This window comes from Microcaecilia unicolor, unplaced genomic scaffold (genome assembly GCF_901765095.1).
Source record: "Microcaecilia unicolor unplaced genomic scaffold, aMicUni1.1, whole genome shotgun sequence".
Taxonomy (NCBI): domain Eukaryota; kingdom Metazoa; phylum Chordata; class Amphibia; order Gymnophiona; family Siphonopidae; genus Microcaecilia; species Microcaecilia unicolor.
The window spans coordinates 1-67,667 of NW_021963642.1; the positions used below are offsets into that span (position 1 = coordinate 1).

The 67,667-nt window shown below is 48.6% G+C and overlaps 1 protein-coding gene across 3 annotated transcripts; it reads left to right on the top strand.

Annotated features, from left to right (window-relative positions):
• Nucleotides 1–41,671: 41,671 nt before the first annotated feature.
• LOC115459534 (bcl-2-like protein 1) lies at nt 41,672–45,920 on the top strand. 3 transcript variants are annotated; one of them, XM_030189346.1, is made up of 3 exons: nt 41,672–41,722; nt 42,296–42,893; nt 45,320–45,920. In XM_030189346.1, exons 1-3 carry the CDS (start codon nt 41,706–41,708, stop codon nt 45,455–45,457), a joined length of 753 nt encoding a protein of 250 aa, XP_030045206.1. In that variant the 5' UTR covers nt 41,672–41,705; the 3' UTR covers nt 45,458–45,920. The 3 variants fall into 3 exon arrangements, with proteins under 3 accessions (XP_030045206.1, XP_030045208.1, XP_030045207.1); XM_030189348.1 differs by lacking the exon at nt 41,672–41,722 and adding an exon at nt 41,734–41,952; XM_030189347.1 differs by lacking the exon at nt 41,672–41,722 and adding an exon at nt 41,734–41,886.
• The last annotated feature ends 21,747 nt before the right edge of the window (nt 45,921–67,667 follow it).

The window sequence follows — 67,667 nt, forward strand, 5'->3', positions numbered from 1 at the left end:
CGGCGGAGGAATGCCGCTGGCACTCTCCGATTGGTGTCTAGTAGTGACAGATGCCAGCCTGAAGGGCTGGGGCGCACATTGCAAGGGGAAGCATGCCCAGGGTCTATGGACACCCGAGGAGTCGGAGTGGTCCGTCAACCGTCTGGAGTTGAAAGCGGTGTTTCAGGCGCTTCTGACCTTTCAAGTGACCCTGGAAGGATTGGCTGTCAGAGTGATGTCGGACAACACGACAGCAGTGGCCTACATAAATCGACAAGGCGGCACTCAGTGCAGAGCACTGGCCGCGCAGGCCGAACCAGATTTGCCACTGGGCCGAGCTGCATCTTCAGTTTCTGTCGGCAGCTCACATTGCAGGTCAGAGCAACGTGCAAGCTGATTATCTAAGCAGGCATCAGATCGATCCAGCAGAATGGGAACTAGCAGATGAAGTATTCCTGCAGATATGTGCCAAATGGGGCAAGCCAGTGATGGATCTTATGGCGACAAGTTCCAAATGCCAAGTCCCGTGCTTCTTCAGCAGACGGAGAGATCCTTGCTCGGCAGGGTTGGATGCCTTGACTCAGCCCTGGCCTCCGGGCCTAGTATATGTGTTCCCTCCGTGGCCCTTGATAGGGCGCGTGCTCCTGCGGATTCAGCTGCACCCAGGAGAAGTGGTCCTCATCGCCCCGGATTGGCCCAGGAGGCCTTGGAATGCGGACCTCCGACAGATGCTAGTGGAGGCTCCCCTTCCTTTACCTCTGGTACCGAACCTGTTGTCACAGGGCCCGATAGCCATGGAGGACGCCTGCCGCTTTGGTCTTATGGCATGGCGATTGAGAAGGCGCAATTGAGGGACAAAGGCTATTCAAACACAGTCATTTCCACTCTCCTGCAGGCCCGCAAGCGTTCCACTTCCGTGGCTTATGCCAGGATTTGGCGCCAGTTTGAGTCTTGGTGTGCTTCAAAAGCGATCACACCCATGCGGGCTCCTGTCGCGCCGATTCTGGACTTTTTGCAGGATGGTGTACAAATAGGCTTGGCCTATAATTCCCTGTGGGTGCAAGTGGCAGCGTTGGCCTCTCTTCGTGGTAAGGTTGAAGGCATGTCTTTAGCTGCTCATCCAGATGTGGCACGGTTTCTTAGTGGGGTGCTTCGGCTCCGGCCTTCCGTGCGAGCACCCTGTCCAGCTTGGAACCTGGGGCTAGTTTTGAAGGCCCTGCAGGCTTCTCCTTTTGAGCCTCTTCGGCGAGCATTGGAGAAAGATTTGACACTAAAGGCCGTTTTTCTTGTGGCCATTACTTCAGCAAGACGGATGTCAGAGCTCCAGGCGCTGTCCTGTAGAGACCCATTTCTGCAATTCTCAGAGTCCGGGGTCAGGGTTCGGACCGTGCCTTCCTTCATGCCTAAGGTGGTTTCCAGCATTTCACCTAACCAGCCTATTTTCTTGCCCTCCTTTGATAAGGAGGAGTTTCCAGAATCTTTTGGGTAGTTGCACCTGTTGGATGTGCGCAGGACTCTGCTGCAGTATCTGCGAGTTACTATCTCTTTCAGGATCTATGATCATCTGTTTGTTTTGCTGTCAGGTCCTCGCAGAGGGTCTCCAGCGTCTAAAGCCACTATTGCCCGCTGGCTCAAAGAAACTATCTTTTCAGCTTATCTGCTTGCCGGCCTGTCTCCGCCTGTAGACTTTAAGGCGCATTCTACCAGAGCGATTTCTTCCTCTTGGGCTGAAACTGGAGCACTCTCTTGTCAAGACATATGCAGTGCAGCAACATGGGCTTCTAAGCTCTCTTTTGCCCGACATTACAGGCTGGATGTGGCTGCTAGGAGGGATGCGCGTTTTGGAGCACAAGTGCTAGCGCGTGGTGTGACCAGTTCTCACCCTATATAGGGATTGCTTTGTTAGCATCCCATACATAATGGCTTCATCTGCTTGATGACAAGGAAGGGAAAATTAGGTTCTTACCTTGGTAATTTTCTTTCCTTTAGTCATAGCAGATGAAGCCATGAGCCCTCCCTGTATGATTGTCTGTATGCTGTGAATCTGTTTCAGGTTCTGTTCTTGTTTCCTGAAGTTCCTTCCTTGGGAGAAAGTTGGAAATCAGTCTTCAGGATTCATGTTCACTTATAGGAGGATGAGTCCATTCCCTCCAGTTTATGTTTTGGAGGATGAGTTTATTCCCTCCAGGAGGTTGCATGTATCCCCTCCAGTTATACAATAAGGAGGACGAGTTTATTCCCTCCAGGAGGATGTGTTCATTCCCTCCTTTTGAGTTCATGCCCTTGTTAAGGGGCCATCGTTCGCTGTGAGGAAAGTTCATGTTATTCCCATTGCGGTTTGCCATACTGCTTTGGAAGCTTCAAATACTGAAGAGGCAGTGGAGCTGGCTGGCCATGAGGCACTGTGAAAAGTTGAGTGCTCTCTATCTCCCCTTGCTGGTTGATGGACACAACCCATACGTAATGGCTTCATCTGCTATGACTAAAGGAAAGAAAATTACCAAGGTAAAAACCTAATTTTCCCACATATGGGTGACGGCAGATTTTCCCAGAGGCCATAAGAATCTGTACATTCTGGGCATGTGTGACGTGAGTGACATGTGCCAGCATGTGCAGTGGGAGCAGTCATTTTGCAAATACATGCTGCATATATGAACAGCACAGATCCTGTTACCTACACTGACTACGTAGTCTGTTACCGTTAGATTGTAAGCTCTCTTGAGCAGGGACTGTCCCTCCCCGTGTTTAAACTTGTACAGCGGTGCGTAACCCTGGCAGCGCTATAGAAATGCTAAGTAGTAGTAGTAGTAATCCAGCAGCTTCCCTTGGCGATGTTGGTACTTACATAAGGAAATTGCGTTTTTGCAACTTCTTGTGTAGCTGTCCCATTGTATTCAAAAGCTACATGTGTAAGGAGGATAATTACTAACATGTTACTCTTAACATGTGTTATTTTACCACATGTCACAATCTCAGTGAAGGTGAGCCCTTGGGCCACCACCGGATACCGGCAAGCAGCAGGCAAACCACAAGGGCAGGATAGAGCACTAAGGCAGAAACCAGGTGAAACAGGGCTGGAGTAGGAGACAGACAGGCAAAGCTGGAGCTAGAGGCAGGCAGGGCTGTAACTAGAGCTGAGGACAAGCAGGGCTGGAAATGAAACTGAAGACAAGCAGGGCTAGAACTGGAGCTGAAGACAAGCAGGGCTGGAAATGGAGCTGAAGACAAGCAGATCAAATCCAAATAGGAGAAACATAAGACCAGGCATGCACAACTAGGCAGTAAACCTTGTTGCAAAGGCAATACGTGAGAGTCCCATGGTTCCTTATAAAGATCCTCACTAGTGATGTCACAACCTCTGGTGCCCTGGAATGAGGCTTGGAACACACCGAAGAGCACAGCAAGGGCACCAGAGAGAAGCTAGAATACTGGCACATCAGACTGAGGCTTGGAAAACAGGGAAACAGGCAGCAGAGGCATCAGTGCAGGAGGAACGCAGTGCCAAGGAGGCAGTCTGAAGAAGTCGCGGACCCCAACCACAGAAAGAAAAGGTAAGTCGGGACGTGGGGGCACAGCCACGGCCATGACAGTACCTCCTCTCTAAAGCCCTTCCTCCCTTCAATCTAACCTTGAGTCTATGAGAAATTATTCAATGGAACCTGCTGATGAGCTTTGGAGCATGAACGTGGACCGCAGGAGTTGAGTTTGAAGGCAAGGCTGGAGCTTGTAGACAGAGCTGGTGCTTGAGAACAGGGCTGGAGTCAAACAACAGCCAGCGGACTTCCACGGGCTGTCCTCAAGACCATAGGCCCCCTTAGAATCAGGGACGTTTTGGACCTTATAACTAGGGTCCAGTTCTTCAGGCATGGTACATAACATCGGAGCCAGAGGTTTCTTAGGACAACCCCTAGCCATGGCCTGAATCTTAGATGCAGAAAGTGAAGAGGTCTTACTCTGAACGAGCTTCCCTCCCAGGAGGAGATCTGCAGCATCCTTGCTCTCTAGACATGGGGAACTTGTCACCACTTGCTGCTCAGGACAGGTCTCGGCCTGAAATCCACTGGTCCGGGGCGGAACATCAGGAACACTAGTGGTGGCTAAGGTAACTGCAGACAACTCAGAATCCAGGCAATGTTATTCACAGGCATCACTCCAAGCCACAATCTCACCCTTCTCCCAGTCTAAAGTCGTGTTGTGTTTCTGAAGCCTAGGCAGACCCTGGGCTTCACGGATGTTTGGAGGACATATCGAGTGATGTCCTCCTTGTGGTCACTGATACACAGGCACACTGGAACAGTCCAGATTTTCAGGTGTCCTTGAACATTACCATAGACTGAAGAGACCAGAATGGTCTTGGACAAATCTTGGGTAGGGATCTTGAAATGCCAGACCAGCACCTCGTCTATGAAGATTCCGCCAGCCCCAGAATCCAGGAAAATCTCTGTACACTTCTCGCCTTGATTTAGATCAAGCACTGCTAGAACTAGGAATTGGGTGCAAAGAGTCCCCAGTGGTGGGCCCAGCGCTGCGCCCACAGCCAGAGCTAGGTTCAAGGGTCCAAACTTATTTGGGCACTTAAATGCATAGTGTCCACTCTTGCCACAATACAGAAATAGATTTAGTGCGATCTTTATTGCACCCGTCCGCACTAAATATCCTTATGTATGTGTGTGGCATAAGGATTAAGGCTGTGGGCTCTCAATTCAGGGGTTTGGGGGGATTTATTCCAACTGTGAGTCTTTATGGTTATATTTTTTTATCTGCCTACATTTGTATATGTTTCTATACAGTATCTGAATTCAAGAGAGCTTGGAACAAGTATATAGGATCTCTAAGGGAATAATAGGGAGAATGGATGGGCATACTGGATAGGCCTTTATCTGCCTACGTTCTTCTATGTTTCACTCACTAGTTATCAGCCAACTCGACTATTGTAAAGCACGATATCAAGGAATTAAGGCTAAAGACCTCAAATGTTTCCAACTGATACAAACCCCTGCTATCAAACTAATTACAGGCCATAAAAAATATGATCACGTAACTCCACTTCTAAAAGCAGCCTACTGGCTGCCAGTTTCACATCACATCACATCCTATCCTATATAATAAAACGCACCTCCAACGTTCTGAAGCTGAGAAAGTGAAGCCTTCAAGCCTTGAAGCATTCTTGCAACATTCCAGAACTACGTGTCGTCAATTGAGGAGATGGAGCCTTACAGAGCGCACAAATGCTTCAAGGCTTGAAGGCTTCACTTTCTCGGCTTCAGAACATTGGAGGTGCATTTTATTATATATAGCATGTGCTCGGTGCTTTTCTGTAGCACGTGGGGGGAATTTAATATATGCTGATTAAAGTGGAGGAATAGCTGGAGGGGGGGCAGGGGAGATAGGACAATCGCTGGGTGGCTGGAGGGGGGGCAGGGAAGAGAGGAGAATCGCTGGGTAGCTGGAGGGGGGCAGGGGACACAGGAGAATCGCGGGGTGGCTGGAGGGGGCAGGGGAGATAGAATTGCTGGGTGGCTGGAGTGGGGGCAGGGGAGAGAGGAGATTCGCTTGGTGGTTGGAGGTGGAGCAAGGGAAAAAGGAGAATCGCTGGGGGCTGGAGGGGGGGCAGGGGACACAGGAGAATCGCTGGTGGCTGGAGGGGGAGCAGGGGACACTCGCTGGGTGACTGGAGGGGGGCAGGGGTCAGAGAAGACTCAGTGGGTGGCTGGAGGGGGGGCAGGGGAGAGAAGAGCATCGGTGGGTGGCTGGAGGGGGGCAAGGGAAAAAGTAGAATCGCTGGGTGGCTGGAGGGGGAGCAGGGGAGAGAGGAGAATCGCTGGGTAGCTGGAGGGGGGACAGAGGAGACACACTCGCACCCAGCAGTCTCACTCTCTCTCTGTCACACACACTCGCACATTCATTCTCTCTCTCTCTCTCTCTCACACACATACAGTCAATCTCACACATACTCTCTCAAACATACACACTCCGAGGAAAACCTTGCTAGCGCCCGTTTCATTTGTGTCAGAAACGAGCCTGTTTTACTAGTAACCTATAAGATCCTACTTTTTGTCTACATGATCTGCAGCTCTAGCAAACCTTTATTTCTATCGTGACTTCTGACCCCCTATTGTCCAACCAGATTACTTTGTTCTTCCAAACAAAATCGTTTAAATGATCCCATCAGACTTTTTTTTTGTTCAGGGTCCCATATTATTGAATGCGCTACTTCAACATCTCATATCAACTTCAACCCTGCTTCAGTTCAAGAAGGATTTTAAAACTTTCCTTTATACTGACATTTACAATTGAGTTGTTACTGCATTACATTACATTGACATTTGTACCCCACACATACCTCAAGAGTTCAGTGTGGCTGACAAGAAAAATAACTGCAGTACTTGCCGGATAGCTGACACACACAACCTATCCTTTGTGTTCCCCCTCCCCCCCCACACCACATACACACTTTCCTGTCAGAGCTGTAGTTCTACCCTCCTTTCCTCTGTTTATTCTCCTGTCTCTCGCTCCCTCTTCTTTCCTTCTCTCTCTATATTAGATTGTATGCTGCTCAGACAATACCCTTTGATGGGCAGGATTTAAATAAATGTGAAAACTGCCCATATAACACCATCCTCCATTTGCCAGGCTTCTGACGGGGTACATTTCAGTGATAAGTAGCTGCTATGATTGTGACCATAGAGACCCAGTTGGACAAATTGTATCCCCTCTGCCCCCCCCCCCCCCCCCAATCATCTGCAGTCTCCTTTCCCCATGCATGTGCTATTACTGTGTTCATCACAGCTGTTGTCAGATCGAATGCCATTGCATAACCACATATTTCAGAATAATGGAGCTGCAGAGCTTTGTATGTTATATAACTCTATTAAAAAAAAATTGCACTATGGTTTTCGTCCTTCAGTCCTGTAGCCCCTACTGCTGATGTTGCTGTTGCCACAGTCTCATGATTTCCTCTATGAGGATGTTCAGAGTGGCCTGGAGTGTGCCTAATGCTTTTCTGTATGTCATATGTAGGTCATGACACTGTCCAGTGACCTGCAGCAGGATCTGGGCTAGCATTACTGCTGGTGGGGGGGGGGGGCTTGCCCGCAGGTGTGGCTGCAGTGTCAGCAGGGGAGGGAGTTGCTAAGGGCAGCAGGGGTACTGCCTGGGGTGCTGCTTCCTCAGCCCTTCCAGCAGAGCAGGTCAGCATATATGCCCTGGTCCTCCTCCTCCACTTCCACCTCCTGAGGCCTAAACCCATGGGTGAGGTATGGGGAACCTCCCACAGGCCAGGGTCCTCCAACACCAGCTCTTGCTGCATGTCCTCCTGGCTGGCTGGACGGTGGCTGGCTAGTCAGCTGCAGGCTGGGTGGTGGCTGGCTGGTGTGGGGGTGTCTGGGAAGCCGGGAGCTGGACATCCTCCTCCTCCTCCTCCTCCTCCCTCTCTTTCTCCTCCTCCTCCTCCTGCTGCTGCTGGTGGGATGCTGCTAAAGGGTGACCTGTGTGTGAACAAAGTGCACATATGAGTTAGACACATCCTCCTACATGGCTTGCATAGTACAATACAATACAATACAATTTATATTCCACTATCTACCTACAAAGGATCAATGCGGATTACATTGTAAGTAAAAACTAGGCCATCACTAGGAAAAGTACAACGATCACACAAATATATTATTAACCCAAACTATACCATATCAGAAATTGACTAAAAAGACTAGATTAGATGAGCTGTCAACAATTTACAAAATCTAGAATAAGAGGACATCACTCTTAACTCCAAAGGAAGAGAATTCCAGCATTGTACTGTACAAAACTGGAGCTATAATAAGATTTATATCTCATGTTTTTTACAGATGGAAATTGCAATAAAAAATTATCTTTTGATCTAAGTGAACGAACTGATGTTTCAAGAAAAGCTACGAGGATGGTATGGGATTTGCGTTCCAAAACGTATGAAGAGAGACTTGCTGACCTGAACATGTATACCCTGGAGGAAAGGAGGAACAGGGGTGATATGATACAGACGTTCAAGGTATTAATCCGCAAACAAATCTTTTCCGGAGATGGGAAGGCGGTAGAATGAGAGGACATGAAATGAGATTGAAGGGGGGCAGACTCAGAAAAGATGTCGGGAAGTATTTTTTCACGGAGAGGGTGGTGGATGCTTGGAATGCCCTCCCGCGGGAGGTGGTGGCGATGAAAACGGTAACGGAATTCAAACATGCGTGGGATGTGCATAAAGGAATCCTGTGCAGAAGAAATGGATCCTCAGAAGCTTAGCTACAATTGGGTGGCAGAGCAGGTGGGGGGAAGAGGGGTTGGTGGTTGGGAGGCGAGGATAGGGGAGGGCAGACTTTTATACGGTCTGTGCCAGAGCCGGTGATGGAAGGCGGGACAGGTGGTTGGGAGGCAGGAAAAACTGCTGGGCAGACTTATACGGTCTGTGCCCTGAGAAAGACAGGTACAAATCAAGGTAAGGTATACACATGAGTTTATCTTGGGCAGATTGGATGGACCGTGCAGGTCTTTTTCTGCCGTCATCTACTATGTTACTATGTATGTTACCGTAAATAGTTCAATTAAATAATCTGGAATAAAGCCATAAAACAGTTTATGAATTAAGTCACATGATATTCAGACTGTGGGAGATAGCCGGGCTGTCTTCCGCGGTTGGCGCTAAACCTGGATATTCCAATCCTGGTCCGTTTAACTTTGGCTGGTCCGATTTTAACCGGGCAAGCTGATATTCAGTGCTGGCCGCTTAAAGTGAGACCAGACAAAGTTATTCTAGCTATTGTGGTGGCCAAATATAGCTGCCAAACTTGGCCGGTCAGGTTTTGAAAATCAGGGGATAGTCGATTATATTGCACAATATAACTGGCTATCTTTAAGCCGCTATACAGAGATATTCAGCGTCGGATAGCCAGCTATCTGGCACTGACTAACGCCGGATAGCTGCTTAAGTACCATTTTAGTGGCCTTTTTATTTTAAATATAGGGCGGATAGAGCTTAAATTTGCATCATGCTTCAATAGGAAGCCAATGCAAAGATCGCAACAGAGGAGTAACATGATCAAACTTATGTCTTCCACATATCAGTTTCGCAGCCATATTCTGCAAAATCTGTAAACATCTCAAAGATAGATGAGAGCACCCGGTGTAAAGTAGTTCAGCTGGACAGCGCTATGCAGATACAAGAGAAGTTGGAGGGTTGTGTGTAGCTGGAGGACATCACTGGTTTGTATGGCCTATGAAATGACACGGGAAGGAGGTCTCTCATGTTTGTTTCATAACAGATTGGCATCCATACAGGCATGGAGGATGAGGCTCGGGCCTGCTGGGAGCCCTGGGGTGACCAGTCACTGGCTGTGATGTTGGATATCAATGTGTATTTCCAGGGATGGTAATACGGTTTCAGGTCACAAGTGCTGCCAGGGATCTGTGTGTGGTTGGTTCCCTATGGCTATGAGGTCTACAGCTGACTGGGAGGTGAAAAGAGATCCAGTTTTTCCTTCCCTGTCTTGGGTTGCAACTTGTACTGTAAGTGTTTTATGTGGCCAATGTGCTGTCCTCCTTGGATATTCCCTTGTCAGGTGTAGTGTAGTGGTTAAGGCTGTGGGCTCTACATACAGAGAATGAGGGGGTTTGAGTCCACTACATCTCCTTATGATTGCTGTTTCTTTTCGCTATCATAGCAGCTGCAATGTGCTAGGTCGCTATATGTGACATGCTGGGCACTTTGTGTTTGCTCACAGAAGTGTGCTGTGCCACAACCTTCTCCCCCTCCCCCTTCCTTGCCATATCATCTCATTTTGGAGTTGCCTGCAACAATTTGTTGTGCATATGGGGGATCTGGACACATTGTACTGAGGGTTACTGCATACTCAGGCATTGCTACAGGAGATAGCTCTTATGGGGGTGCTACGTTGTTGGTACTCTTGTCGGGCTCTGATATGCTCCTTCATGCACCAGATCAGTGCTGGGTCCTCTCTCCTGATATGCCAGTACCAGCGCTGGAGCACCTCCAGGTCCCAGTGGATGCCAAAGCGCCTGCAAAACAAGTTGGTTGAGACAATGTTTAGGTGGTGGCCCTGTGTAGCTTGACATGTTTTGCTCTGTTTCTTAGACAGCCTGTGACAGTTGAGAGCAGCCAGATTAGGGGCTTGGTACGGGGTGTGCCAGAGGTGCTGCCTAGCGTTAGGTAGCCAGGGGGATAGTGGATGGTTTGGGGGCACTTTTTTGGTGACATCTGCACTTGAACAGGGAAGTCTGATGGGCAGTCAGACTTCCCTGTGGCAGGTGGGACTTAAGATTTCAGGGTCTACATTAGTGAGCTGCTGGCATCGTTCATATATGTATGTAGGTATGGAGCAGCAGCCCTGAGTGTAGGTGGGGGAGTGTCAGAGATGTGCAACCCCTTGTTTCAACCTTGCATGCTTGAAGGGGGGGGATATGGGCATGAAGAACATGTTCTTGCCTTTCAGCATTTATGGCCTGTGGGCACAGGGGAGGGGGCCTGATGGCTTTCCCACCAACTCACTGCATGAGATCCTAGCAAGGCAGGGTGCTTGCACATGGCTGATACAGGGTTCCTAGCAGCATGTCTGAACACTCACCATGCCAGGTCCTCTTGATGAAGCATCATGCCCTCATGGACGCATTGTGGCGTGGCAGGTCTCTTCAGGAGGACAAGGAGCTGAGACTCCTCAGAGGAGAAATTTGGCTCTCTCCTAAGAGACATTTTGACCCAAGAGGAAACATACTTCCACATGCAGCACTATGGTGCATGTGTTGCACATGGAAGGAACATCCTGACATCAGCAGACAATGTTTTTTCACCACAGGACCCCTTCCGCATATAGATGTTTTCCAAGGGTTAGTTTCCATAGGCAGGCATGACTATCTAATGACGTCTCTGTCATTCTGTGGTGTGTCTTAACTGTGGATGTTTTTAGCGTGTATTTTCAAACATTGCAAGACATCTTTCTTGAAGATCCATTATGGCTGTGTTTTTCTGGTTGTTTTGAGAGAGGTGTTTTTTGTTTGCTTTTTTTGTACTCGAACGTCATATCAAAAATGCCCCTCCAGGTCTTAATGCATAAAATAGGACCCATACTAAAATAGAACAAGTTAGTGGTGTCATGGCCGTGTCCGTGCCTCCGTGTCCCGACTCACCTTTTCATCCGGCGGTTGGGCTCTGCTGCTTCTCCAGACTGCTCTCCTGGCACTAAGTTCCTCTTGCACTAATGCAACTCCTACCTGTTTCCAGAGATTATCCAAGCCTCAGTCTGATGTCCCAGTATTCTAGCCTCTCTCTGGTGCCCTTGCTGTGTTCTTCAGTGCATTCCAAGCCTCATTCCAAGCACCAGAGGTTGTGACATCATTAGTGAGGGCCTTTATAAGGAACCATGGGACTCATGCATTGCCTTTGCAACAAGGTTTCCTGCCTAGTTGTTTCTCCTTTTTGGATTTGACTGGCTTGTCTTCAGCTTCAGTTCCAACCCTGGTTGTCTTCTGCTTCAGTTCCAGACCAGCTTGTCTTCTGCTTCAGTTCCAGACAGCTTGTCTTCAGCTCCAATCCCAGCCATGTTTGCTCCAGCCCTGCTCGTCCTCAGTTCTAGTTTCAGCTCTGCCTGCCATCAGCTCCAGCCCCTGTCTTACCTGGTTTCTGCCTTAGTGCTCAGTCTTGCCTAGATGGTTCGCCTGCCACTAGCCAGTATCTGGCGGTGGCCCAAGGGCTCACCTTCCCTGAGATCATGACAGTTTGCATAAGCCATGAGCTCAGCTGAATCACCCGTCCTGCAGCTGCTTCAGTAACTGGCTCTCCAGCTTCAACACCTAGCTGGTGCCATCCAAAACTCGAGTTCATGCATGAACTAGTTCCAGTAACTTATGAGAGTTATTCAGGCTCTGGCTGACCACCTGGACCACCACCTGATATCAGCAGCATCCCAAGTTCCAGTTCCTTCAAGTTCGGACCCAGTACCAATGATAGTTACCATAACTCCAAGCATTCGACTCGTGGCACCACTGAGGTATGACGAAAATCTCAAAGACTGTAGAGGATTCCTCAACCATAGCCAGATAATTTTTGAACTGCAAGTCGGAGACTTTTCTTCCGACAGGACCAGGGTGGCCTATATCATCTCTTTCTGTCTGGTCAAGCCTTAGCATGGGCGTCTCCTCTTTGGGAACTGTATGACTCAGTGCTCGATAACCTCCACAGTTTCTTGGGACAATTCAAGAGGGTCTTTGAAGAGCCTGGGGAAATCACATCAGCCACTTCCAAGCTCCTTAAATTAAAGCAGGGGACATGAACCCTGGTCGATTATGCTATTCAGTTCTGCACCTTGGCTTCTGAATTGACTTGGAATAGTGAGAGCCTTGTCACGGCCTTCTGACAGGAGTTGGCATCGTAAATCAAGGATGAGCTGGTCGGGCGAGACCTCCCAATCAGATTAGATTACCTTATTGGTCGCTGCAATATGATAGATATTTGATTCCAGAAGTAAGCACAGGAACGGCGCTCCTTGGAGAAATTGGCTTTAAAGGCACCTAGCTATCAGTACCCTCAACGTGCTCCCAGTCAGAGGGAGGGCCCCCACCCTCAATCATGTAGAACCCATGCAGGTGGATCGCTCTCCCCTCTCTGTACAAGAGAAACAGAGGCGTCGGACCCTTAATCTGTTTCTCCAAAGTGAGGCAGAGGCAGGGCCGGTTTTAGGCAGACTGGGGCCCAGGGCAGAAATTAAGGAGGAGGCCTCCTCCCCCAGTCTCCCCACCCACCACTGCTGCCACATATGAAACAACTTTAAATGACTCCTTCACATACAAAACACAGGCCTTCACCAAATACAGAACAAGGGATCAGAAATTAGAAAAATGGAAATATGAACACCAAAATTGAAAAATGGCAAGTACTGCAACCCTGAAGAAATAAAAACAGTAATGCACTTCCTTTTTATATTGAACACAATTGGTAGCATCACTACGGGGGGGGGGGGGGGGGGGGGGGGGGGCTCAGACCCACCAAAATTAGCCATCACCCTTGCTGTGGCTGGCAGGGATCCCCAAGCTGTGCCAGCTGAAGACCACCTCTTCTGGTCCGGCAGCCAGAGTTCTCCAAGCTCTGCAGCTGATGGCTGTGTCCTCAAGCTGCTGCCACTGCCATTGCTGCCTCCCCCATGCATGCTCAGTTTTCATGTATGCAGAAAAAACAATCATTCATGGGCGTTGGTCAGCAGTGGCGGCAACAGCTCGGGGACACTGCCACTGGCTGCAGAACTTGGAAGAGTTCTGACTGTTGAAGCAGCAAAGGAAGAAGTTGTCTTCACCTGGAGAGACCTGGAGATCCCTGTCAGCTCAGGTATTTATATTTTGTATTCAGGTGAGGGGAGGAGGCAGGTGGCAGGAAGAGAATTTGGTGCCCACCCACTTAAGTTCAGCCCTGCCCCCCCCCCCCCCCAATCAACCATCTGGCTATGCCAATAAACACAATACAAAGTAATTTGTGATACACAAATCCCAAAGTTAAATTCCAGTTAATACATTGAAAATAAAACACTTTTTGCTACCGTTGTTGTCATGTTGGTCCTAGTTTCTCCGTCTTCTGCTAATTCTCTTTCCAGCGACTTGTCCATTTTTTGTCTTTTCTTCTCTCTCCTGTCTTGTTCTATTCCTTCACTACACCTATCTCTGATATATTGATCCTTCCCTTATCTGTCTTATCTCTTTTTTTCATCTTCTTTCTCACCCTTCTTCTTTTAACCTTTCAGCTACCTATTAACTTTCCATATTCTTCTCTCATTCCTTAGCTGTCCCATTTCCCATCACTCATTCCCCAGCCTGCTATTCCCTTCCAGGGGCGTATCTGAGGTTCGGCGGTAGGGGGGGCAGGGGCTAGAGTGAGGGGGCACATTATAGCCCCCCCCTGTCGCCGCCCCCCCTACTGCCATCAACCCTCCCCTACCGCCGTCAACCCTCCCCTGCCTACCGCCGTCACCTACCCCCGCCGAGGTCCGCTTCCTCCGGTCCGGTGCCTTTAAAAATGTTACTTCAGCTGGCGGGGGACCCCCAACCCCCGCCAGCCCAGCCGAGGTCTTGTTTTAAGTTCTTATTCCATCCTCGTGCTATTGAAAACTGCCTGCCTGCATCCCTTCCAGTTTCGGACTGAGTCTGACGTCGCAGCACGTTGCCCTATCCCTGCCTTTCCCACACTCTTCTATGTGGATGCAGGCACATTGGTTCGTCCTTTCCCTGCCTTTCCCACTCTCCTGAACCTCCGGAGTGCCTCTGTAGCTGTTGCCTCTAACTTTCCTCACAGCGTAAAAAAAAAATGTGACGCGCTTTTTAGCGCTGCGATTCTGAGGCTTCCTTCTGTCTGTGCAGCGTGACCAGAGCTCTGGGACTCGGTCTGATGAGGTAAGAGAGTCTTGTAGCTCCTCCAGGGAGGGCCCGCGATCGGGACGTTTTTGGCGCGAATCCACCATTTTGAATTTTCCGCCGTTTTCGGCGATGGCTGCGGAGGTTGTTAAGCGCTGTTCACATTGTGGCAAGCGCAGATCCGCAGCGGGGCTCTGTAAATCGTGCTTTTCAGACGTCAGGGCCGGCCCGATCATGGCGAGTGATGTTTCTTCCCGCTCGGTGGAGCTGGCAGCAGGCGCCATCTTGGATGCGCCGCATGGCTCGACCCCCCACAGGTGCGGAGGGGTCTGAGGCCAGAGGGGAGCCTCGGATGGAGGCTACCAGAGGAGCTACTTACCCTGGATTGGAACCGGGAGGCCAGGGTGAGCCTTTCTCCCCTGAGTTTGTGTTGCTTTTATATAAAGCATTCATGTTAAAAAGAGCTCTGCCGCAGATGTCTGACTCTGCGTTGCCACCTGGTTCCCCTCCGGTGGAGACCGGCCCAGGATTGACATCAGGCGTTTTTTCCCCAGACAGCTGGCCGCAAGACAAGCGCAGAAGGGTAAATTCCCCTTCAGAAAGTGGCGCACCCCCTCACCCTTCCCCCCCCCCCCCCCCCCCCCGGTGGGGCTGTGGGGATTCTGAGGGGTCTGGCAGGCCTTCGTGGTCAGAAGAGCCAGAGGAAGGTGTAGGATTGCCACTGGATCCAGATGATCCCACTGTGGTTAGGATTTTCCACCGCATGGAGCTGCCAGCGCTTATTTCTGATGCCTTGCAGGCCCTCTCTATTGAAGATCCTGTGATGGGCGAAGCCTCCTCTGGTAATCCGAGGATGGCAAGTACTAAGAAGCCTGCTCGAGCCTTTCCTTTGCATGACTCCATCCAAGAGCTTATTTCGGCTCAATGGGCTGAACCTGAGGGGCCTTTGAAAGTTGCCAGGGCACTGGGGCACTTATACCCTCTCAGTGAGGAGCACTTTGCACACTTGGCCGTGCGTAAAGTGGATGCCCTAGTCACGGCTGTGACGAAGAAGACTACCCTCCCAGTAGAGGGAGGGGTCGCCCTGAAGGACATGCAGGACCGTCGTCTGGAATCAGCAATCAAACGGTCCTTTGAGATTTCAGGCCTAGCCTTACGGGCATCTGTGTGCAGTTGTTATGGTGCTCGAGCCTGCCTCGCTTGGTTGCAACAGGCAGTGGAACAGCCCGGGGATAGAGCGGAGCCCCTTGCGGAGGTGGCACCGCGGATGGAGTCGGCCTTGTCATTTTTGTCTGATGCCCTCTATGAATCTGGTCAGAGCTTTGGCTAAACAGATGGCTGTGGTGGTGGTCGCTCGCTGCCTTCTATGGCATTGGGCGGCTGACATGGCCTCTAAGCAAAGGTTGGTGAAGTTGCCCTTTCAAGGCCTTCTCCTATTTGGTGAGGAGTTGGAGAAAATTGCCAAGGGCCTGAGAGGATGCTAAACCCCAGCGCTTACCCGAGGATAGGCCGCGGCCTTCTTCCAAGGGTCAGGTGGTTCCCTCCTCTTCCAGACCTTGCTTCCGTGAAGCTAGAAGGTACCGCCCGGGGCGTTCTGCTGGGTTTACTTCACGTGCCCGCTTTAAACAGAGGAACTCCTTTCACTCGGACAAACGTTCCGCAGCGGCCGGCTCAAGGCCTGGAGTTCATGGGTGACCCTCTCAATGATGGTGCGCCGGCCTACTCCTCGATTCCTGCAGTTGAAGGACGTCTTTCCCTCTTTCTCGAGGAATGGGTCAAGATTACCTCAAATCAGTGGGTTTTGAACCTGATCAGAGATGGCTACAGATTAGAATTCAATGCCCCGGTGAGAGACGTGTTTGTGGAGTCCCGATGCGGCTCTGCCGTCAAACGGGCGGCGGTAGAGGAGACCTTGCAAGGTTTGTTGCACCTCGGGGCGGTGGTCCCTGTGCCTCCCGCCGAGATCGGCTATGGTCGTTACTCCATTTATTTTGTGGTGCCGCGAAAAGGAGGGTCTTTTCGGCCCATCCTTGACTTAAAGGAAGTCAACAAGTCACTAAGAGTGCGGCATTTTCGCATGGAAACCCTGCGCTCCGTCATTGCGGCGGTACAGCCAGGAGAGTTTCTCACGTCTCTGGACCTGAAAGAAGCTTACTTGCACATTCCTATTTGGCCCCCGCACCACCGGTTTCTCCGGTTTGCGGTGTTGGGAAAACATTTCCAGTTTCGGGCCTTGCCTTTTGGCCTTGCCACAGCTCCCCGAACCTTTTCCAAGGTAATGGTGGTAGTAGCTGCCTTTCTCAGGCGAGAGGGTATGCAGGTTCACCCGTACCTCGATGACTGGCTCATCAGAGCGGACTCTGCAGAAGAGAGTCATCATGTAACAGCCAGAGTGGTCTCAGTACTTCAATCTCTGGGCTGGGTCGTCAATATAACCAAAAGTCACCTGACCCCTTCTCAATCTCTAGAATATTTGGGGGTCCGGTTCGACACAGCCTCGGGGTTTGTCTTTCTACCCGAGCAAAGGCGGTGCAAGCTTCAGAATCAGGCCCGTCTGCTCCTGAGGATGCCTCGCCCGTGAGCTTGGGACATAGTCCAGCTGTTGGGGTTGATGACGGCCACCTTGGAAGTGGTGCCATGGGCGAGAGCACACCTGAGACCTCTGCAGTGTTCCCTGCTTCAATGATGGTCTCCAATATCTCAGGATTACCAGCACAGACTCACATGGCTCCCTTCGGCCCGGCTCAGTATGGAGTGATGGCTCTCAGACAGCATGCTGAGGCGAGGAATGCCGCTAGCGCTGGCCTGGTAGTAACAGATGCCAGCCTGCAGGGCTGGGGAGCACATTGCCAGGGAAGGCATGCCCAGGGTCTCTGGATACCCGAGGAGTCGGAGTGGTCCATCAATCGCTTGGAGTTGAAAGCGATATTCCAGGCGCTTCTGGCCTTTCACTTGACCCTGGAAGGACTGACTGTCAGAGTTCTTTCGGCCAATACGACAGCAGTGGCCTACATAAATCGACAAGGTGGCACTCACTGCAGAGCACTGGCCGCGCAGGTCATGCAGATTTGCCACTGGGCCGAGCTACATCTGCAGTTTCTATCAGCAGCTCACATTGCAGGTCAGAGCAACATGCAAGCCGATTATCTGAGCACGCATCAAATCGACCCAGCAGAGTGGGAACTGGCAGACAGTGTTCCTTCAGATCTGTGCCAAATGGGGGACGCCCGTAGCGGATCTTATGGCGTCAAGTGCAAATGCCAAAGTCCCGTGCTTTTACAGCAGACGGAGAGATCCTCGCTTGGCGGGGTTGGATGCCTTGACTCAACCCTGGCCTCAGGGCCTCCTGTATGTGTTCCCTCCGTGGCCCTTGATAGGGCGAGTACTCCTGCGGATTCGGCTACATCAAGGAGAGGTGGGTCTCATTGCCCCGGATTGGCCCAGGCGGCCGTGGTATGTGGACCTCCGACGGATGCTGGTGGAGGCTCCCCTTCCTTTGCCTCTGGTACCGAACCTGTTGTCACAGGGGCCGGTAACCATGGAGGACGCATGCTGCTTTGGTCTTACGGCATGGCTATTGAGAGGGCGCAATTGAGATACAAGGGCTATTCCAACAAGGTCATCTCCACTCTCCTTCAGGCCCGCAAGCGTTCCACTTCCGTTGCCTATGCTCGGATTTGGCGCCAGTTTGAGGCTTGGTGTGCTGCTAAAGCGATTACACCCATGCAGGCTTCTGTCTCACCGATACTTGACTTTTTGCAGGATGGTTTACAAAAAGGCTTGGCCTATAATTCCCTGCGTGTTCAAGTGGCAGCCTTAGCATGTTTTCAGGGGAAGGTGGCTGGCCTCTCCCTGGCTGCTTATCCGGATGTGGCACGGTTTCTTAGAGGGGTACTTCGGCTCCGTCCTCCCATGCGGGGTCCGTGTCCGGCCTGGAACCTGGGGTTAGTTTTAAAGCCCCTTCAGTGTTTGCCCTTCGAGCTGCTTAGGCGAGCTTCAGAGAAGGATGTGACCCTAAAGACGGTCTTTTTGGTGGCCATTACATCGGCGAGACGGGTGTCTGAGCTCCAGGCGCTGTCCTGTCGAGACCCATTTCTGCAATTCTCAGACTTCGGAGTTATGGTACGTACTGTGCACTGTGCCTTCCCGCCTAAGGTGGTTTCAGCGTTTCACCTAAACCAGCCTATTTTCCTGCCCTCCTTTTCTAGAGAGGAGTTTCTGGAATCTTTTGGGCAATTGCACCTTCTAGATGTGCAAAGGGCTCTGTTGCAATATCTGCGCATGTCAAATGCTTTCAGGACCTCTGACCACCTTTTTGTTTTGTTGTCAGGTCCTTGCAGAGGGTCTCCAGCGTCTAAAGCTACTGTGGCTCGTTGGCTCAAAGAAGCTATTTTTTTCAGCATATCTGCTGTCTGGCCGGCCTCCGCCTGAAGCCTTTAAGGCAGATTCCACAAGAAAGATTTCCTCTTCTTGGGCTGAAACTAGAGCACTCTCTCTTCAAGAGATATGCAGTGTAGCGACATGGGCGTCTAAGCTCTCATTTGCCCGACATTACAGGCTGGATGTGGCTGCCAGGAGGGATGCGCATTTTGGAGCACAAGTGCTGGCGCGTGGTGTGGCCTGTTCCCACCCTATCTAGGGATTGCTTTGATACATCCCATTCGTAATGGATTCATCTGCTTGATGACAAGGAAGGGAAAATTAGGTTCTTACCTTGACAATTTTCTTTCCTTTAGTCATAGCAGATGAATCCATGAGCCCGCCCTGATGGATTGATTGATTGATGCTGTTTTGGGTTCAGTTTTTCCTGTAGATATGTTCCCTCATTGGGAGAAGTTGGAAAACAGTCTTCAGGATTTCTGTTCTGTTACAGGAGGTTGAGTTCGTCCCTCCTTTGAATTACTGCTCCTGTTCTGGGGCGTTCGTTCGCTGTGAGGAAAGTTCATGTTATTCTACTTTGCGGTGTAACACTGCTTTGGAAGCTTCAAATACTGAGAGGCAGATGGAGCTAGCAGGCCAAGAGGCACTATGGTTTTCAGTGCTCTCTATCTCCCCCTGCTGGTAGGTGGACACAACCTATTCGTAATGGATTCATCTGCTATGACTAAAGGAAAGAAAATTACCACGGTAAGAACCTAATTTTCCCATCCCCTCCCATCCATGTCCAGCGATTCTCCTCTGCCCTCCTCTCCCATCCCATCCATGTCCAGCAATTTCTCCTCTCTCCCCTGCCCTCCCCTCTCATCCATGTCCAGCGATTCTCCTTTGCCCCCTATCCTCCCTTTCCATCCATGTCCAGTGACTCGCCCCAGCCCCCACCTGCCCCCCTTTTCAGCCCCCGAGTTCTGGTTCCAACCCCAGGCTTACCTGCCCACTCTCTTCTCCTGCTCTTCTCCTTTTCGTTCCTGCTGCCCTACGGAGTTTAAATCTTTTATTTTACCTCAAGTTGCAGCGGCGGCGGAAGCACTGAAAGCAGCAGGCTTATCTCCAGCCTTCCCTTCCCTCTCAGTGTCCTGCCCTTGCGGAAACAGGAAATTACATCAGAGGAAGGCGGAACACTGAGAGGGATGGGAAGGCTAGAGGTGAGCCTGCTGGTTTTACTGCTGCTGCTGTGACTTGAGGTAAAATAAAAGATTTAACCCCCCCCCAGGGCGGCAGGAACGAAGGGAGAGCTGTCGGGGAGCTGAGGACAGGCAGGTGGGATCCGAGAGCTGCCTGCAGCTGGACTGGAACTGTGAGCCGCCTGGGTGGCGGTAAGCATGGCTTATGGCGCCCTCCAGAGGTCGGCACCCCCTGCCATGCTTACCACGCTTACCGGGTTCCACCGGCCCTGAGCTTGTGAATGTGTTAGGTGACAGCTCTCATTAGGGTAGTGATTGTTTGGGCTGCTGTGTCTCTACCTCCAACCTTCTTATAGTAGGGGATATCAACCTGCACCTTGAAAATCCTAACTCAATAAACGCGCGTGAATGCAAAGACTTCCTCCAACTATGGGATCTTTATTGGCCAAATACGCAGCAAACCCATATTAAAGGACACACACTAGACATCATTACACACAAATTCTCCCCTGACTTAAATCTTGTACTAACAGATACAAAGTGGACTCCAACACCATGGTCCGACCACTACAAAGCAAACCTTTCCCTTCAATGGCGGATGAAAGATGCACCCCACAAACAAGAACGAAAGACCTATACCACGAGAGGCAAAATAGATCTGCTAACATTCTGGCAACAATTCTACAATAATGAATGGACTGCACTTACAGATTCAAACCAATTTATCCAAGAATTGGACAATAGATCCTGAAACATATTACACAACATAGCACCACTTCAAACCAGAACCTCACATAGAAGGAATTCAATACCATGGTTCAACGAAGAACTGAAAAAACTAAAAACACAAGTTAGAAGGTTAGAACGAGCATGGAATAAAAAGAAAGACGACTCCGCACTCAACGCTTGGAAGCAACTACAAAGAAAATACAAATACACCATTAAACAAACCAAAAGATAATATTACAAAACTAAAATTGGACCAGACTACAAGGATACACATAAACTTTTCCAACTCGTGAACAAATTACTAGATACTACACCGGTGACTTCTAACAGCACAGACACACCAGCAGCAGACAATCTTACGAAATACTTCAAAGAGAAAATCGTAAAGTTACGACTCATGATAACTGTCAACACCATCGACTACGCAAAACTCCTTGATTGTCTAGACCCAACCCCCGGAGGACACCCAGCTGACAGAACCTGGACCAACTTTGACACACTATCGGATGACATCATCTCCCAAACGCTCAAAAGGTTCGCCAAGTCTCACTGCAAATTAGACATATGCCCTAACAACCTTGTAAAGTTTGCCTCTCAACAATTCATATCAGACCTCACGAAGCATTTGAACTATATGTTACAAAATGGACTCTTCCCAAAGGATAAAAGAAATATTCTACTCACCCCTATACCTACAGATTGTGAAGAGCAAGGGGCTGTCCTGTCCTGGGTAGGCCACTAGGTGGTGCTGTTCCCATAGAAATGGGGGGAAAGGTCCAGGTCATGTCATTATTGAGGAGTCCACCAGGGGAGCCAGTAGGGGAATGTCCAGGTGGAGGTTGCTAGGACCAAGGAGTAGGTAGTTATGGGCTGGGTCCTGCCTGGAATTAGGGGGAAGAGCCTGAAGGGGTGAAGAAGCTAATTAACCACCTTATACCTGCCTGGATAGTGAAAGAGAAGAGAGAAGCTGGGACCTGGCAGCTTGAGAAAGAAGATCCCCTTGAAGGTGCTGGCTGAACTCTGTGGACTTTTTGAAACTATCTGCTGAAAAGGTGACAGCTGCACTACCAGCTGAGAAAGTCTTTAAATGAAAAGTAAATGCTTTGGTTTGGCTGTTTGAACTGTGAAAGTTTGAGGCACTGCTTTAAGTATGGAAAGGGTTTAATAGGAAGACTCTGAGTAACTGCCATTTTGCTATGTTTAAGTTGAAGAAGAAGTGTTTGAGTTAAAGAAGAAATAAGCCACGAAGAATTTGTTAAATGGCAACTAATAAAACCTTTGGTTATAAGAACCCTGGTGTTGGTGGACATTTGTGAAGGAAGCTAAGCAGGGTCAGCCCTGGCCAGGTCCTGGAAGGGTGACCAGTTCACAGATGCAAAGAAAAGTACAAATGACTTAACCAACTACCGCCCAGTAGCATCTATTCCTCTGATAACCAAAATAACGGAAGGTATAGTGACCAAACAGCTCACCAACTACTTAAATAAATTTTCAATACTTCACGACTCCCAATCAGGATTTCGTTCTAACCACAGCACTGAAACAATACTAGTTACTCTCCTGACTAAATTTAAACAAGCTATCGCGACTGGCAATAACATACTTCTCCTACAATTCGACATGTCCAGTGCTCTCGACATGGTTGATCATGGAATATTACTACACATCCTAGAATACTTCAGAGTGGGAGGTAACATTCTTAATTGGTTTAAAGGCTTCGTGACCACATGATCATACCAAGTGATATCTAACTCGACTACATCAGCCACATGGATACCTGAATGTGGAGTCCCTGAAAGTTCTTGGAGTTACCATTGATTGAAATCTCACACTTGAAAATCATGTGAAAAATACAACCAAGAAGATGTTCCACTCAATGTGGAAACTCAAAAGAGTAAGGCCTTTATTCCCAAGAACCATCTTTCGCAACCTGGTACAGTCAATGGTGCTAAGTCACCTAGATTACTGCAATGCACTCTACGCTGGTTGTAAAGAGCAAATCATCAAGAAACTTCAAACTGCCCAGAACACTGCAGCCAGACTCATATTTGGAAAAACAAAATATGAAAGTGCTAAACCCCTAAGGGAAAAGTTACATTGGTTTCCACTTAAAGAACGAATCGCATTTAAGGTATGCTCTCTAGTTCATAAAATCATTCACGGAGATGCCCCAGCCTACATGTCAGACCTAGTAGACTTGTCACCCAGGAACGTTAAAAGATCATCTTGCACATTCCTTAATCTTCACTTCCCCAGCTGTAAAGGTCTAAAATACAAACTAACGCATGCGTCAAGCTTTTCTTACCTAAGCACGCAGTTATGGAACACATTGCCGCTTATCCTAAATACTACCTATGAACTACCTAACTTTTGTAAATCTCTGAAGACCCACCTCTTCAACAAGGCATACCACAACGATCAATAACTGTAAATGTAACACATCTCCATTTTTCCTATATTCGGAACTGTTTTCTTCTTATATTTGACTGTTTAATTTTATTGTGTCATCCATGTTCTCTATGTAACACCAATTATTATTTTCCAATCCGGAATGGCAAATGCCATAACGGTACATTGTAAGCCACATTGAGCCTGCAAATAGGTGGGAAAATGTGGGATACAAATACAACAAATAAATAAATATGTCCCCCTGCCCCAAATTGGGTGCCATACCCTGTTTTTCCCATCAACCAAGACCAATATGTATCTGAGATAGTTGTGAGGCCTTGAAAAACAAGTTTGGCCAAAAGGTTAGGGTAGCAGAAGTGCAAGCTATTGAAACAGATAAGTCCATAGGAAAGGTAGTCTATTAAAAAAAAAAAAAAAGCTCTCAGTCCAAGGCGCTATAATTAGAATACGTGTAAATGCTGGATAAGTGCCGTAACAGATGATAAAGAAATTTAAGCTAAAGAAAACCTGATGGAAATGCCTGCATCCAGATTAACGCATGAAGCAGTGAATTCTGTAACCACACGCATAGAAATTAGGAACGCTAACATCACGCCCATTTTAAACTCTGTGGAACCCACGTGTATTCTATAACCTAGTGTGCCCAGATTGTTATGCACATAAATTCTGATTAGTGCCTGTTACTGCTCTTAATTGGTTGTTAAGATCTAATTATCAGTGCTAGCTAACTTGTTAAGTAATTATTTTATGTGTATTGTTTTAGAATACACTTTGATTACTGGGGCCACTTGATAACAGTGATCATAATATGATCAGTTTTGATATCAACCTTGAAGTAACTATATATAGGAAGTAAAATATGTTAGCGTTTAACTTTAAAAAAGGAGACGATGATAAAATGAGAAGAACAGTTAAGAAAAAAATTAGAGGAGCAACTGAGAGGGTAAAAACTGTACAACAGGCGTGGATGCTATTCAAAAATACCATCCTGGAGGCCCAGGCTAAACATATTCTGCAAATTAGAAAAGAAAGACAGAAGTCCAAAAGACAGCCGGTGTGGTTAAAAAGTGAGGTAAAGGAAGCTATTAGGGCTAAAAAAAACGCCTTCAGAAAATGGAAGAAGGAACCTTCTGAAAATAGGAAGCAGCAGCATAAGGAGTGTCAAAGCAAATGCAAGGCGCAGATAAAGAAGGCCAAGAGGGGTTACGAAAAAAAGATAGCAGTAGAGGCAAAAAAACATATAGTAAAAAATTTTTTTTAGGTATATTAAAAGCAGGAAGCCGGCAAAAGAATCGGTTGGGCCGCTGGATGACTGAGGGGTAAAAGGGGCAATCAAGGAAGACAAAGACGTAGCGGAGAGATTAAATTAATTCTTTGCTTCGGTCTTCACCGAGGAAGATTTGGGTGGGATACCGATGTCGGAAATGGTATTTCAAGCGGACGAGTTGGAGAAACTTACTGAATTCACAGTAAACCTGGAGGACGTAATGGGGCAGTTCGGCAAACTGAAGAGTATCAAATCTCCTGGACCGGATGGTATTCATCCTAGAGTACTGATAGAACTGAAAAATTAACTTGCGGAGCTACTGTTAGTGATATGCAATTTATCCTTAAAATTGAGCATGGTACCGGAAGATTGGAGGGTGGCCAATGTAACGCCGATTTTTTAAAAAGGTTCCAGGGGAGATCCGGGAAATTATAGACCGGTGAGTCTGACATCAGTGCTGGGGAAAATGGTAGAGGCTATTATTAAAAACAAAATTACAGAGCACATCCGAGGACATGGATTACTGAGACCAAGTCAGCACGGCTTTAGTGTGGGGAAATCTTGCCTGACCAATTTACTTCAATTCTTTGAAGGAGTAAACAAACATGTGGACAAAGGGGAGCCAGTTGATATTGTGTATCTGGATTTTCAAAAGGCGTTTGACAAGGTGCCTCATGAAAGGCTACAGAGGACATTGGAGGGTCATGGGACAGGAGGTAATGTCCTATTGTGGATTAAAAACTGGTTGAAGGATAGGAAACAGAGAGTGGGGATAAATGAGCAGTATTCACAATGAAGAAGGGTAGTTAGTGGGGTTCCTCAGGGGTCAGTGCTAGGACCACTGCTCTTTAATATATTTATAAATGATTAAGAGATAGGAGTAACTAGCGAGGTAATTAAATTTGCTGATGACACAAAGTTATTCAAAGTCGTTAATTCGCGAGAGGATTGTGAAAAATTACAGAAGGACCTTACGAGACTGGGCGGCTAAATGGCAGATCACGTTTAATGTGAGCAAGTGTAAGGTGATGCATGTGGGAAAAAAGAACCCGAATTATAGCTACGTCATGCAAGGTTCCACGTTAGGAGTTACGGACCAAGAAAGGGATCTGGGTGTCGTCGTTGATAATAAACTGAAACCTTCTGTTCAGTGTGCTGCTGCAGCTAGGAGAGCAAATAAAATGTTGGGTGTTATTAGGAAAGGTATAGAAAACAGGTGTGAGGATGTTATAATGCCGTTGTATCGTTCCATGGTGCGACCGCACCTTGAGTATTGTGTCCGATTCTGGTCGCCGCATCTCAAGAAAGATATAGTGGAATTGGAAAAGGTGCAGCGAAGGGCAACGAAAATGATAGCGGGGATGGGACAACTTCCCTATGAAGAAAGACTAAGGAGGCTAGGGCTTTTCAGCTTGGAGAAGAGACAGCTGAGGGGAGACATGATAGAAGTATATAAAATAATGAGTGGAACAGGTGGATGTGAAGCGTCTGTTCACGCTTTCCAAAAATAGTAGGACTAGGGGGCATGCGATGAAACTACAGTGTAGTACATTTAAAACAAATAGGATACATTTTTTCTTCACCCAACGCGTAATTAAACTCTGGAATTCATTGCCGGAGAACGTGGTGAAGGCAGTTAGCTTGGCAGAGTTTTAAAAGGGTTTGGACGGTTTCCTAAAGGACAAGTCCATAGACCGCTACTAAATGGACTTGGGAAAAATCCACAATTTCGGGAATAACATGTATAGAATGTTTGCATGTTTGGGAAGCTGCCAGGTGCCCTTGACCTGGATTGGCCGCTGTCGGGGACAGGATGCTGGGCTTGATGGGCCTTTGGTCTTTTACCAGTATGGCATTACTTATGTACTTATGTGTGGAAATCTGAGCGTGATATACAGAATCTGGGTTTTTTTGTTTTGTTTTTTACCTCGGGGGGTCTTGGGGCATGAGCTGTGGTCTGGAACTGTGGGAGGCTTAATAATACCAGGCTTTCCAAGGCAGATTACAACAACAGGTAAGATGAACCCATTAGGAAACAGGATGTCCTCACTGAGATTGCCCATGCATTACTGTATTGTATAGAACAGTGCAGAAAAATGAGCACAAAATACAGAAAGTTTATTACTGCTGTTTCTACCAGCTACAATATTTTTTAAATGATATTTTAGAGCTGCTTTTATCAAGCCATGCTAGTGGTTCATCTGCGTATTCCATGATATATATGTACATATGGGAAGCTTTCAAATAAATAAAAATAAATTCCCACATAGGCAGTCATAAGCGTTTGCTATTGTTTTTATATAGTGTATAATTGTCAGCACATGTACAAAGAAAGGCATATATCACAGCACTGAAAACCATAATACAGTATTGCAAATAACAGGAACACTGACAAATACATTTTGAATATAACCAGTGCTTTTTTTGTGCCAGCACACATCGGTACAGCGTACCAGCACCTTTTTTTCCTAGGGCCAGCTCACCTGCCCACCCTTAGCTCCACGACAGCCCTGCTTTCTGTTCCTGACGCTCTGCAACGCGTTTAAATTGCGGAAACAGGAAACTACTTCAGAGGAAGACGGGACACTGAGAGGGAACGAAAGGAAGGGTGGAGGAGGCGAGCTTGGTCCTTTCAGTAATGCCATCGGTGGCGCTGCAACTTCAGGTAAAAAAAAAAAGATTTAAACGCGTCACGGGGTGGCAGGAACAGAAAGCAGGGCTGTCGGGGAGCTAAGGGTGGGCAGATGGGGCTGGAGTTGGTACTGGAACTCGACGGGGGCTTAAAAGGGGGGGCAGGTGGGGGCTGGGGCGAGTTACTGGACATGGAGGGGAGGGGAAGGGAGGGCAGGGGGAGAGAGGAGAAATCACTGGACATAGAGGGAAGGGCAGAGGAGAATCGCTGGACATGGAGGGCAGGGGAGAGATGATAATCACTGGACATGGTTGGGAGGGGAGGGCAGTCACTGGACATGGATGGGAAAGGAGGGCAGGGGAGAGAGCAGAGTTGCTGGACATGGATGGAGGGAAGGGCAGGAGAAATGCTGGACATGGATGGAGGAGAGGGAAGACAGGAAGGAGATGCACATGGATGGAGGGGAGGGAAGAGAAGAGAAATGCTGGACTTGGATGGAGTGGAGGGCAGGGAAGAGAAATGTTGGAGGGAAGGAAAGACAGAGGAAGGAGATGCACACGGTTGGAGGGGAAGGAAGAAAGGAGAAATAATGGACATGGATGGAGGGGAAGGAAGACAGAGGAAGTAGATGCACATGGATGGAGTGGAGGGGGAGAGGATAAATGCTGGACATAGATGGAGGGGAGGGAAGACAGAGGTTGAGATGCACATGGATTTAGGGGAGAGAGGAGAAATTCTGGACATGGATGGAGGGAAGGGGGAGAGAGTTGAAATGCTGGACATGGATGGAGGGGAGGGAACAGAGAGGACGTGAGATGAATATGGATGGAGGGGAGGAGGGAGGAGAAATGCTGGACATGGATGGAAAGAGGAAGGAGATGCATACTGACAAGATGCGAGAAAGGGAAAAGAGGAGAAAAACTGCACATGGGTGAATAAAATAGGCAAAAGCTGGATCCACTCTATACCTCCTCCAGTCAAGTCCGCAGAGGACCCAGCTTTTACCTATGGATGTAGGGCAAGAAATGAAGAAGAAAGGAGAAAAGTAAAGAAATAAATGGAAAGGAAACCCTGGAAACGGAGTTAAGGGAACAGATAGAGAGCAGCAGAATCAGAGACTGGGACCAACATGATCAGAAAAACAAAGTCACCAGACAACAAAGTACTACTACTACTACTTATCATTTCTAAAGTGCTACTAGATGTACGCAGCACTGTACACTTGAACATGAAGAGACAGTCCCTGCTTGACAGAGCTTACAATCTAATTAGGACAGACAAACAAGAGATAAGGGAATATTAAAGTGAGGATGATAAAATAAGGGTTATGAACAAGTGAATAAGGGTTAAGAGTTAAAAGCTGCATCAAAAATGTGGGCTTTTAGCTTAGATTTGAAGACTGCCAGAGATGGAGCTTGACGTACCGGCTCAGGAAGTCTATTCCAGGCATATGGTGCAGCAAGATAAAAGGAACGGAGTCTGGGGTTAGCAGTGGAGGAGAAGGGTGCAGATAAGAGAGATTTACCCAGTGAACGGAGTTCCCTGGGAAGGAATGTAGGGAGAGATGAGAGTGAAGAGATACTGAGGAGCTGCAGAGTGAATGCACTTATAGGTCAATAAGAGGAGTTTGAACTGTATGCGGAAACGTATAGGAAGCCAGTGAAGTGACTTGAGGAGAGGGCTAATATGAGCATAGCGACAGTGGCGGAATATTAGTCGTGCAGCAGAATTTTGAACAGATTGAAGAGGAGAGAGATGGCTAAGTGGGAGACAAAGGTAGAAAAATAAATTTTATTTTAATTTTAGTGTTTGGAAGATGTCCAATGTGAGAATTTATATCTGCTGTCTTATTTTGCACTGGGTATACTAGAGCTCTAACAGCTTATAGAAATTATTTATATTGAAAAAAATCACAAGTTATTTTTTTCTCCTATAATGGTATAGTATTTTCAATGATACTGCTTATATGCGTCATAACTGGTATAAGGAGTGTGGCTACTGTGGGTGTGGCTACCATAGGGGCGGGGCCATAGATGGTGACCCCACCCATAATGAGTACTAGTACCTTTTTTCCTACAAAAAAAGCACTGAATATAACTCTCCCCCTCACAGACCCTTCAAAAACTGCCCAACATTCCTAACGCTCTCAACTCCCCTTACATCATCCCCCCAATCCCCTTCTAACTTAATTCAAAACCAAGGAGGTTTAATGAAACAATAAAACCACACAAGTTTGCTATTGTTTTCAATTGCGTCTGCGAATGTTTTGCATCCTTCCTCAATATGCAGGCAAGCTCCGCCCACACAATGGTCCAGATAGGTTCATGCAAGAAGGTTAGATTGAGAACAGGTGACGGTATGAGCCTATCTAGCCTAGTATATGGGCTGAAGCCAGTAGGCAGACCTTGCCTCCAGTAGGCAGAGTTTGCCTGCAGTAGGCAGAGATTGCCACTATTTTGGCTCACCCAAAACAATAGCCACGCTATTGAAAACAATAGCAAAAGATTATTAGAAATAACGGACTGCCTCTGTGTGGTCCATCTGTAAAAAGTCAAAAGTTGTTCCAGTTGGATAGGCAGTGCCTTACATGGTGGAGGACAAAATATATATGTATTTTTACTAGCTTTTTAATTTATTTGAAAGCTTCCCATATCTAGATTTAAATCATTAAATAAAAATTGAATATCACTGTAAGACAGTGAGGGATAACGCAGATGTCCTTAGATATTCCCTCAGTGGGAACTGAAGTTCAGGCATTTGAGAGCAGAGGGTGCTAAACCTGCTGGTCAGAAGCTGAACTGCAGAGCTGAGGCAGAGAGTTAGTGCATTGTGGGAAGGGTAGACTGCCTGAACAGGAGGGTGTGGCTCCACAATACACAGAAGGTCGTTAAAAGCCCAGAGAGAATGTTGACAGGAAGATGGAGACCCTGGGGAGAGAGACCTTGGAGTAAGAGGCCCAATAAAGACTCTCAGATGAAAATCACAACAGAGACACCAAGGGTGGCCCATCCCAATGCTGGAGATTTACCACTGCAATGCTGGAGACAGAAGGCCATATGAGTGAGATTTTTCTTGTGGGCCCCAGCCACATCTAAAACTAGTTCTGACAGATCCAGAGCTGCCAAGTTACCCATTCCAGGAGGGAGACATTTTAGCCGGTTCTAGTTTTAAACTTACATCCCAGTCCAAAGCAATACCTGAAGTGTTTGTAGTCCATAATTCTATCCATTGAGGTCAGAGCTGCAGGTCCCATAATGCACCAAGATGAGTTTGGCAGAAATCCAGGACTGGCCAAAAAGTCTGCCTCCTGAAATGGGCAACTTGGCAGCTCTGCAGATCATTCACATGAAAACTAAATAGATAGATAAATAGAAAATAGATAAATAAAATTATTTTTTCTACCTTTTATCTGGTCATTTAATTTTCCTCATCATGTTGGTTCCAGACTCTGGTTACTGCTTTCCTCTGTCTTCTCTTAACTCTCTTGCCAAGGCCTCTTAGTCCATTTGGCATTTCTTCTCTCTACATGTCCACTATCCATCTTCCCTCTGTGTTGCTATCACTCTGTTTAGTATTTCCTGTGTCCCTGCTCCTATCCTCCTCCCATGTTAAGTATTCCTCTTCTCTGTGTCTGTATTCTTGCCCTGTCCAGTATCACCCTTCTATGCCTCCATCCCCCCTGATAAGTCATCATTCCTGTGTGTCCCCCTACCCACCTGCCCAGCATCTCTCCCCCTTCCTTATGCCTTCCTTCCCAGGAATTCAGGAAATGTCCCTCTCTTTCCTGCCCCTGCCCCCACTTTTCTTCCTCCTTCCCTCACAGATCCCAGTCATATTTCATTTCCTTATCTCTCTTTTCTACCCCCTTCCTGTATTTCCCTCCCTTTCCCTGTAGGTCCTGTATCCTCTAGCTCTCACCCTCTTTCGTGGTATGGCAGGTCTCACTCCCTTCCTTCCTTTTTCCTCATGGTCTGGCATCTCTCTTCTCCCTTCTCCAACCCACCCCACAGGCAGCCTGGCATCTTCCCTTCCCTCCCCCTGTTTGGTATCTCTATCCTCCCCCCCCCCCCCCCCACGATAATGTGGTTGCTCTTTCCCCTCAGTCCACCCGCTATACCCAGAATGTTCCCCAATCTCTTCTCCCCTTTTCCTCTGTGCCCAGCATGCCCTCAAACTCCCCTTCCACGTTCCTCCAATCTCTCCTCCAGTCCCACCTTCCTCTGTATCCAGAATCTCACCCTGATCGCCCTTTCTCACTTTCCTCCTTGCCCAGTGTGTCCCTCTATCTCCCTTCCCACCTTCCTACCTTCCCTGCATGTCCCCCGATCTCCCCTTCTATCCTCCTCATACCCAGCGTGTCCCTCTGATTTTCCCTTCCCATCTTCCTTGCCGCTGTTGCTGAACTGCAAAGTATTGAGCAGCAGTAATCCCCAGCCACTGCAGTGCTGCCTGCAGTGGCTGGGGTTCACTGCAGGCAGCACCGTGGTAGTCTTGTAAGAGTTCGTAGCCACCATTTTAAACTGTGGAGTGGAGCCAGTGCGGGAAGCAGCGGCTGGGGTTCGCTGTGCTGCCTGACCAGACACCAAAGTCACCTCCTCGAGTCTCAGTGCTTGAGAGGAGGGGGCTTTTGGCATGTGAACTGGAATCAGCAGGGCCGCCGAGAGGGCAAGGCAAAATTCCCTGGGCCTCCAAGGGGGAAGCCCCCGACAGGAGCAGGAGAGAGAAAACTCCAGCGCTGGGCCCCTCTTGGAGGCTGGGGAGGACCCAGAGGAGCAGACACAGCAAGCTGGTGGGGGGGGGGGCCTGCTAGCAGAAGATTTCTTCCTCCAGCGCTGCTCTTCTTCACAGTCTACCGCATTGCCTTCCAAGCGGCTGATTTTACCCTCAGGCCGCGCATGCTCGGTTTTGAAACTGAAGACCTGAAAGAAAAAGCAGACGCAGGGGCAAGCCACACGGCAGAGTGAAGAAGAGCATTCTCCGAGGACAAGCAGGCTGCTTGTTCTCACGACTGGGTTGACGTCCGCGGCAGCCCCCACCAACCGGAAGAAGCTTCGCGGGACGGTCGGCACGCAGGGCACGCCCACCGCGCATGCGCGGCCGTCTTCCCGCCCGTGCGCGACCGCTCCCGCCAGTTACTTTTTTTCCGCGACTGGAGAGAGTTGTGCAATTGCCTCTCTCTCCGTTCAGCCGCCTTTGACCCGTTCGGTTCCTCTTTCTTTCTTCGTATTGTAAAAAAAAAAAAAAAAAAAGATTTTCGCGCGTGTGGAGCACGCGCTCCCCTTTTCCCTCGCTTCCAGCGGGGACGCCTCGTTGCGGCCTAGTGGCCGCTCGGTCGGCTAGTTTTTTCGTGGTGTGATTTTAGCCACCATTGCCGACTTTGACTTCGCCGACGCGATTTTTCCGTCGATGTCCTCGAAGGTCCCGAGTGGATTTAAAAAGTGTGGTCGCTGCGGCCGGCCGATCTCGCAGACCGACACCCACGCTTGGTGCCTCCAGTGCCTCGGGCCGGAGCACAATCTCAAGTCGTGCGCGCTGTGTCTCGGTCTCCGGAAACGGACTCAGGTTGCGAGGCAAGTTCTGCGGGACCGTCTTTTTGGAACTTGCGCCGGCCCCTCGACGTCGACCTCAACGGCATCGGTATCGAAGGCCGGATCTTCGGTACCGGTATCGATGCCCGAGACATCGGCACCGATGGCAGCGACCCCAGGAGAACAGGTCCCGTCGGCCCGCCGGTCCGCCGGTGAGAGTGGGGTTGAGAGGCCGCGTGGGCTGTCGGCCCCGGTCACTCCCTCAGCTCGTGAGCCACGGGACCGAACCCTGTCGGACCCGGTACCCTCGAGACCGAGGGGGATCGACCTCCTCCTCCTCCATGCCCTCCGGCGCCGGTGACGTGCACCGGAAAAAAGATAAGAAGCGCCGTCACCGGGAGCCCTCGGTGCACCCTGAAGGGGAGTCGACGCCGAAGCGTCATCGCAGAGAGGAGAGATCTCCGTCGGTGGTGGAGGTACCGACGCGTCGGGGTTCCGGCACCTCGGTGCCGTCTCCTGGCCCCCAGCAGCTTCTGGCACCGACACCCTTACCGGCCCCACCGCCTTTCCCGGCAGCGGGCCTGGACGAGTGCCTCAGAGCCATCCTTCCGGGGATCCTGGAAGGGCTGATGCGCCAGGCGCGGCGCCGATGACTGTGGCGCCGGCGAGCTCTAGCCCGGCGCCGGGGCTGTCGACACCGCCGCCGCTTGCGGTGCCGGTCTCGACCGCCACGCAGGTGGAGTCCCCGTCGGCGTCGATGGAGGGAGCTCCGTCCCCGCCGGCGCGGGAGTCCACCGCTCGACGACACCGAGACCTCGGTGCCTCGACGTCGAGCCGGGCCCGGTACCGGACTCAGCTACATGAGCTAATGTCCGATACCGAGGATGAGGACTCGTGGGGGGAAGAGGAAGACCCGAGATATTTCTCCTCAGAGGAGTCTACGGGCCTTCCCTCGGACCCCACGCCGTCACCGGAGAGGAAGCTCTCACCTCCTGAGAGTCTCTCCTTTGCCTCCTTTGTGCGGGATATGTCTATAAGCATTCCCTTTCCCGTGGTCTCTGTGGAAGAGCCGAGGGCCGAGATGCTCGAGGTCCTCGACTATCCATCACCACCTAGAGAGTCCTCCACGGTACCGCTGCACAATGTCCTGAAGGAGACGCTGCTTCGGAACTGGGTGCGACCACTAACTAACCCCACCATTCCCAAGAAAGCAGAGTCCCAGTACAGGATCCACTCTGACCCAGAGCTCATGCGGCCCCAGTTGCCCCATGACTCAGCGGTCGTGGATTCTGCTCTCAAGAGGGCACGGAGTTCGAGGGATACCGCCTCGGCGCCCCCGGGGCGGGAGTCTCGCACTCTGGACTCATTTGGGAGGAAGGCCTACCAATCCTCCATGCTCGTGACCCGCATCCAATCTTACCTGCTCTATATGAGCATCCACATGCGGACCAATGTGCAACAGCTGGCGGACCTGGTCGATAAGCTCCCGCCGGAGCAGTCCAGGCCATATCAGGAGGTGGTCAGGCAGCTGAAGGCGTGCAGAAAGTTCCTGTCCAGGGGGATTTTTGACACCTGTGACGTGGCATCTCGTGCTGCGGCCCAAGGTATAGTGATGCGCAGGCTCTCATGGCTGCGTGCCTCTGACCTGGACAACCGCACCCAGCAGAGACTGGCTGACGTCCCTTGCCGGGGGGATAATATTTTTGGCGAGAAGGTCGAGCAGATGGTTGACCAACTGCATCAGCGGGAAACCGCTCTCGACAAGCTCTCCCACCGGGCGCCTTCAGCACCCGCCCCCGCGGGCGGGCGTTTTTCCCGGGCTCGGCAGGCTGCACCCTATTCTTTTGCGAAGCGTAGGTACAACCAGCCGGCCCGAAGGCCTCGTCAGGCACAGGGACAGCCCCAGCGCGCTCGTTCCCGTCAACAGCGTGCGCCTAAGCAGCCCCCTGCGCCTCCACAGCAAAAGCCGGGGACGGGCTTTTGACTGGATCCACGGGAACATAGCCGCCCTACAAGTGTCCGTACCGGACGACCTGCCGGTCGGAGGGAGGTTAAAATTCTTTCACCAAAGGTGGCCTCTCATAACCTCCGACCAGTGGGTTCTCCAAATAGTGCGGTGCGGATACGCCCTGAATTTGACCTCCCTGCCTCCAAATTGTCCTCCGGGAGCTCAGTCTTTCAGCTCCCATCACAAGCAGGTACTTGCAGAGGAACTCTCCGCCCTTCTCAGCGCCAATGCGGTCGAGCCCGTACCACCCGGGCAGGAAGGGCAGGGATTCTATTCCAGGTACTTCCTTGTGGAAAAGAAAACAGGGGGGATGCGTCCCATCCTAGACCTGAGAGGCCTGAACAAATTCCTGGTCAAAGAAAAGTTCAGGATGCTTTCCTTGGGCACCCTTCTGCCAATGATTCAGAAAAACGATTGGCTATGTTCCCTGGATTTAAAGGACGCATACACTCACATCCCGATACTGCCAGCTCACAGACAGTATCTCAGATTCCGCCTGGGCGCACGGCACTTTCAGTATTGTGTGCTGCCCTTTGGGCTCGCCTCTGCCCCACGAGTGTTTACAAAGTGCCTCGTGGTGGTAGCGGCCTACCTACGCAAGCTGGGAGTGCACGTGTTCCCATATCTCGACGATTGGCTGGTCAAGAACACCTCGAAGGCAGGAGCCCTCCGGTCCATGCAGTGCACTATTCAACTTCTGGAGCTGCTGGGGTTTGTGATAAATTACCCAAAGTCCCATCTCCAGCCAACTCAGTCTCTGGAATTCATAGGAGCGCTGCTGAATTCCCAGACGGTTCAGGCCTACCTTCCCGAAGCGAGGGCCACCAATCTCTTGGCCCTGGCTTCGCAGACCAGAGCGTCTCAGCAGATCACAGCTCGGCAGATGTTGAGACTTCTGGGTCATATGGCCTCCACAGTTCATGTGACTCCCATGGCTCGTCTTCACATGAGATCTGCTCAATGGACCCTAGCTTCCCAGTGGTTCCAAGCCACCGGGAATCTAGAGGATGTCATCCGCCTCTCCACCAGTTGCCGCACTTCACTGCTCTGGTGGACCATACGGACCAATTTGACCCTGGGACGTCCATTCCAAATTCCGCAGCCCACGAAAGTGCTGACGACGGATGCATCCCGCCTGGGGTGGGGAGCCCATGTCGATGGGCTTCACACCCAGGGTCTGTGGTCCCTCCAGGAAAAGGATCTGCAGATCAACCTCCTGGAGCTCCGAGCGATCTGGAACGCACTGAAGGCTTTCAGAGATCGGCTGTCCTGCCAAATTATCCAAATTCGGACAGACAATCAGGTTGCAATGTATTACGTCAACAAGCAGGGGGGCACCGGATCTCGCCCCCTGTGTCAGGAAGCCGTCGGTATGTGGCGTTGGGCGTGTCGCTTCGGCATGCTTCTCCAAGCCACGTACCTGGCAGGCGTAAACAACAGTCTGGCCGACAGACTGAGCAGAGTCATGCAACCGCACGAGTGGTCGCTCCATTCCAGAGTGGTACGCAAGATCTTCCGAGAGTGGGGCACCCCCTCGGTGGATCTTTTCGCCTCTCAGACCAACCACAAGCTGCCTCTGTTCTGTTCCAGGCTTCAGACACACGGCAGGCTAGCGTCAGATGCCTTTCTCCTTCATTGGGGGACCGGCCTCCTGTATGCTTATCCTCCCATACCTTTGGTGGGGAAGACCTTACTGAAGCTCAAGCAAGACCGCGGCACCATGATTCTGATAGCGCCCTTTTGGCCCCGTCAGATCTGGTTCCCTCTTCTTCTGGAGTTGTCCTCCGAAGAACCGTGGAGATTGGAGTGTTTTCCGACTCTCATTTCGCAGAACGACGGAGCGTTGCTGCACCCCAACCTTCAATCCCTGGCTCTCACGGCCTGGATGTTGAGGGCGTAGACTTCGCTGCGTTGGGTCTGTCTGAGGGTGTCTCCCGGGTCTTGCTTGCCTCTAGGAAGGATTCCACTAAAAAGAGTTACTTTTTCAAGTGGAGGAGGTTTGTCGTTTGGTGTGAGAGCAAGGCCCTAGAACCTCGTTCTTGCCCTGCACAGAACCTGCTTGAATACCTTCTGCACTTATCAGAGTCTGGCCTCAAGACCAACTCAGTAAGGAATCACCTTAGTGCGATTAGTGCTTACCATTATCGTGTGGAAGGTAAAGCCATCTCTGGAGAGCCTTTAGTCGTTCGATTCATGAGAGGTTTGCTTTTGTCAAAGCCCCCTATCAAGCCTCCTACTGTGTCATGGGATCTCAACGTCGTCCTCACCCAGCTGATGAAACCTCCTTTTGAGCCACTGAATACCTGCCATCTGAAGTACTTGACCTGGAAGGTCATTTTCTTGGTGGCAGTTACTTCAGCTCGTAGGGTCAGTGAGCTTCAAGCCCTGGTAGCTCATGCTCCATATACCAAATTTCATCACAACAGAGTAGTGCTCCGCACCCACCCAAAGTTCCTGCCGAAGGTGGTGTCGGAGTTCCATCTTAACCAGTCAATTGTCTTGCCAACATTCTTCCCCAGGCCGCATACCCGCCCTGCTGAACGTCAGTTGCACACATTGGACTGCAAGAGAGCATTGGCCTTCTACTTGGAGCGGACACAGCCCAACAGACAGTCCGCCCAATTGTTTATTTCTTTCGACCCTAACAGGCTAGGGGTCGCTGTCGGGAAACGCACCATCTCCAATTGGCTAGCAGACTGCATTTCCTTCACTTACGCCCAGGCTGGGCTGACTCTTGAGGGTCATGTCACGGCTCATAGTGTCAGAGCCATGGCAGCGTCGGTGGCCCACTTGAAGTCAGCCACTATTGAAGAGATCTGCAAGGCTGCGACGTGGTCATCTGTCCACACATTCACATCTCATTACTGCCTCCAGCAGGATACCCGACGCGACAGTCGGTTCGGGCAGTCGGTGCTGCAGAATCTGTTTGGGGTGTAAATCCAACTCCACCCTCCAGGACCCGAATTTATTCTGGTCAGGCTGCACTCTCAGTTAGTTGTTCTTCGTAGGTCAATTTCTGTTGTTCCCTCGCCGTTGCGAGGTTCAATTGACCTGGGTTCTTGTTTTGAGTGAGCCTGAGAGCTAGGGATACCCCAGTCGTGAGAACAAGCAGCCTGCTTGTCCTCGGAGAAAGGGTATGATACATACCTGTAGCAGTTGTTCTCCGAGGACAGCAGGCTGATTGTTCTCACCTACCCTCCCTCCTCCCCTTTGGAGTTGTGTGTTTCATCTTTTGCTAGTCATTCAACTGGCGGGAGCGGTCGCGCACGGGCGGGAAGACGGCCGCGCATGCGCGGTGGGCGTGCCCTGCGTGCCGACCGTCCCGCGAAGCTTCTTCCGGTTGGTGGGGGCTGCCGCGGACGTCAACCCAGTCGTGAGAACAATCAGCCTGCTGTCCTCGGAGAACAACTGCTACAGGTATGTATCATACCCTGCGCTGGAGGAAGACTCTTCTGCTGACGGAGCCTTGGGATCCATAAGTACATAAATACATAATACATATTGGGACAGACCAAAGGGCCATCAAGCCCAGCAATCTGTTTCCAACAGTGGCCAATCCAGGTCACAAATATTTGGCAAGATCACAAAAAAGTACAAAACATTTTATGCTGCTTATCCCAGAAATAGTGGATTTTCCCAAGTCCAATTTAGTAATGGTCTATGGACTTTTCCTTTAGGAAGCCATCCAAACCTTTTTAAAACTCTGCTAAGCTAACTGCCTTTACCACATTCTCTGGCAATGAATTCCAGAGTTTAATTACACGTTGAGTGAAGAAACATTTTCTACGATTCATTTTAAATTTACTACTTTGTAGCTTCATCGCATGCCCCCTAGTCCTAGTATTTTTGGAAAGCGGAAACAGACGCTTCACGTCTACCTGTTCAACTCCACTCATTATTTTATAGACCTCTATCATATCTCCCCTCAGTCGTCTTTTCTCCAAGCTGAGGAGCCCTAGCCGCTTTAGCCTTTCCTCATAGGGAAGTCATCCCATCCCCATTATCATTTTTGTCGCCCTTCTCTACACTTCTAATTCCACTATATGTTTTTTGAGATGTGGTGACCAGAATTTAACACAATATTCGAGGTGCAGTCGCACCATGAAGCAATACAAAGGCATAATAACATCATTTTTGTTTTCCATTCCTTTTCTAATAATACCTAACATTCTATTTGCTTTCTTAGCTGCCGCAGCACACTGAACAGAAGGTTAAAACGTATCATCAACGCCAGTCAAGGTATTTACAGTTGCGGCAGGCAGCATCAGCAACAATCCTTGCGGACGGGGGGGGGGGTGGCAATCCCGGGGGTGGGGAGGCCCGGTGGCGGCCCTGCCTCTTACCTGGTTCAGTCTCTCGGTGGCCCTGAGAGTCAGGGGCCAAATGCGGATGTCACATGCAAAATGCATGCGACTTGGTATGTCTGCCACAATACAGAGGTCCAGGAAAGGAAGAGCAGGAGCTCTAGAAAGTGAGCAGAGTGAGTAGATCGGATTACTGTAAAAGTGGATTGAAGTACTATGAGAAGGCTGATACAGAGGTCCAGGAAAGGATAAGCAGGAGTTCTAGAAAGTGACCAGAGTGAGTAACTTGGAATACTGTGATAGTGGAGTGGATTCCTAAGAGAAGATTAGATCACTGTGAGAAGGCCCTGATACAGGACGGAAGGGCAGGAGCTCTAGTGCATGACCAGAGTGAATGAACCTGAGTGCTGTAACCTGCCTGAGGTAAGCCATGAGGTTAATGAAGTAAAGTGTACAAGTGTGCTGAAGAATATTGGGACATTGTTATTGAACTGTACAAGAGTACTGGAAAGTTAAGCAGAAGTAAAGTACAGGAGACTCCAAGACAGATCAAAGGAGAGAGAAAGAAAGAGATGCCTGTTGTACAAGGAAGGCTGCAGAAGAGAGAAGCAGTGTTTGAGTTTAACCTACTAGGCAGAAGCCTAGGCAATTGAAATTAAAAGAGAGAGAAACTGCTTGATGTTAAAAACTTGTTCCTGTGAAGTAATAAGCTAAGAAACTAGATAAATAAATACTTTATTTTATGGTTGCACCTTTTTGTCCGGCTGTATTATTGTACCAGCCATGCCCAAGATCTCACAGTTACTAAAACAGCTTTAAAAATTATTGTAACTGGTAGAAACAGCACTTATAAACTCTGTATTTTGTGCTAATTGTTCTACACTGTTCTATATAATTCAGAGGACCAAATTTCAGTGAGGATATCCTGTTTCCTGATGGGTTAATCTTAATTGTTGTAATCTGCCTTGGGAAGCCTTGTGTTATAAAGATGGAACATATTGAAATTAAATGGAAGTAAAATGAAACTCTCCTTTCATTGGGGCACATGGAATCACATTTTCACTTAATCTTTTCTAGAAGTTTACATTTTAGATACACAAATAGATTATTCTATTTTGAGTATGTTTCAGGGACAAGTGGTTTTATAAATCAAAATAAAAATATATTTTGTTTCATACAGATCTTTGTTTAAACATAATTCAATGGGCTATAAGCCCCTAATGTAGTCCATTGATGTTCTTATATTTTGTTTTTTTTTTGTGATGACTTATCCTGTGCCAAAACTGAAAACTCTTATCTCTTCCATATGGTTGATAAGGAAAGAAACTAATTGTGAACACTATCCACCCTAAAATGTTGTTTTGTGGCTGTAGATGAGGAATTGTGATATTGAATAAATAAGTATATATGTTGTTCCTAGTCATGCATCCAAAGGTTATATAATCCTTTCAAGAAAGCCTGTTAATCGTTTCTTATTAGTGGAACATAACCACAAAGGCATGGTATGGTCGCATTTTCAATATGATAATATTAGAGTCCAGCTAAGGAACAGGCTATTGTGAGTTAGTCTTCACTGAACCAAACTTGCTTTCCTGGTTCCATCACCATCCAGCTGGATGGGCAGTATCTTAAAAGGTGGAGGATAAAGGATTTTTTTTGTACATTTATATCCCACATGATCCCAAGCAAATTCAGGTTCAATGTGGCTTACATTTGAAAATACAGTGAGACAGAATAATAGAATTCAGTTATATCATGGGAGCAAGTAGATATGTGTGAAACATTTAATAAAGTTGAGATTTGCATATATACCCAACTGGGCATTTAAAAGTCTGGCCTTTAATGCGCATATTCAGAAATCGTATAGACAATTATTCAAACATTATCACATGCACACACCAGAACAGGCATCCATACACACACACTGCATAAGTCAACAACAACTTCTACAGAGTACATTCAAAACTTAATTTTTATTTTCTCATTTCCATCTTCCAAAATTCTAGACAGCAGATGTACAGATCATCAGAACCCAAAGCAGTGCAAAACAAGTATTCAGAAAGAAAACAGTTTATACCTAATTGCTCAACCACTCTTAGGGTTCACCTTTGGATTTAAAAAGCAAAACCATGTTCACGCAAGGACTGGATTAAAACAAACATTAAAGCAAATGCCCTTAATATGTAATACTTGGTAACAATAATGAAACAGTGATGAAATATTTACATAGCAAGCACCCTGAGCCAACAGATTTATTTTCCATTGACCATAAATTAACTTTGTATGAACTTGGAGACTAATAGTGTGCTGAATTGGGCAATGTTGGCACATTTAGACTGACTCTGGACAGAACTTCTTCATGAAGGAACCCCTTCCCTCATTATTCAATACCCCCCTGTGAAATAGTAGTTAAAAAAAAGGCAAATGCATTTTTATAATATACCACTGCAATCCACAAAACAAAATGAACAAGTTGTCACATGCCATCTTTTCTTTTGATGTAGGCACAGGGAAAAATGTTATATACTCCCAGGTTTCAACCTAATTAATGTTGTGTTTTTAATAAATAGTAAGTCTATTGTTAAGCACCTGATTCTCATAAAATGATGTCAGTTTTGGTGGCCCTTTACTAGGTGGAAAACATCTCTGCACCAATACTTCCTCTGTGTACATCTGTATGCTGCCCAAGCCGGCATGTTTGAAAATATAAGTGAAATCAAATAAAAATGCCAAATGCCACCAACAATAAAGAACGACCAACATGGGTAGAGCAGCACATAGGCTTGCTATGTTTTGAGTGAGGAGGGATGACGGCTACGCGGCGGAGACGGAAAGGGATATAAACCTAATTGGATTCAGCTTCTTGACGTCATGCTGTCTCCTGTTGATTATCTAATCTTAGCGTCGGTGACATGATATGTTCAACGAGGTAGGGCTTGTGGTTGTGGCTATAGTGGGAGCTGGTGCCGGCTTGTGGCTATAGAGCTGGAGTGCGCGTTGGTGGCCTGTGGCTATAGTAGGCGCTGGAGTTCGCGTTGGTGGTGGCCTGTGGCATTGGTTGTGCCTCTTACTGTACATGAATGTTTGGGAGTAGTAAGTTTTCGTTTATTCTCCGTTACCAGGTTTTGAAAGTGGAGCAGAGGAAGGCGCTGGTCGCAGGTAACAATTTCCTGCTTGCTGACTAAAGAGTCCCGGCCCTGCCAATAGTGTAGAGTGGCTGTGGACTCCTAGTTCTTTGTTCGCGTTAAATTTGTTCATTGTTATTAGCCAGCCCATGGGACGGGGCAGGGCAGAAAAAAAGCCTCTTGCAGATTTCTGATATTATCGAAGTAATGTATATGGGGAACGCCTGGAAAAAAACCAGGACGTTTCATCACTGGCTTTCTGCTTATTATACTCAGAAAAGGTAATGAAATGGCGTGCCGTGTTTTCAAGTGTTCCTCATGTTCATCACTGGATTTCTTATTATGATACCCTTGAAATAATGAAACTTTTTTTCCAGGCGACCCCTTTGTACATCTGCCTTCATCTCGGTGAGGTTGTCCCCAGTGTCGTTCTTGGGTTATGGACTGGCTGAGACTTTCCCTGGCCTGATAATGTCCGATGTTACCAGGGCCTTGATTCTTGACTTTATAGCGTACAAATTATTGCAGAAGGGACATAATTGGACTGAGCTGGATATAAATGGCTGCAGGCTGGACGCAGCTGATGGTGTGACTGTAGTGAATGGGAGCTCTTCTGTGCATGGAGTATCATTAGCCTGGAACCCGGGTGTGGTAGCAGGCACAGTGGTGAAGCAAACCCTGCGGGAAGCAGGGGATGAATTTGAGCTCAGGTATCGCAGGGCTTTCAGTAACTTGACATCCCAACTCTACATCACCCCAGATACTGCGTACCAGAGCTTTCAGCAGGTGGTAAGTGAACTTTTCCGAGATGGAGTCAACTGGGGACGCATAATAGCTTTCTTCTCCTTTGGGGGGGCGCTGAGTGTGGAAAGCGTGGATAAGGAGATGGCCGGCTTGGTGCAGAACATTACTACCTGGATGACTTTATACTTCAGCCAGCATTTGGAGCCCTGGATTCATGAGAATGGAGGCTGGGTAAGGAAAGTTTACCTGCTGAGCTGTGGGATTGTTTGCTACATGTGCTGTCAGTAGTGTTTGAAAATGAATATTTTAAAGTCCTGGTTACTGTGGACTGATTCCCAAACTTTTGAAATGATTGGTTGGGGGTGGTGGGAGAGCGTGAGCGCCTGAGCCTGAACTGTGGGTGGGGGAAGAAACCTGAGCTTTTACTGTGGGCTGTTGCTCTGTTTCTTTTTGGGCTGCCCTTTGAATTTGGGTACCCTGCTGCCAGAGAACTAGCCTAAACCACTTCTGTCAGGTGGGTTAAATTTAGGAGCTAAGCAGATAGTCCACAATTGAGCCAGATGGATTTGAGCCTGGTTTGATTTTGGAAAATTTGGACATTGAGTAGATGTATTTTCTTAGATCTCTACCCAGATTATCCCATATCAATCATAAATTTCTTGAGATCCCTTCTGTGTTTTTTTTTTTTTTTAAATCTCTTGTACTGTTGGTTTTTCAAGGTGCTCATTTTCAAAGCACATAGACTGTTACATAGGTAACTATGTAAGTCTATATGCTTTGAAAATGAGCCTCTAAATCAGTTTGCAAAACTTGTAGAAGACTTACATATCCCTAGTTTAAAAGCTTCTGATAAATGATAAATGGATTTTGGCCTTGGATAGTACAAACATTTACTATTCCTCTTTTTTGTTCTTCTATTCCAGTACTTAGTATATTTCTGTTTATTCCAGATTACTGTAGTTGATGTCATCTACACAAGACAAAATGCATAAATATACCCCAATAAATGCCCCAGTTCTGCCTTTCTATATTCTGTGGCCTCGGCTGCAGTTCTTTCCCTCCTCCCCAGGCCTAGCATTAGGGGGTGGCAAACAGGCAATTGCCCTGGGTTGACATGACACATGGGATCTTGAAGTGCCTCAAGCTAAAGGAGGCATAGCCTGTAGGTGGGCTTTTGGTCTTTTTTTTTTTTTTTTTAGTCTGTTCCCAGCCCTATCCCCCTGTACAACAGTTCTCTGCTACTTGGTGCTCCCCCCCCCCCCCCCCCCCCCCCCCCCCCGATTACTAGTGCAGTAGCATTTATTGCCAAGTGCTGAGCTCTGCAGCTGTGTGTTACCCAAGTATGCTTCATGTAATAATAAGCTAATGTGCATGATTTTTAGAGTTTGCTTAGCTGCTCTGTGCTCCACAAATCAAGGCTATAAATTCACCAGTACACAGCTGCTGCCTGGGAGATTAGAACACACCACTCAATAAGTGACTTATTGAAAGCAAAGATTAATCTCCCAGCACTCAGGAATGTCATTGTCTTCAGACTCTCCATGGAGCAGGGTGAGGCTGGGCAGTCTCATTGGCACAGCCAGAAAGACAGCTCACTTCCTGGTGTGTTGCTGCCTCCCTTTTCCTGGGGCAGGTTGCTCTTGCTAGCACAGCTAGGGAGACATCCTCTCTGTGGGCTTGGGCCTTACAGGACTGAGGGATAGTCTGCTTGTCTGTAGTGTGTTGAGGGCTGTGGGGAAGGGGGATATATAGGCTTATAAGGTAAAGGGGGTTGGAGACTATTGGGCCAAGAGTGGCTTTGTATAGGGTGTTTTTCTATTTAGTGATTTTGGGGGGGGGGGGGGGGGCAGCAGACTGATCTGTCATCAGCCTCTTACTCCCTTCATCTTTTTCCCAAACTTGTACTGAGGTGGCACAAGGTTTGCCGCAAAAGCAGCACCCGTTTGGCGCTCTGCCCACTGAGCATTGGGGAGGAGTACGTAATGCCCTCTTTAGCATGCATTTGCATGTTCATTGCGTTCCGAGCTGGCAAGCACTTAATATGCGCTTGCCAGCTCTGATCTGGTGGGAACAAATGTGCTAGTACAGCGCTATTGGTCTCTAGTGCCTGTCATTGCTTTTGATTATCTGCCCATTAGTTAGGCAGAATCTGCCTTGAACCTTGCTCTTGCTGGGGGTAGGAAGGAGCTTTGAGTCTGGCCTGGTACCATGGTGGTGGGTCACCAAAGAATGCTGTTGCTTTAAGCTGCAGTAACAAGAAGTGGAAAACAGCCTAAGAGATAGGAGAAGGACTGGGCTTCAGGAATTTGAGTAGCAAAACACTTGATGCAGGAGAGCCTGAAGGATGGGGCTGAGGAGGAACTGCAGGCTAGCATGAGGGGGGGAGGGCAGCACTCACTGTTTCTGAAGTGGTGAAGGCTGTCACTGCCAAGCCTTTGCTACCCACACCTTTTCCTGTAGAGCATGATAGGACTCTAATACTGCGCATGTGCAACACTGCCTGCTGTGTCTACTTTGCTTTCTGGGAAACCAGACTGTAAAGTTTCCTAGAATCACTTGAGGTTCTGCCTTGTTTGTTTCCATGGTGCGAAGCAGGCATTAAAATTGTGGTTTTTGCTTCTAAAAATGAGTTTGCTTTCTTGTCCTTTGCCTGACAGACTGCTTTTGTGGATCTCTATGGGAATAATGCTGCAGCTGAGAGTAGAAGACAGCAAGAGAAGTGTGGCAGATGGCTATTGACAGGAATCACACTGGCTGGTGTCTTGCTGCTGGGTTCTTATCTGTGCCGCAAATAAATGGTCATCCCAGCTCTCAAATGGATATGCTGACAGACTGAATGCTGTATCGCTTCATAGGGACAGAAAAACCAAGGTTCCCAGATCCAGCTCGTACTGGACTATCAGAAGGCCCTACACCCAATGCATTCACTGTATCAGAGAGCGATGGAACTGCTTTTAATGTGTACAACTGAAGGGCCATGTTGAAAATAATGAATGTGATAGAACCAAGCTTCTCTTGCATAGGCCAAAAGGAGAGATGCTTTTGCTGAATATTTTTTATACCTCAACTGTCCCAGACAGGTTCCTAAAAGCCTCCAGTGAGAGGATTCCAGCACCTCCCCCACTGTCACTACCATCACTATTACAATATTTAGGTAAATTGTCTTAACTATGCAGCTGAAGTCCACTAGCAGTGGAGATGAACAATAGCTCACTGTCCTAACTTAACCCCCCTCAATTCAAAGAGGCTGATATAGTCCTGCTTTACCACACTGTACAGGTGCCAATGTGCTCTTCTCTTAGAGAATAACATAGCTGGGCCTGCACCTTGTCTTGCAGTGCTCTTCGTTGCCTCTTCTAAATAAAGTTCACTCCTGCAGTCTCACTTTGTTCTCCTGCCATCCTCTGCAGTTTTTCTCTGGGTCCAAGACCAAGCCCCTGTGCTGAGGATAGTGGGAGATTGCAAGGTCTGCACTAGTCCTAGTTTTGATCAATTTCTTTATGGCAGTGGATTTTTTTTTTCTTGAAAATCTCTGCACAGGTTCTTTCATTCAGTGTGACAGCACAATGGCCTAGCTGGCCTTTCCTGCATTTATAACATTCATTTAAATTTTCCTTCCTAACTCTGGATGTTGTATTTGTCCTGATATTTTACCAAACAGCATTTGAATTCAAAGCCTGGCCAATTCGCTGTACCTGCTAATTTTATGTTCTAATCATTATTCTTAAAACCACAGTCATTCTAGACATAGTCTGCCACCAGCTCTGTGCTTAGAAGCTGACAGAGCTTTTTGAAGTGGGTTTACAGCAACATTAAATATTGAGTTGTAGATTTTTCCCTTTAGTGAATATGGGATGATGTGCTGGAATGTTTCTCTCTAGAAGAGGGTAGAGTAAGCTGACAGTTTCTGTTACGCATATGCAGCACTTGTTTTGATGAGTGTCATAGTTCTGCTGAGTGAGATTTTACAATGCAACCTTTACCATTATCCTATTAATAAAGCTGATCCCAGGTGTGCTGGCCTACTAATATATAAGTAGGACTGGCTTGTTGCTGAAGATGATCCCTTTTGTGTGTGTGGGGGGGGGGGGGGAATGGGAATTGGTTCACTATTGCTGAAGTGATAGATAAGCAGAAAGGAAGGAAGGTTGTTGATACCTCACTGTAGTGAAGTTGGGGGGGGGGGGGGGAGGGGAGGCAGGGACAGAAATAATCTTAATCCATGGTGCTATGATGAGGAAGAAGAGAGGAAAAGAAAACTTGATGCTTGGTATTAAAGCTACTACTGTGATGTTGGGGGAAAAAAAGCAGCATCTCGACTCCTGCCATTATGTGCATGGGGTAGGGGAGAAGGTGGTATTGGGGGCGTGATTGGAGAATGGCTCCTTAATCTGATTTAGAAGGGAACAGGTCTTGCTCACTTATGCTGTAATTTTTGGTGATAGGGACTGGGGCTATGCTTAAGCCCTGCCACTGAGCTAGAGCCATTGCTGAAAATTTCCCAAGATGCTCATTATCAATACCCAAACAGCCAAACCAAAATTCCCTTCTGTGGCATCCTGGCCCTGCGTTGTGCATCCCATAATGCACAGCATAACAGGGTGCCACCCTGTTGAATATGAGTGCCTAAGGCAGGAGTATCACTCTTGCCTCATTTAGGCCCTCATGATCCAAAGCCTGTGCTGTTCCAAACAGCGCTCTAAAAATAGTGCTGGAACAGCGCAGGGCTTTTCTGCATAGATGATCAAAGATAATGCATGCAAATCTAAGCAGCGCAATTATCTTTGATTATCTGCTCAGTGTGCTGCTGCGGCTAGGAAAGCGAATAGAATGTTGGGTGTTATTAAGAAGGGTATGGAGTCCAGGTGTGCGGATGTTATAATGCCGTTGTATCGCTCCATGGTGCGACCCACACCTGGAGTATTGTGTTCAGTACTGGTCTCCGTATCTCAAAAAAGATATAGTAGAATTGGAAAGGTACAGCGAAGGGCGACGAAAATGATAGTGGGGATGGGACGACTTTCCTATGAAGAGAGGCTGAGAAGGCTAGGGCTTTTCAGCTTGGAGAAGAGACGGCTGAGGGGAGATATGATAGAAGTGTATAAAATAATGAGTGGAATGGATCGGGTGGATGTGAAGCGACTGTTCACGCTATCCAAAAATACTAGGACTAGAGGGCATGAGTTGAAGCTACAGTGTGGTAAATTTAAAACGAATCGGAGAAAATTTTTCTTCACCCAACGTGTAATTAGACTCTGGAATTCATTGCCGGAGAACGTGGTACGGGCGGTTAGCTTGACGGAGTTTAAAAAGGGGTTAGATAGATTCCTAAAGGACAAGTCCATAGACCGCTATTAAATGGACTGGAAAAATTCCTCATTTTTAGGTATAACTTGTCTGGAATGTTTTTACGTTTGGGGAGCGTCCAGGTGCCCTTGACCTGGATTGGCCACTGTCCGGTGACAGGATGCTGGGCTAGATGGACCTTTGGTCTTTCCCAGTATGGCACTACTTATGTACCTTATGTACTATGTAAGTGCGGAGAATTGTACCTGAGCATGCGCTCAGCACAATCCTCCTGCACTTGTTTGACAGGTCTGGGCTGTCAAAGCCCAAACCTGCCAAACAAGCCTGCCCTGAGGCCCAAACGGGGCTGGAGGTCCGGGCGGGGGTCTCCAGCCCCCCCCCACCCCAAACCCCCAGAAAACGTGGCCGCCGCCGGCCAAATGCCCTCCCACCAGCAATGGGGAGGGGGGGTTGGAGGTCTGTGGGTCTCCAGCCCCCCCCCCCCCCCCAAACCCCCAGAAATTGTGAAGTGGCTGCCTCTGGCCAAACACTCTCCCACCCAGCGATGGGAGGGTGGGGGCTGGAGGTCTGGTGGACCTCCAGCCCACCCCAACTCCTCCCCCCCCCCCCCAGCATTCTCCTTTCAATCCCTGGTGGTCCGTGGTGACAACCCCCCCTCCCGGCTCCCTTACCTTTCCTTGGAGGAGGGATTCAGCCTGCCTCCCTCCTCTTCCAGTCGACGCCGCTGCAAAATGCGGCGCCCTGCCCATTGCATCCTGGGATGCGCTGGGTGGGCTACAGACCATGTAAGGGGATTGCTCCCTTACATGGTCTGTAGCCCCGCCCAGTGCATCCCAGGATGGAATGGGCGGGGCTGGGCGCAGCATTTTGCAGCGGCGTTCGAATGGAAGAGGAGGGAGACAGGCCCGCCACTGCGTCCCTACCTCCAAGGAAAGGTAGGGGGGCAGGAGGGAGGTTGTCATCACAGACCACCAGGGATGAAAGGAGACGCTGGGGGGAGGAGAGTGGGGTGGGCTGGCGTTCCACGGCACCTCCAGCCCCCCCTCCCCCCCCCCCCCCCCCCCCCCGTCGCTGGGTGTGAGAAGCGTTGGCCGGAGGCGGCCACTTCCAATTTCTGGGGTTTGGGCAGGCTGGAGAGCCTCCAGCCCCCCACCCCCCACCCCCCCGTCGCTGGGTGGGAGAGTGTTTTGGCCGGAAGCAGCCACTTCACCAGTTTTTTTTTTGGGGGGGGGGGGGGGCTGGAGAGCCACAGGATCTCAGCCCTCCCTGAACGTGGGGTGGATCGTCAGGGGACCGGAGGTCCCACCGGACCTCCAGCCCCTGTTCGGTGTTGCTTTTGGGGGGGGGGGGGGAGAATGGGGGCCTGCCAGCATGCAACTGCACGCTGGACAGGGCTCACCATTCCTCCCCAATGATCCGCAAAGTCTAACGCCAGCTCGGAGCTGGCGTTGATTTTGCCCGCGGCCAGCGACCCAATCTTTGGCGGCTGGATGCTGATCATTGGGGATTGAATGTGTTAAGCGCTGATTAGCCTGCATTTGCAAGCTAATTGCGCTAAGATCCCTGTTTAGCATGCATTTGCATGCTTACGTGCGCTAAGGGCCCTCAAGTGCGTTGTTTCAGGTGCTCGAGGGCTCTGATCATTGGGTCAGCAGCAACTTCCGGCGCTAATATGGCATTAATAGCCTCTAGCGCCGAGAGTTTGCTTTTGATCATGAGGGCCTTAGAGGGCTATGGGTGGGGGTGGGATTCCCACTAGCCATCAGTGGTGATTAAAAAAAAAAAAAGTACCAGGTAGGGGATGGGTCACCCTAGACACCAGAGCATATTGGTTGGGTCAGTAGGGGCAGAGGAGAGAGTGCCAGTGCAGAAAGCTAATCGGATGGTATCAGGTTGGGCTATACCTGCCCTGAACCTGGCAAAAAAATTTGTGCTGTAACTGCAGGTTCTGCGGTGTTTGCGCCTGTTCCTGTGGCCAGCAGAGTCCAATCAGGCAGCAGTACTACGCAGACAAACCTCTCAACTGTATCTTTGAACTAGCTGATTAAGCTTTAAACAAATAAAGAACAGAACCAAGGAAGCTCCTTTGGGGGAAAAACAAGTTTATTCTATTTTCCTAAGATTAGGAAAAATAAGGAAAAATAACAGTATAGAATAGAAAAGAAGAACATGTTACAGAAAATGAAATTACAAATGGAAAGAGGACATTCTTTCAAACTCCCTGGCAGAGAAATATTATATAGTGTTTCTTTTCCCTTTCAATACAAAAGGAGCACAGGAAGGAGGGTTTCTCTCACATCCTTAATTAGCATATTACAGTCAGTCAGGCTCCTATCAATAAAGAAATACCTAGCATCTGTTTACATTTCCTTTGAAGATGCAGTTGATCTCTTGTCCAAATGTTTCGGATATTATATCTTCTATTCATCTTTACAGCTTTTCTCACACAAGAATATATTTCTCAGAACCTTTGATCTTTTATCTTAGTATTTCTTCTATATTCTTATTCTAAAAGTGGAGACAAGAGTTAAACTGTTTCCTTTCAGATGTGGTATATTTCTCACCTGATAGCCCAGGTCATTCTTATTCTAAAGACAAGAGTTAAAACTGCTTCCCTTTAGAGGTGTTACATGGTTTTCCTCTCATAGTTACAAAAAGGGTAATTCTCTCCTGGGTTGAAGTAGCCTTACTTCAAAGGGCATGGGAAAGAACTCTGTCTGCTGGATTCCCTGAGGCCTGACCATATTCAATGGGAGAGATTGTGTGCAATCAGGTTTAATTACCTGACTTGGCAAAAGGAGGGGTAGAGTGTAATTGCTATTCCAGCAAGCTTTCCCCTGTTTTAGAAGGAGAGAAACCTCCATTTCTCCCTGTCCAAATATGAGGAATTAATTCTGTATATTAAATAATTGGAAGCCTTCCGCCTCCTACAACAGTGGCTATATTTTTCTTTTGTGTATCAGCATGGTACACTTAATGGCCTCGTATTCATTTGAATGGAGTGTGAGGCTGTGTATGCCACACCGAGTTAAATCCATACTTAACCTTCTTTGCATTATTCCTCAATGTACCTGCACAGCTGAGTTAGCAGTAGCTTTATGCATTGGCCCCTCAAAATGGCAATAAGCAAAAACTTCCTCGGCCACAAGGCCTGAAAGCTGCAGCCACACAATAATCATTTGGTATAACATTTTTTCCTTAGCATATGCAGCAGATGAATCCAGGAACTGGTGGGTTGTGTCCATCTACCAGCAGGTGAAGATAGAGATTACAAAGCCGAACCAGACGGTCAGCTCCTCCTTCACTTCAGTATATCTATCTCTAGCAGGTGGTAGAGGGTGTTTCTGCAGCTCCTGGATTTGTCTCTTGGGCCTGTTCCTGGGCCTTTTGGCCAGTTGAGCTTAGGGGGTGTTTGGGCTCTGTGCCAACTTTAGGGGCATACCTGGTGACCTGGGTCCCTGCCGCTCCCCATGGTCCCTTTCCTCCCAGAGTTTGGGCTGTTTGGACTGTAGCCTTCCTCAACAAAAATAACCTCTAGTACACAACAGACCTCATGTTTGTTGCTGTTATCAGCAGAAGTGCTATTTGTGACACAGGCTCTGCAGCTGCTATAGGGCAGCAGGTTGTTAAGAGGAGCCTTGGGAGCAGCGTCTCTGGAGTTGCTGTGTGAGTGTATAGCCTGCTGAGCCGGTTTGATGGCAGGCTTGCCTGGGAGGTCCCGCTGTCTGCAGGAAGTCTGACTGTGCGTCTCCAGTGAGTGCATGTTTTTCTGCCCTTGGGGGACATGTGGTATTGGTGATGGAGGCCACCATAGGAGGCTCGGGTTGGTGGCAGCGGTGATATGTGTTGCTGGGTGCACAAAGACACAGGCAGGCACCAAGGACTTCTTTCTCCTGAGCTGGATTTCTGTTCTGAGGTATTGGGTGCGTGCATTTTCTTTTGGCACTTCCCAATGCAGCTCCTGCTTTCCTGCTGTTGGCAGCTTTGCCTCTGCTATGGGGACCCCTTCAGGCTTTGTACTGACTTCTCCCAAGTTGGGGGAATTGTTTTGTGCCCAGATTTCCTCCTTTTTCTTCACATCCACTGGCTGAAGTGTTTTTTGGCCCCTCCGCATTTGGCTGTAGCCTGCCCCTGTTGAGGGTTTCTTCGGGTACAGTAGTGGCATTGCTACCCTCTGCAGTAGGTCCGGTGTTCCAGGAGAGTTGGCTGGGTGCCATGTTGGAGGTGGGGGGTCATTGGGACCCCTCTCTGGTTCCCCCTTGATACCTTTGGGCTCGGGGGAATTTTTATGCCTATCTCAGGCGGATGGGTTCTAGAAGGCAAGGTTTCCAGAAGGAATCTGATGGTCCTTCTGCAGTGTACCTTCTTTTTCAGGATGCATGTCGGCCTAGTTGGGGGCTTCTCGGGGTTGAGGGTTTCTGCCCCCCCCCCCCCCCCAAATTTCATTCTGCTGCTCCATATGCCTATATGTTGCAGAAGTCTGGTAGTGGAACTGACAGTTCCTTTTTATTTCAGCCTTGGGGGGGGGGGGGGGGGGGTTGGCTTGTTCCCTGTCTCAGTCTCCGCTGATGGACCCAGCCCCAAAGAGGAGATGTTTACTCTCCAGCTCAGCAGTAGGGTCCATTGCTCCCCTGTCTTCCTCTATTCGGAGGAGTCTTTTCAGGGCAGTCCCTTTCTGCACAGAGGCAGCAGGAATCGCCTAAGCTGGAAAGCCATGTTTGCCTAAGTTGGTGCATTGATGGCAGCAGTCCACAATAGGCCTGACTGTCTGTGGTGAGTTAAGATTTTCTTATTGTTCCTGCATTGGTTAAAGACTTTTCCTGGTGTGGGAAACAGTGAACAGCATCAGGGCAGGGCTCCTTGTATGTTGGGCTTCTGAAAGGTCTTATTTTGTATTTTTATTTACAGACTTTTCTGTCCCCTCAGTTTTTTCTCCCAGGGCAGTTGCTTAAACACCCTGAAAGTTTCCCTCACTTTCTTTGTGGAACTGTATTGGCAGTATAGGTATTGCCTAGGCACACCACCCTGAGTGTGCCTGACCTCTTCTGATCTCAGAAGCTCAGCAGGGTTGGGCCTGGTTTCTACTTGGATGGGATTCCACCTGGGAATACTACGTGCTGTAGGTTTTCTTTTTTTCTGCACCTTTACACGGGCGTTTCTAGTCTTAGTGCTGTTGGGTCCACATTTCTGTGGGAAATGTTACATATTGTTGTTTTCTGGTGCTAGTGCTGTGGTCTCCTTGGTAGCCATGGAACCTCAGTGCTGCCATGGGGGCATTATCTCTAGGTGCAGTAGTCTCAGCAAAATATTTTATTTTTTCTGGAAGATGGCTGGCTTTCAACCTGAAGGTCACAGGTTTAAGACTGTTTTTTGCATCATATTAGAAGCTGTGGCCCTTGGCTCCTTTTCATATGGGGCATATTTTACTTCATTCTCCCATATTGCTTGCCTTGACAAGCAGTTATTTACATCTGGGCCAGCTAACGCTACGCTACAGTGCCAAAAGTTAACTGTGTTGGTTTCGCACAGCAGCTCTGCTCTTTTAGTATTGCACTCTGACACTGGTCAAACTATTGCATTCCAGTTCCAGCTTCCACTGTATCAGCTGTATATTGTAATCTCTCTAAGGCTTTTATTGCACTTTTTCTTGCATTGGGCAGCTAGCTATGTTACAAAGCTACTTCAATTTAGCATTCTTCCATGCTTTTCTCCTCTAGGAAGCGTTTCTGCTCTTTCCTCTTTGGCCCCCTCATCTGTGGTTTCTCTGGTTGGCCATTCTGGGCCCTCATGGTCAGTTCCAGGCTTTGCCTTTCAGCATGGCTACAGCTCCATGCACCTTTTCCTAGGTTTGGGAGTGTTGCGGCATTCTTTGCAAGGACTGCATCAGAGTGTCCTCTGCTCTAGATGAGTACCGAGAGTCAATCTTCCCGGGTCTTTTTGCTGTTGGAATCCTTGGGCTGGGTGGTCACCCTTCAAATGCACCACCTTGTCCCGGCCCAGACCTCTGGTACGATTTTTTTTTCTTGACCGAGGACTGGAGGATCTAGCTTCAGACTTAGATGTGCAGTCTGCGTTGGCGGGGTGGGGGGGGGGGGGCAAGTCCTCGGGCCTGGCAGTACATTTATGTCTTGGGCTCTGCGGTGGCCACTTTGGAGGTAGTGCCATAGGCTGTGCTCACATGTGACATCTATAGCTCTTGATTCTCGGCAGGTGGTATCCTGTGTCCCAGGAGCGTCAGCAGCATCTACCATGGCTGTTCTCAGCATGGCTGCGCATGAACTGGTGGCTCTGCTATTTCTCTCTGTGGAAAGGATGCCTTGGTGCCTTCACAATGGATGGTGGTGGTCACAGATGCAAGTCTCTTGGGCTGGAGAGTCCTTTGCCACCTCCTTCCGTCTCTGGGGCACTGGATGGAACGGGTGATGGTGTGGCCAATCTCCCACCTGGGCTTGCTTTTGGTACTGTTTGTCTTCTAGCCTTGCAGGACATGTAGCGGGCCAGGTGGTGCTTGTGCCATCTGAGAACACAACGGCGGTGACTTTTTTTGACAGGGTGGAACTCAGTTGGGCACTGGCCACCAAGGCGTGTCGCTCCCCCCCCCCAATGGAGTGGGCAGAGGACATTATGTTCTGTTTCTTCAGTGAGCTCTCATTTTCTGCCGTCTTCTGGTCTCGGTGGAATGGTTATTCCGCACCAGTGCTTCTCCAGTTTGGCCTCTGGTAGAGCGCTACTGGAGGTAGATCTGATGGCAATCTAGCTGGACGCTGAGATGCCTTCTTTATTCTGTCGTCTTGAGAGAGAGCAATTGGGCAGGGCTGGTTGTTCAGCTGCTGCTTTAGCCAGAGAACGTTCTTCCATAGTGTTTATGGCCTCTCTCCAGCCAAGTTCTTTTCAGATCGCTCACCATCAGGGGTCGAGTCATTCTGGTAGCTTCAGATTGGCCACGGCACCCTTGGTATGTGGATCTGGTGCAGCTCCTAGTGGCACCTCCGTACTCCGGGCTCTTCCTTCAGGGTCCATTACATAGTGGAGGATCCCTCTTGCTTTGATCTTATGACCTGGTTTTTTTTTTTGAGAGGTTGATTCTGAGGAGCAGATTTCTTCAGACACAATGATTGTTATTGTGAGCTTGGAGGCGGTCCACCTTGACCACGTATTCTTGGATGTAGAGGATTTTTGAGGCACAGTTGCAGCCCACGCTTCATCCCCATTGTGGGCGTCTGTTCCTCAGCGATTGATTTCTTTCTATAGGACGGGTTGCAGAAAGGCCTGGTCTCTAATTCACTTTGGGTGCAGGTGGCGGTAGCCTGCTTCTGGGAGACAGCGTCGGGCTCTTCTCTGGCTTCACACCTGGATGTGGTGCATTTCTTGCAGAGTGCTTTGCTCCTCCACTGCTGCGACCCTGTTTTCTCTGAAACCTCGTTCTTGTTCTCCAAGCCTAACTTAAGGCTCCTTGTCTACTGAGCATTGCTTCGGACTCCTTTTTATCCTTTGCAGAAGGCTTCACTTAGGAGCTTACTCATGTGCGGTGTGCTTGTTTGCCAATTCTTTGGCACGCATAGTGTCTGATTTTTTTGTGCTGTCAGGCCGAGCTTCTCGTCTACAATTTGCTGAGTCTTGAGTGACCTTGCATTTGGTTCCTCCTTTTCTTACTGGCGGTGGTTTGGCTTTCTTCTTTATCAGCCTCTTTCTTCCCTGTTTTTGGGAGGGAGATTTTAATGTGGAGTGTGTGGCGCTTTGTCTTCTGAATGTTCGGAGGGTTCTCCAGCAATCGCAGATGTCGCATATTTTTCAGCGTTCAGATCTTCTCTTTGTCCTTCTTGTTGTGGGATGGCAGCCTCTGATCTGATTTTTCTCTTTGGATGGCAGATACTTTGTTTCCATGGATTTTTTTGGAAGGTTGTGTCCGGCCAGTGGCTTTGTAAGCTTGTTCCGCGATGTTGCTACCTACCTCTTGGGCGCAATGGGTGTGCTTTTGCTATTCGAATACTGCCTTTGCAGCGGCAGTTGTTTTAGGGAGTGACGACTTGCCACCCTAATTAGGGATTGCTTTAGTACACCCCACCAGTTCCTGGAGTCCTCTGCTGCATATGCTAAGGAAGGTAAAATTATGCTTACCTGCTGATAATTTTCTTTCCTTTAGTAGCAGCAGATGAATCTACGATCCTGTCCTTTGTCAGCCGCGATTGTTTTGCCTGTCTGTTTTTGTCCTGGTCTTTAGTATAAAAAAAAAAAAATACCCAAAGAAAAAGAGAGAACAGAAACCACTAAAAAGGAGTCCATCACAGTCGTGGTTTCCTTTAGTTGGACTGACGTGTTTGGTTGGTGAGGAAGGCTTGCTGGTTTCTTGTCTGCTTGGTGATGAGACATAATACTGAAGTGAAGGAGGAGCTGATTGTCTGGTATCACTACCTTCAGCTTTGTAATCTCTATCTCCACTAATTCATGGATTCAGCTGCTGCTACTACCAGAAAGAAAATTATCAGCAGGTAAGGCATGATTTTACCTTCAATTGGGCTTACTTCCAACAAGAGGATTTGTGTCTATCTAGAGCGCTACAGGCTGATGCAACACAAACCTGATTAGAAGTGTCTCAATCAATAACCCTAAACTAATCTGACATACACACTATCCCAGAGGCAGCTTCAGACCAGGGGCGTATCTGGACTTCGCCGGTAGGGGGGGGTCCAGAGCCAAAGTGAGGAGGCACATTTTAGCCCCCCCTGGCGCACCCCCCCCCCCCCCCCCGCCGCCAGAACCACTTCCATGGCCTGCCCAACGACCATCTCGACCACCAATGACCCGCCCGCTGTTGCCTACCTTTCCTGGCGGGGGACCCCAACCCCTGCCAGCCGAAGCCGTCTTCCTTCATTGTTTCTTTTTGAGTCTGACTCTGATGTCCTGCACGTACACACGTGCAGGACGTCAGAGTCAGACTCAGAAAGAAGAATCAAACAACGAAGGAAGATGGCTTCGGCTGGCGGGGGTTAGGGTCCCCCACCAGTAAAGGTAGGTGACGGCAGGTTGGCAGCGGGAGGGGGGTTGCGAGGGCTGTCGGTAGGGGGTCCAGGGCCAAATCTACGGGGGCCCTTGCCCCCGTGGCCCCATTACAGATACGCCCCTGCTTCAGACACTAGGACAGAAAAGAAGTAGCTTGTCAACAGCAGCAGATGAAACCAGAGCCTTGTGGATTATGATATCTAGCAGCAGGTGGTAATAGAGTACCAAACTGGCATATGTGCCTTGCTCAGTCTGTATTCTGTATGTCAGCACTGCAGATGGTACCATGAGCTCCTGGTTTATCCTTTTGTAGTTCATGATGCCTGGTCCCTGCTATGTTTATTGTGAGCATAAGTAAAAGTAAAGGCATATAGCACAGCACTGAAAACCACAATACAGCATTTCAAATAATAGAAACATTGACAAAAACATTTTGAATATAACCTCTCCACCCCTCCCCCACGATCCCTCAAACTCACCAAGGGTCTGTGATATTATAAAGTTGAGCTTGGAGGTGTCTAGGCCAGTAGGGGTGCCTGACTTGGGTACATCTGGTGGTGCTGGGTCCTTCCCCCGCCCACCAGCCACTTTCTTCCTCACAGAAATGTAGAAAAAAAATACTGGCAGAGAGAAGGTTTCTGTTTGTGGCATTCTGGAGGAGAGAGATTCAGCCATCTGATTGGCATCAGAAGGCCTGTAGATACGGATAAGGCTGGTAAATTGTATGAATTTTCATTCTCTGCTGGTTAGTGTACCTGTGTCAGTACACTTTGAGCAGCCTGTGTTTTCAGGACAGTACCATTGGGCCTGCGGGGGTGCAACTTTGGTGTGATTTTATTATTTTTTTTAAACAATACCTCTCTCCAGTCAGCAGCAGCCATTTTAGTCACGGGCTGCAATAATTGATTGCTCTTTCTCCTTTTCTGTCTTTGCAGCTTTTGGGCTGTTGTGCAGACTGTGCCTGTTCCCTTGACTGATATGTCCTTTTTCTTTTCTTCTGTATTCAAAATAACTCTGTTTATGGTGAACATAATGATGGTAGTTTGTCTAGTTATTGATATCACCCTAGCCTGCTACTTTCTACACATTGAGGGCCCAATGCACAAAAGGCAACTGTAAAATATGACTGCCTCGATAAAATTTAGTGAGTCACAAATAGTGACCGAGGCACAAAGGGGATTTTGTGCAAATGAGATGCACAGATTCCCCCTTTGTGCACTGGTCATTGTTTGTGACTCTAAACTACCAAATGCATTTGACAGTTTGTATACAAATCCTTGGTGGTCCAGTGGACTGCCTCCTGACCCCCCCTCCCAACACAATTCTGTGTGGTCCAGTGTACCCTGACTGTTCCCCAAACAGATGTACCCTGGTGGTCTAGTGAGCCCCTGCTATACAGTTGGAGGCAGGAGGGCAAGAGGCAGAGCCTAATGGTTAGAGCAGCAGGTTGTGGACCTGGTGTACCAGGTTCAATTCCCACTGCTGCCTAATGGTCAGCAGTGGGTTAAGATCCTGCAGAACTAGGTTCAATTCCCTCTGTAGCTCCGTGTGACCTGGGCAAGTTACTTAGTCCTCCATTGCCCCAGGTAAATTATACTTAAGATTGTGAGCCTACCAGGGACAGTGCAAGTTTCTGAAGAGTCATATGTAAACCACCTCAATTTGTGCTTCAAAAGAGGCAGTGTATCAAAATTCAGAATCTTAAACTCCTGCCTCGGGCATCGCCTCTTCCAAAATGACAGTGCCTGGTCCCTTCTGGAATGCACTGGGTGAGCTAAGCACCATATAAGGAGAAAACTCCCACCAGGGTAACTCTGGGGTGTGGCCCAGGTCCACTGGACGACCAGGGAATTGTGTTTGGGGGGGGGGGGGGTTCCACTAGACCACCAGGGAATTTTTGGAGGTGGGGGCACAATCATGCAGTCAGAAAATTTGCTCAATAAAGCTAAGTGAGTGGAGGAGTGGCCTAGTGGTTAGGGTGGTGGACTTTGGTCCTGAGGAACTGAGTTCGATTCCTGGCACAGGCAGCTCCTTGTGACTCTGGGCAAGTCACTTAACCCTCCATTGCCCACCGCATTGAGCCTGCCATGAGTGGGAAAGCGCAGGGTACAAATGTCACAAAAATAAAAAATAAATAAGTGTTCTGCTCATACTACATTTTATGGGTTTCTCAGTGGCTACTACCGGCACAAGTTAGAGCCACAGAAAACTGGTTACAACCTGTCTAAGGCAAGCATTCCCTGCACAGTAAACTTTGTGCATATGGCCCTGAGTCAATTTGCACTTTTTACACATTGCAGTTTGTTTTTGTTTTGCATGTTTGTTACTCACTTTGGGTTTGTAATGTTTTTTTTTATATTTTACATTTAACCATTTTTTATGGATATTATATGGAATTTACTTGGAAATATTTTATTTGCATGTTTTAAATGGAATTGGTTTATTAGTTTACTTTTTCGATTTATATTTTTATTGAAATATTTTGAAACATCAAAGAAATTGTAACATGACTTTTTTTCAAACAAACCCAAACTGAATCCCAAACTGGGCCCTCTGGAAGTGTATTCTTCAAGACAGTAATAAAGCGTAATCCATATTTCTTAAGTAGGGACGAAGAGGGTACATAAAATAATAATCTGCAAAATATATTATCATTAAACCTCTTTGAGGGTTGTCCAGTATAGGCTTCCATGAGGTTAAATAGGCAATCTATCAGATCTGGTAGTTGCTTCTTCTATGGCCTTAATCCACTGTACCTTATTCCACCATTACTTTGTAGTCGGTGCTTGCATATGTTTCCATTTGGCAGCCACCACCAGTCTAGCTGCTGACAACAGGTAGTTCATGAGATCCACTAGTGGACCTTAGGAGTCCTTTTACTAAGGTGTGCTAACAGATTCAGTGTGCACTAATGATTAGCATGTACTAAATGCTAAGATGCCCGTTACATTCCTGTGGGTGTCTCAGCATGTGCTAATCCATTAGCATGCCTTTGTAAAAGGACATCTTAGAAAGACTTACAGTGTCTATGCTTAAATTCACTCTTGTTTATGAATTACCTTCCAAAAGTTCAGAATGTTTGAACAGTCCCACCCAATTTGATCAAAGGAACCCTTCATAGCAGTGGTGTGCTGGTAAATGTTTAACAACAGGCTCCCTTCCTGGTCCACCTCTGCCCCCCCCCCCCCCCCCCCCCGCCCACCTCTGCACCCCTCGTCCCCCTCTGCGCCCCCCCCCCCCAAATTGCAGAGCTGGCTATAGCTGGGGAGAGAGCCTGGGGGGGGGGGGCAATGCATTACTCTCTCCAGGAAAAAAAAAATTAAATGATCCCAGGTTCCAATCGAACTCACGAAGGGAAGGCTAGCGATGGGCAGGGCTTTCAATGATACAGCCGCTTCGACGGATGTAATAAAAAAGATTTAAACCCCCCAGGGTGGCGCGGGCCGGGCGCAGGCAAACGAGGGCTGTGGGAGGTGAGGTAAGTGGGGTAAGCATGGCTTGTGGCACCCTCCTGCCATGCTTACCTCGTTTACCAGAGCCAGCTCGCCGTGCAGAACTGGCTCGCAAGATCTTAAATAATTTAACAACCGGCTCCAGCACACCACTGGTTTACACCCCAACACAACAAAAATCTGATATACAGATTCAGCCACACAATCCTGATACCATGCTCCATCCTCAACCACTCAACCCCTTGCATCCCTGCCTATTACAGACACCCAAATTCTGTCACCCCAAAATGGAACAGCTCCTGATACACCAACTGAGATGTTCCTTTTTGGGGTGACAGAAACCATAACACGCCTACACAGGTTCACATTAATCTCCCTCATCTTTTCCCCACAGAATCTGACAAAATCTGACATTTCAACATAAATGCACAAACCCTGGCACACTTTCTGAACACGGGCACCTCTTCTTTTAAAGACTGCTAAATATGCATGTATTACATGTGATCAATAAAACATTTGCCAGCTATCTTTAACCAATAGCCCTTCAAACACCTAAAACTTCAACATAGGCATTTTCTTTCCACAGCAGTGCAATCCTGGCCTCACAGATCATAATATGTAAAACTAGTAAAAAAGGCCCGTTTCTGACACAAATGAAACGGGCGCTAGCAAGGTTTTCCTCGGAGTGTGTATGTTTGGGAGAGTGTATGTGAGAGTGACTGTTTGAGAGTCAGAGTGAAAGTGTGAGTGTGTGAGAGGGAGAGTGAGTCTGGGTGTGAGTGTGTTTGTGAGAGAGTGTGTGTGTGAGAATGAGAGTGTGTGCAAGTGTGTATGTGAGACACAGTGTGATAGAGAGTGTGTGTGTGCCCATCCATGCTCCTCTGTCCCCTGCCCCCTCCATTCATCCCTTTCCAGCAATTCCCTCTCTCCCTGAGCCCTGCCCTCCCAATCCATGGCCATCCATGTTACTCTGTCACCTGCCCCCTCCATTCATCTCTATCCAGCATTTCCCCTCTCTGCCTGAGGCCTGCCCTGCAATCCATATCCATCCATGCCCATCTGTCCCCTCCATTCATCCCTATCCAGCAATTCCCCTCTCCCTGAGTCCTGCCCTTCCAATCCATGCCCATCCATGCTCCTCTGTCACCTGGCCCCTCCATTCATCCCTATCCAGCAATTCCCCTCTCTCCCTGAGGCCTGCCCTGCAATCCATATCCATCCATGCCCATCTGTCCCCTCCATTCATCCCTATCCAGCAATTCCCCTCTCTCCCTGAGCCCTGCCCTCCCAATCCATGCCCATCCATGCTCCTCTGTCCCCTGGCCCCTCCATTCATCCCTATCCAGCAATTCCCCTCTCTGCCTGAGGCCTGCCCTGCAATCCATATCCATCCATGCCCATCTGTCCCCTCCATTCATCCCTATCCAGCAATTCCCCTCTCCCTGAGTCCTGCCCTTCCAATCCATGCCCATCCATGCTCCTCTGTCACCTGGCCCCTCCATTCATCCCTATCCAGCAATTGCCCTCTCTCCCTGAGGCCTGCCCTGCAATCCATATCCATCCATGCCCATCTGTCCCCTCTATTCATCCCTATCCAGCAATTCCCCTCTCTCCCTGAGTCCTGCCCTCCCAATCCATGCCCATCCATGCTCCTCTGTCCCCTGCCCCCTCCATTCATCCCTTTCCAGCAATTCCCGTCTCTCCCTGAGTCCTGCCCTCCCAATCCATGCCCATCCATGCTCCTCTGTCCCCTGCCGCCTCCATTCATCCTTTTCCAGCAAGTCCCCTCTCTCCCTTCCATGACCCCCCTCACATCCATGCTCCTCTCTCTCCCATGTCCCAGCCTGGCCCGCCCTCTTCTCCTCCCCCCCTTCGCATCCATGCCCCCCTCCCTTCGCATCCATGCATTCCTTTTTTTTTTTTCTTCTTTTTAAATTTACCTCCGTGGCGGTTCCGGCAGCGAAGCGTCAGGGAAGGAGGCGGCGCTCCCGACGTGTAGCTTTCCCTTCGCTGTGTTCCGCCTTCTTTTGACGTCATCCTTGACGTCAGAAGAAGGCGGAACACAGTGAAGGAAGGCTAGACGTCGGGAGCGCCGCCTCCTTCCCTGACGCTTCGCTGCCGGATTTGTTGTTTTTTTTTTTGCCGCGACGTTTGACGCGAGGGCGGGGCAGAGACGGCTGGCTGGCTGGCTTGAAGGCTTCACACCACGAATCCACGAACCCTTCAGCCTGGGAGTGACGTCAGATGGCTTCATGGCTTCACAGAACGTTGTCCTCAGAACGTTGAGGGTGCGTTTTATTATATTAGATAGACATCAAAAGAAATAGAAGACAGTGAGAGCAGGAAACAACAGGTACTTGTGGGAAGCAAATGGGAAGGGAAATTTTGCACAAAGCCCCAATCCTATTTGAGACAAACTTTCCCTGCACATTTCCCTTGCACCAAGAAAGAGGGAGCCCACCTATCTTGCTATTTTCCCATATTGGAGGGAGCCAGACAGATTTCTAGGGTCATAATTTCTGGAGATGGGCTTGCATCATCAGAGTGCCACTGACCACCCTCCCCCCCCCCCCCCCCCCAGGATAGCCATATTATTAGCATTTGTATAGCGCTACCAGACACACGCAGCACTGAACACCTGATACAAAGAGACAGTCCCTGCAAAAAAAAGCTTTCAATCTAAATAATACAGACAGACAAGACAGTTACGGGTGAAGGAAGCAATGGGTGAGAAGGGAGGAAGGGACAAGGGGAGGGCAATTGTGGCTAGGAGCTAAAAGCAGCAGTGAAAATGTTCCCTAATCTGCATGGCCTCCACCATGCAACAGTATCTGAGGCACTGGAGGGTCTATTCAGCCTCTGCCAAGGCAGGCAGGGAGTGAGTGAGTGCAAAGCCCTGAACCAGCAGCCCAGCTGGATCTGTAAACAGTAAACACCTTTGCCCTTTCTGCAGTCTGGTCGGACTCCCTGCTACAGGCTTCCTCCTTTTGCATCAGCTGCTTGCCCTTCCATCCTGGGCTCGATTCAGGGCTGTAAAACTAGGCAAAGGGGAGACACTCCATGCACTTAAGAGGACCGCTGCACACACAAAACCCATCATGGGGTGGGGGGGGGAAACGAATCAGGGAACTCAGTGCTGACTTCCTCTCTATCCTTGTCTGATTCTCTCTCTCTCTTCTTACCTCTCACTTTCTCTTTCCTCTCTTCCTTCCCTACTGTGGTTTCTCCCAGAGTAAAGCTGCAGATGAAGGTAGGACACATCAGGCTCCCTCCATCCACTCTAACTCTTTCCTTCTACTGGGTCTTTCCGACGTGCAACAGAAGTTGCAGCAGAGGGAAGGACCTGGGGCTGGCTGGAGAGAGCCTGCTGCAATCACTGCAGGCAGAGCTGGGTCCCCGTTTAACAACCGGCTTGCAAAATTTTGGAAAAAGAACAATCGGCTTTTGGGAGCCGGTGCGAGCCGGCTCCAGCTCACCACTGCTTCATGTACATCCTCTCCAACAACAGTTTGGTAGATGTTACATAATAAGTACATAAGTAATGCCATACTGGGAAAAGACCAAGGGTCCATCGAGCCCAGCATCCTGTCCACGACAGCGGCCAATCCAGGCCAAGGGCACCTGGCAAGCTTCCCAAACGTACAAACATTCTATACATGTTATTCCTGGAATTTTGGAGTTTTCCAAGTCCGTTTAGTACGGTTTATGGACTTGTCCTTTAAGAAACCGTCCAACCCCTTTTTAAACTCTGCTAAGCTAACCGCCTTCACCACTTTCTCCGGCAACGAATTCCAGAGTTTAATTACACGTTGGGTGAAGAAACATTTTCTCCGATTTGTTTTAAATTTACTACACTGTAGTTTCATCGCATGCCCCCTAGTCCTAGTATTTTTGGAAAGCGTGAACAGACGCTTCACATCCACCTGTTCCACTCCACTCATATTTATATACCTCTATCATGTCTCCCCTCAGCCGTCTCTTCTCCAAGCTGTATAGCCCTAGCCTCCTTAGTCTTTCTTCATAGGGAAGTCATCCCATCCCCGCTATCATTTTAGTCGCCCTTCGCTGCACCTTTTCCAATTCTACTATATCTTTCTTGAGATGCGGCGACCAGAATTGAACACAATACTCAAGGTGCGGTCGCACCATGGAGCGATACAACGGCATTATAACATCCTCACACCTGTTTTCCATACCTTTCCTGATAATACCCAACATTCTATTCGCTTTCTTAGCCGCAGCAGCACACTGAGCAGAAGGTTTCAGTGTGTTATCGACGACGACACCCAGATCTCTTTCTTGGTCCGTAACTCCTAACGTGGAACCTTGCATGACGTAGCTATAATTCGGGTTCTTTTTTCCCACATGCATCACCTTGCACTTGCTCACATTAAACATCATCTGCCATTTAGCCGCCCAGTCTCCCAGTCTCGTAAGGTCCTCTTGTAATTTTTCACAATCCTGTCGCGATTTAACGATTTTGAATAACTTTGTGTCATCAGCAAATTTAATTACCTCGCTAGTTACTCCCATCTCTAAATCATTTATAAATATATTAAAAAGCAGCGGTCCTAGCACGGACCCCTGAGGAACCCCACTAACTACCCTTCTCCATTGTGAATACTGCCCATTTAACCCCACTCTCTGTTTCCTATCCTTCAACCAGTTTTTAATCCACAATAGGACATTTCCTCCTATCCCATGACCCTCCAATTTCTTCTGTAGCCTTTCATGAGGTACCTTGTCAAACGCCTTTGAAAATCCAGATACACAATATCAACCGACTCCCCTTTGTCCACATGTTTGTTCACTCCTTCAAAGAATTGAAGTAATTGGTCAGGCAAGATTTCCCCACACAAAAGCCATGCTGACTTGGTCTCAGTAATCCATGTCCTCGGATGTGCTCTGTAATTTTGTTTTTAATAATAGCCTCTACCATTTTCCCAGGCACCGACGTCAGACTCACCGGTCTATAATTTCCCGGATCTCCCCTGGAGCCTTTTTAAAAAATGGGCGTTATATTGGCCACCCTCCAATCTTCCGGTACCACGCTCGATTTTAAGGATAAGTTGCATATCACTAGCAGTAGCTCCGCAAGCTCGTTTTTCAGTTCTATCAGTACTCTAGGATGAATACCATCCGGTCCAGGAGATTTGCTACTCTTCAGTTTGCCGAACTGCCCCATTACGTCCTCCAGGTTTACCGTGAAGTCAGTAAGTTTCTCCGACTCGTCCGCTTGAAATACCATTTCCGACACCGGTATCCCACCCAAATCTTCCTCGGTGAAGACCGAAGCAAAGAATTCATTCAGTCTCTCTGCTACGTCTTTGTCTTCCTTGATCGCCCCTTTTACCCTCGGTCATCCAGCAGCCCAACCGATTCTTTTGCCGGCTTCCTGCTTTTAATATACCGAAAAAAATTTTTACTATGTTTTTTGCCTCTAATGCTATCTTTTTTTCATACTCCCTCTTGGCCTTCTTAATCTGCGCCTTGCATTTGCTTTGACACTCCTTATGCTGTTTCTTGTTATTCAGTCTGTTCCTTCTTCCATTTTCTGAAGGCGTTTCTTTTAGCCCTAATAGCTTCCTTCACCTCACTTTTCAACCAGGCCGGGTGTCTTTTGGACTTCCGTCTTTCTTTTCTAATTCGCAGAATATGTATGGCCTGGGCCTCCAGGATGGTATTTTTGAACAGCGTCCACGCCTGTTGTACAGTTTTTACTCTCTCAGTTGCCCCCCTAAGTTTTTTTTTACCGTTCTTCTCATTTTATCATAGTCTCCTTTTTTAAAGTTAAACGCTAACGTATTTGACTTTCTGTGTACAGTTACTTCAAGGTTGATGTCAAAACCGATCATATTATGGTCACTGTTATCAAGCGGCCCCAGTACCATAACGTCCCTCACCAGATCATGTGCTCCACTAAGGACCAAGTCTAGAATTTTTCCTTCTCTCGTCGGCTCCTGCACCAGTTGCTCCATAAAGCTGTCCTTGATTTCATCAAGGAATTGTATCTCTGTAGCGTGTCCCGATGTTACATTTACCCAGTCTATATTTGGATAATTGAAGTCACCCATTTATCACATTGCCCATTTTGTTTGCGTCTCTGATTTCTTTTATCATTTCTGTGTCTACCTGCTCATCCTGGCGAGGTGGACGGTAGTACACTCCTATCACCATTTTTTTCCCTTTTATACATGGAATTTCAACCCACAGTGATTCAAAGGTGTGATTTGTGTCCTGCTGAATTTGTAATCTATCTGAGTCAAGGCTCTCTTTAATATACAATGCTACCCCTCCACCAGTCCGGCCTACCCTATCATTACGATATACTTTGTACCCCGGTATGACAGTGTCCCACTGGTTATCCTCCTTCCACCAGGTCTCAGTAATGCCTATTATATCCAATTTTTCATTTAGTGCAATATATTCCAACTCTCCCATCTTATTTCTTAGACTCCTAGCATTTGCATATAGACATTTCAGAGTATGTTTGTTGTTCTTATTTGCATGATGCTTAGTACCTGACACTATTGATTTGACATCTTTTGTCTGATCTTTAGTTGTATTTAAGGCACCTGGCCTACCATGGTCTGTTGTGCAACCTCACTATCCAGAACCCTATCTTCCCTGTTTGTGAGGTATCTTTGCAAGATACCTTTTCCCGAACCATGCGCTTTTGAGCGACTGTCGGCCTTCCCCCCATTTCTAGTTTAAAAGCTGCTCTATCTCCTTTTTAAATGCCGACGCCAGCAGCCTGGTCCCACCCTGGTTAAGGTGGAGCCCATCCTTTCGGAATAGGCTCCCCCTTCCCCAGAATGTTGCCCAGTTCCTAACAAATCTAAAACCCTCCTCCCTGCACCATTGTCTCATCCACGCATTGAGACTCTGGAGCTCTGCCTGTCTCTGGCCCTGCACGTGGAACAGGTAGCATTTCAGAAAATGCTACCCTAGAGGATCTGGATTTGAGCTTTCTACCTAAGAGCCTAAATTTGGCTTCCAGAACCTCTCTCCCACATTTTCCTATGTCATTGGTACCCACATGTACCAAGACAGCTGACTCCTCCCCAGCACTATCTAAAATCCTATCTAGGTGACGCGTGAGGTCTGCCACCTTCGCACCAGGCAGGCAAGTCACCAGGCGATCCTCACGTCCACCAGCCACCCAGCTATCTATATGCCTAATGATCGAATCACCAACTACAACAGCTGTCCTAACCTTTCCCTCCCGGGCAGCACTTGTGAGATT

What these genes read in the sequence shown, in the direction of transcription:
- LOC115459534 (XM_030189346.1), top strand. An exon ending in TTCATGAGAATGGAGGCTGG is followed by an intron (nt 42,894 to 45,319) that starts GTAAGGAAAGTT and finishes TTTGCCTGACAG; the next exon opens with ACTGCTTTTGTGGATCTCTA.